The sequence below is a fragment of the Leptosomus discolor genome, chromosome 2, assembly GCF_034619465.1.
Source record: "Leptosomus discolor isolate bLepDis1 chromosome 2, bLepDis1.hap2, whole genome shotgun sequence".
In the NCBI taxonomy this organism is placed as follows: domain Eukaryota; kingdom Metazoa; phylum Chordata; class Aves; order Leptosomiformes; family Leptosomidae; genus Leptosomus; species Leptosomus discolor.
Window position 1 is genome coordinate 1989855 of NC_141392.1, and position 66348 is coordinate 2056202.

At 60.4% G+C, this 66348-nt stretch overlaps 3 protein-coding genes across 4 annotated transcripts in view; all 3 read left to right on the forward strand.

Annotated features, from left to right (window-relative positions):
• Positions 1-19564: 19564 nt before the first annotated feature.
• TMEM63B (transmembrane protein 63B) lies at positions 19565-36325 on the forward strand. 2 transcript variants are annotated; one of them, XM_086460537.1, is made up of 23 exons: positions 19565-19741; positions 20345-20424; positions 22279-22317; positions 25862-25952; positions 26747-26784; positions 27549-27691; positions 27949-28000; positions 28290-28398; positions 28925-28995; positions 29759-29839; positions 29970-30093; positions 30185-30318; positions 30455-30592; positions 30867-31020; positions 31252-31358; positions 32145-32231; positions 33621-33686; positions 33830-33992; positions 34179-34284; positions 34408-34575; positions 34717-34832; positions 34970-35050; positions 36071-36325. In XM_086460537.1, exons 1-23 carry the CDS (start codon positions 19565-19567, stop codon positions 36236-36238), a joined length of 2493 nt encoding a protein of 830 aa, XP_086316663.1. In that variant the 3' UTR covers positions 36239-36325. The 2 variants fall into 2 exon arrangements, with proteins under 2 accessions (XP_086316663.1, XP_086316664.1); XM_086460538.1 differs by having other exon boundaries at positions 36074-36325.
• Positions 36326-45933: 9608 nt separating this feature from the next.
• Positions 45934-54995, forward strand: CAPN11 (calpain 11). Its single transcript, XM_086460539.1, has 21 exons — positions 45934-46179; positions 46763-46832; positions 48244-48362; positions 48514-48647; positions 48758-48926; positions 49504-49587; positions 49674-49759; positions 49911-49985; positions 50406-50566; positions 50668-50837; positions 51055-51066; positions 51364-51575; positions 51692-51731; positions 52005-52070; positions 52401-52458; positions 52551-52615; positions 53674-53742; positions 53881-53959; positions 54411-54527; positions 54617-54675; positions 54939-54995. The coding sequence occupies exons 1-21, from the start codon at positions 45934-45936 to the stop codon at positions 54963-54965; spliced, it is 2118 nt and encodes a 705-aa protein (XP_086316665.1). The 3' UTR covers positions 54966-54995.
• Positions 54996-63679: 8684 nt separating this feature from the next.
• Positions 63680-66348, forward strand: part of LOC147415910 (uncharacterized) — a 19604-nt gene continuing 16935 nt past the window's right edge. Inside the window, exon 1 of the mRNA XM_086460881.1 lies at positions 63680-64117. Within this exon, the coding sequence (XP_086317007.1) occupies positions 63680-64117 (438 nt within the window). The remainder of the gene's footprint in view (positions 64118-66348) is intronic.

Genomic DNA, 66348 nt, shown 5'->3' on the forward strand with positions numbered 1-66348 from the left:
CCCTGTCTGACACGGCTGCCCTCGCGGATGTCTCTGGGGTTGGCTGGCTGTGCAAGATCAAATAGGACCTCCAGTTGGAGCTCAGAATTCGAGGGAAGAGAAGAGATGGGGCAATCAAAGTAGAGGAGGTGTGCAGGTTTAATGAGCCTGTTTTTAAAATACATGGGAGTGACTGATGTCTGGGTAGGGAAGCAGTGCTGGAAGTGTGTGGCTGAGAACAAAGAGGAGAACAAAGCAGGTTTCAGACAGCTTGGGGAGAGGGGGCTTTAGTATTTAGCCCGCAGCATGTATGCTCTGCCTCTTGTTGTTTGCACTGCATTTCTTGGAGCAAGAAAAAGGATTTTTAAGCCTGTTTAGTGAAGGTAGTCTCCGGCCCATCCAAGCAGTGGTACATGCGATGCGTTGTGGCTGAATAGGTGTGTGGACTGGGAACTCCCAGCCTGGTTCTGAAAAGCTGCTGCAGGGTGGTGAGCCTGTCTGGTCCATAGCAAGGATGCCTGCCTGCTCTTCCCTCTGCTCCGCTTCCTTCCCCCTGACTGTTTCCAGCCTGTCAATCATCTTAATCAACCTCTAATTGCCTCCCAGCCCTCCCTAGCATTTCGGAGCATCCCTTGCCTTGCAAAGCCCGCCCTTCCCACCACCCCCTCCTTGCAGAGCTGGCTCTGGAGGCTCCAAGTAGAGCTCTGGGGCAACACCCTCTCCTCCTACCCCAGCGCCAGGGCTCGGCCGCCTTGTTATTCCTGCTCTACCTCCCTGCGTGCATTTTCGTGCCCCGTTTTGCCTGCAGGAGCCTTGTGCCAGGCAGATTTCAGGATCTATGAGGGTTTGAGACTTGAACGTGGCTGGAGGGGGGCGGTTTGGGGTTGGGTTTTTTTGCTGGTTTGGGGTTTATTTTATCTGCCCCTGCTTCTTAAGGCGTGTTCATTGGGGATGGTGGGACGGGAACTTCTGCCCCATCCCTTGATAACCCAGCAAGTGAGAACATCCAGGAGGAGGCCCTGCTGGCACGTGCTGCTGCCTGCCATGCTGGGAGAGGAACCTCCTGCTCCTTGCCCAGCGCTGTGGCACCGAAACAAATACCAGAGGGAATCGCCGAGATGTGGTTCCTGCGCTCCTGGTCTGGTGACCGTGGGTGCTGGGGGAGAAGAGAGCGGACTACAGAAAGGGGTCAGGCACTTGTGCTGTCCCTGCTGGGGTCCCCTCACAGGGCTGGTCCTAACGTGAACCTGAAGCCCTCTCAGGGTAGGGAATAACTAAAGGAGACAAGGTGATGGAGACAAACAGCAGGTAGCAGGAGGCAGCGTGTAGGAGCTGTGCAAGGTGCAGAATGGAGAGCCCTGTGGACTGGGGGCACTGAGCAGAGCACCCTGCAGCACCCAGCTCCTCGCAGGTACCTGGAGGTGGACGCTGCCCGCGGACAGGAGAGGCTGTGCTGGCGCTGGCAGGGGGTCCCGTGGGTGGACAGGGAGTGTTTTATTCCTTCTTTCTCACTCCTTGAGACAAACCTGCTGCTCGGTGCCGCTGCGCCCTCCCTCAAGGGCAGGGAGTGTACCTGGTCCCGAAGAGCCGAAGCGCTGACCTCGGACAGAAGGTGAAACGAGCAGTGGCAAAACTTTATAAGGTGGGCTGCTGCCCGCCTGGGCATCTCCCCGGCTGCTCGGGGGTGGCTCGAAGCTTGTGCTCTTGCAGTTACCCCAGCAAGCAGCTGAGAAGCCATCCGAAAACATCTTTGGTTTGAATCCTGTGGGTGGTGACACTCTCAATCAGGGACAGGACAGGGGTGGCTCACCCAGGAGAGGGGTAGATCCAAAAGCCTCGGCAGGGGAAGGGGCAGCAGGGAAGTGACAGCCCCCCTGCCGCTTCCCTGGACCTTACCGATGGGAGCAGAGGAGCATAGCTGCAGGATGTACCCTTCACTCCGAGGAACTCCACAGGCTTTCCAGCTGACTAGGAGGGGGTGCGAGCAGCAGGAAATATTTGTGCTGCTGGTATATCTAATCTGGAAAGTGGAATGCTTTTCTAATGCCCGTGAATTGACGACGTGATCTCCCTGGGAGGGGTTGTATGGGACTGAAGCAGAGGCGTGGGGCGTATCGGTGGCATGCCCGTGGTCATGCAGCCGCTTGGGGTGGGCTGCAGGGCAGCAGCCAGGCTGTCCTGTGTTGTGGGTCCGTGCTGCTTCACTGCTGCTCTCTAAAACGGGGTGCTGACACCTCACCCTGTGACTCGGGGCGGTGGGGATGCTGGTGGCAAGCTCAATACTTGGTCAAGAGCGGTGGGGAGTGAGTCAGCACTGGGGGTGGGTGAATTGTGCTGGAAGGAGCAGGCGGGCTGGGGCGTGGGTGGGGATGGCCGGGAGCTGCCACAGGGATGTGTGGAAAGCTGGGAGAGAGTAGGGGCACAGCAGCAGGTACTGGGGTGAGCCAGGAGGAGGAAGAGAGTGGAGGGTCGTCCTGGGCACAGAAAGCGCCGCCGGTGCCTCTGCCTCTGGCAGCACGTGGAGCTCAGAAAACTGTAGCCCCAGCAAGCCTGTGGCGTGTTGGTGGGGAGGAGCCGTGCTGAAGGTCTGGCACATGAGGGCGAGCTGAATGGGTGGTTTATAGCCGAAACTCGTGCAGCTGACCAGCAGTTCTGGGCGCTGTTTGTGATGATGTGCTCTGTTCCTGCAGCTCAGTGTGCTCCAGGCGTGCCTCTGGACTCCCACCCTCGGCTGAACACGCACCAAGCCCCAGCTGAGGCTTTCTGGTAAAGCTCCTGACACAACCTTCCCTGTGCCCATTATGAAAGGTTAAAAACTCAGAAATCAATCCAGCCTCTTAATGTAAACGTGCATCCTCACTAGCCCCTTTGGGGCTGGTAAGTGCAGTGGCATAGGAGATGGATCTGGGAAATGACAGGGGAACACAGCCAGGAGGTCCATTACCAGTTTGGTGGGGGGGAAGAGGTGTTGGCTCTTTGAGGGCAGGAAAGCAATAACTGTCTTGCAGATGGAGAGGAAAATGTGAGGCTCTAAAAATGAGCCTGGCGTTGGGAGATGGCTGGATGAAGCCAGGAGGGAGGAATGGAAAGTGCGGTGGTGGCTCTGGGAGGAGCCAGGGGCTGGCACTGGTTGTTTTGCCTGGATGGGCTTCAAAACTCTGATCTGCCACCATATGGGTGTGCAGCTCAGTAACATCACGTGGGGTCTGTTTCCAGCCACCCAGGAGGCGATATAGCTTGGACACTGGAGAAAGTCTGCAAAAAAGGAGCCCTAGGAGGTACTCTTTCTTGCCTTCTGTTGCTCAGAAGCATATGCCTTGGCAGTATCCCGAATGTGAGACATTGCCATGGGGGCCAGGGGTTGTAATCCCTCTCTTTCCCCTACCCCACTTTGAGACCCATAGCAAATTTTGTGCTCATCTGTGCCCACTGCTGCGGGCTGGAGTCATTAGTGCCCCCGCAGTGAGATGTCCTTGCTTTATACAGCCTTCCAAATCTGACTCTTCCCAGGGGTGCTGAGCTAGTGCAGTGCCAGAGTGACCATCCGGAGCGCAGACTGGGTGAGGATGAGCAGTGAGGGCTGCCTTCCCACCCCTCCCCTGCCAGGGGACCGCTGGCTGCCAGGGTTGTGGTTCCCCCCTGGAGGCGGGCACTGCCTGAAGCCCTGTCAAAGCGTTGTAGCAACCAGCAGCCCTTCCTTGAGCTGCTTGAAGAGGGTCCTGGGAGCTGTCAGGAGGTTTTCAGAGACCTCATGTTAAATCTGTTCTTCAACACCTGCTGGCACTCGGTGCTTCCCAAGCCTGGAGCGTGCTGCAAGGGGATGCTGGTGCACTCGTGTGTGCTGGATCTGATCTCGCCCTTCCACAGGAAGATCTTCCCAGAGCTTGAGGGTCTGACATGGAAAAAATGCTGAGTATGCCCTCGAGTCTGCTTGCATTGGTGAGGGAGCTGCCTGTCATCAGCCATGATGCAGCACCCAGCCCTAAGTAACCCTCCCACGGTCCCCTCATCTTCCCATGGCAGGAGAAAGGTCGCTTGCTCGTGCTCCCTTGACTCATTTCGTCCTCCTCTTCCAACGAGAGAGCGCTTGGTGTTGGTAAACAGCATGTTATAAATAGGCAGCCGATGCTATGTCGGGAGGAGTTTTCTCCGCTGGTGAGCACAGGCATAGTGGGAACTGGACCTGCTAGCTGTGAGCTCGGCTGGCAGGCGTGCAGAGGCGCTGGTGGCTCCTCGTCAAGTGGCCATGGCTGACGGGAAGCTTCCTGAGCGCCAGCTCTGTCCCTCTGGCCCTGGGAAGCCATCCACAGCCTCCCACCCCTACCAACATGTAGATGGAGGCATCGGAGAGGAGGTTGGAAAGCAGTGAGGATTCAGGAGGCAGGAGTGAGGTGCGTATGGCTGTGTTGGGCTGCGGTTATCCCCGAGGGGCTGCAGGTGTTCCGTGTAGGGACAAAGGTACTGCAGCTGGCCAGCTGTGGGGTAAAGCTAGGGGCTTGGTCGCTGTCAGCTTGCTCTTGTTGGGGTGGTCCCTGGCTCAGGAGAAGGTGAATAGCATCTGGGTGAGACTCTGAAGATGAGCAGATGCCTGCCCCGGGCCGCTTTGCAGTGCCCACTGGGGTGCTGGGTGGAAGGCACCAAGAGAGGGATCTGTGCCTGTGCCACTTGGAGAGCCAGCGTTGACCCCGGAGCTCTGCCGGGGCGGCGGATTTCTGACGAGCTGCAGAGAACGAGTCGGCCCTGGGTGCGTGCGTGCGTGCGTGACGTGGAGCCCAGCAGAGCTGCAGGGTTGATCTCGGAGGTCCCAGCATTGACCCTGGTGGGTGGCGTTCCCCTGCCCCCAGACCGGGCAGTCGGTGCCCAGCAGCCCTGCCCGGTGGCTGGCACCGCGGCCTCAGCCCGGTTTCCGTACGCGCGGATTCCTCGGAGGCTTTGACCGGGATGCCGCTCGGGTGGCGTAAGCGCGGGGCAGGGTGCCAGGGGTGAAATTCCAGCCTCTCCGCTCGCTTACAGGGCTGTGGTAGGATTGCTGTGGCGAGCCTCGGGCGACAGCAGGCGAGCAGCGGGGCCGGCCGGAGGAGATGCTGCCCTTCTGCATCCCTGTACTTTCCAGTTTCAGGCCCTGGAGGAGCGAAGCGTGGCTGCCAGGTTTGCTGTGGGGGTAGCCAGGCACCTTCCCCTCTCGAGGCTGGCCTTGGAGGTGCGTTCCCAGCCCCAGCAGCGTAGGGTGGAGAGGGGATGTCCCCACCGCAGGTGGCTGGGATTCGGGGAGGTGGGAGTTGGTGTGACTGGGGTATACCTCCTCCTAGGGTGATGTTTAGGCAGGGAACTGCTGACTTTGCCTCATTCCCTTCTATCAAAAGGCAGGGTGACTGGGGGAAAGAGCAGCTGGGCTTGCCTGGGAGCTCTTGGGAGGGCAGTGGTGGCTTGCAAAGTGCAAACCGCATCTGAAAGCTCTCCGGTTTGAGGAGCGGAGAGGCTTTGCAGTGTTGTCCGGCCTTACTCTGCGTTGCCCAGGTTGTGTTTTAAGCCATGTAAACCCAACACTGCCTAATGCTTTCCTGTGAAGTACCGGACTGGCTCCTCTGAGCTGGTTGGGATGCGCTGGAAGAGCAAGGCAAGAGGCACCCCAGGAGCAGCCTGACCGGCGTGTGAGATGAGGCCGTGTGGCTGCACTTTCTCCCTTGATAAAAAGCCAAATGCCCTGTAAGAGGCTCCTGCCTGATCTCCAGCGTGTAGCACGGGTCTTTCCACACCACGATCTGAAAAGTAAACGTTAGGAAGCCGCTCCTCCATCATGTGTTCATGGAGTTTGCATCTGTCCTTGGCACCTCTAGACAGCCTGCCCTGGCATGAGCGCAGGAGACCCTAGGTTGTACAGCTGCTTGGGGAAACTGTGAGGCACTCGAGTGCTTTAGTGCAGGTGACCTTCTCAAAATACCCCCTTAACAGCAGTGGGGACAGAAAGGCCGTGTTAGCTGTGTGGTCGTGTTTGCCGAGAGCCAGGCAAGGCCTGAAGCTAATGGTGATGATGGGTGGCAAGTCTGAAAGCAAGGTTCAGGTGTGTCCCTGTGTGTAAAAACGGGACAACTAGGATGTTGGAATGTTTGATATAAATGGGAGAACTGGAGTTCATCATGTAACAGTTGACACTTGTCAAACTACTGTGTTTATTTGAAAAGTAAAGCAAGCTTGCTTTCCCCTCGCGCCGCGGACAGTTTGGGCACCGAGGGAGGCAGCTCTGCTGGAAGGAAACGTGAAGCAAGAGGACGAGCTAGGGTGACAGAGTTTAGACATTCGGTCACAATGTGCCTCAGAGAACCCTTGGGCCTCTCAGGCTGCGTATGCAAAGGAGTTGTGCTGCAGAGCAAGGAGACTGCGGTGCCGTTCTCCCTCTGGCTCTGGCCGTATCCGTGCTTGGGGCGTTGGGGCACAGTCCGGCGAGAAAGATGCTGACCACACGGAGACACGTCGGCCGTGGAAAGAGGCAGAGGCTGGAAAGGTGTGCTTGGGGAAATGCCAGGTGCACAGAGCTTAGCTTAAGGGGAGCAGAGGCAGGTGAGATGTCTCCTGACAGCAAGGGATCTTCAATCCCCTTGCTGAGAAGGGGAAGCGGTATTTTTGGAGGAGCAGCCGTAAGCAGAAGTAATGAATTTTGGAAACAGAATCAGAAGGAATGGCATGCCTTTCGAGCCTGCCAGAACCATTTCCCCTTGAAGAGAAGAAAGCTTTCTGGTCGAGGATCATTTATTTAACCAGTCACTATGAAGTGTACTGCAGGAACCTATTTCTCATCATCAAAGGAAAATTCTGGTTAAGCTACTTGATCTTTGCCTCTGCCCTGAGACGCTCGACTGGGGCTGGGTTGATAACTGGTGCACATAGCCAGGGTTCAGAGAATGGTCTTGGAAAATATCTGGTGCTTGAAGCAGAGCACAGTGCTCAAATCTGTCCCTTTTTAGGTAAACACTTTCATTTAGCCATGTGCTTAAGTTATGATGACTTCAGTGAGAGCATTTCAAGATAAGTATGTACTTAGGAACTTTCCTGAGCAGGGATGGTTTCTTTTGCGTGAAGATCCTTGGAGAAATATCTTAACAAGCATTAGCCCATACAGCTGCCAAAGCTAAATTTGCTTTGGGAGAAATATTAAGTGGTAACATACTCTGCGTTATCAGTTAGTCATTAATCTCGGAATGCCGTAATCTACTAATTGTTTTTATACTCCTGCTCCTGTGATGGGTTTGGGAAGGCCAGGCAAACCTCACACCTACAAGGAAAATCCTGGAGGAACTGCTTGCTGTTCTGTCGTGTTGTATTAGAGGCCTCAGCTACTGCTTTAGCAAGTGATTTGGCTTTTCATGCAGTACACGTGGTATGTTGTCCTGATCCAGAAGCGAGGTAAGAAACAGCGTGTTCACCCTGTCCAGCATGTGAGCCAGCAAAGAAGGGTTTTGTTGTCTGAAGGTATCCTGATTGTCTTTGGGGTCCACTGGCTCCTTCTTACTTGGGTGTGCTGCCCCTCCTGCCCACCTCTGTGATGCTCGCTTCACGTCGGTCCGTGCAGCCAGCTGCCCCATCCATGGAAGGGGAACAGCCAGGAGTGTGATTTCTTGGTGGAAACCTACGGTGTGCTTTGGTGCCTCCTGCCAGTGTTGTGCTGTGTGCTGGTAGCCGTGCTCAGGGAAGGGTTGGGGTGGTGGGTACAGGGTGACCTTCAAACGTCAAGCCTTCACGCAAGGATGGAGACACAAGGTCAGAGGTGAGATTCACCCCGGGCTTGGGGCACCTGCACCCCAGCCATCGGTGCTGTCACGCTGTTTTCTTTCAGCATGAGAAGTTACCTTTGGAGGCATAGAGTACGAGGGAGCGCTTGAGGGGGGAGAGGTGGTCTTGGGAAACATGGCCTGAATGAGCCATGGGTCTTGGCTCCCACTGACAGATAAGGATCAAGGCTGAAGGGCTTAGCCTGGCAGCAGAGGCAGTGGGTGGGAGCAGCACAGCTCTTGTGAGTGTGGTGCCTCTTGGGGCTGCCGCTGCAGCTCCAATCCAGCAGTTCCCCCCTGGTTTGCACTCTGTTTAGGGCAGTGCTTTCCACGGAAAGCAGCCTTCGGGTGCACAGGCTGCCTTACAGCAGCTCCAGGCCATGATGCTTAGCTGCTCCTGGGTATTCTCCAGGCTCCAGCCCATGGAAAGCGCCTGCTGCTGTTTTCAGTGCCACAGCCTAGAGGAGCAGAGCCCAGGAGATGCTGTGGATGCCTGGCAGGCATGCCTGAGGGGGTTGCCAGGTATCCATTCTTAGTGTTCTGTGTGATGGTGGTCTGTCTGGGCAGGAGGGCCCTTCCTGACGTCACCTCCAGCAGCCCTTGGCGCGCAGTACTTGGTGTGCTCTGCATTGCTTCTGAGGTGACCTCCAAGCCATCTCCTTCATGTAAAGTCAGGATTTCCATGGTCTTAGCAGGCAGGAGCACCCTGGCTTCAGCTGGGGCTGCAGGCAAGAGGAGCCCAGGTTGCCAGCTGCGAGTCTTTATTGGACTTTCATAGGCTTGATGTTTGCTCTTGTGGAGCTGTGCTCCATGGATAAACAGTGACTCAGAGTGGCTTTGCCCAGTTAAAGCACTGTTTCTTTGTTTGTCCTAGCGTTGACATAGAGTCTGGATGACACGAGGCTTGCACTGCTGTGTCTTATCAAAAATCCGGTGCCCTTCTCCAAATCCAAGCAGCCACTTTATCTCGCACACCTTTCTCTGCGGGTCTGGGAGCCGGACTGCTTGCCTTGAAGTACCACTTCGGTGTTCCTGGTCTCGGCTGGACACTGTTGTCTCTGTGCCCAGTGCCCAACCGGCGCTTTATTCCCTCTGTTCCCAAGCCAGGCCCAGCTCCTCTTGCCAAACCCCATGGGGTGGAGAGAGACCATTGAAAAGAGCCCAGTCAGCATCTCTCAAGTGCTGGTGGCTGGCTGAGAGCCCAGCGTCCCCAGCCTGGAGCATGTGAGTGACTCCTGCCTGCAGACCCCAGCCCTTGCAGTCGAAGGCAGGCAGAGCTGCCGTGAAAAACTCAAACAGAGGTGGTCCACCTTCATGCTTCCCGGCAGGTAAAGCTTATTGGGGAGCTGCCTCTAGATTAGGTCCCTCTGGCAGCATCAGAGCAAACTTCCTGCAGAAGAGGAATTGGGACATTTTTGGGCAGTGATGTGCCAAGTGAGGTCCAGCAGTTCTCTCTGTAGCATAGATCAGGGCATGGGGGCAAGGGCAGTCTCAAGGCTGTGTTTAAGGTCCGTCTCATTCTGCTGTTGCTGGGCTCTTTAGTGCCCAGCAGGAGCTCAAAATTGGTCTCTCGCAGCTTCTGTCTCCCGTGCTGGAATTCGGTAGCTTCTGGGACAGAGTGTGTAATGGGAACAGTGTGCCATTGTTCAGTCTCAGGGTTTTTCCAGCACCACAGTGTCCTAGTTTGGCCATCCTTGTGGCCAAGGTTGCCCTGCTGCTCTTGGTTGTACTGGGTGCTGCGTGAGCCCTGTGCGTAGCACCCGGTGCTGTGCCCTGGGCTGGACTGTGCTCCTGTTGCTGGAGCTCTGACTCCTGTCACCATTTCCCCAGCAGATGCAGAATGCTGGTTTCTAGATGTTCTCCTAGAACTGTCCTGGCTTGTTGGCCGCATCCAGACCCCTTGCTGCGAGAGCCCTTTGCTGATGTCTGCCGCTGTTGAGGAACGATTGACTTCCTTCCTCCTCCTGCTGCGGCTGCCGAATCTCCTTCTCAGCACGGAGTCGTAAAGGGAGCTCAGTTCTGCCTGCTGCAGGGCTGTGATTACCTTGACCTTCGCTGCTTGCCTGTGCTGCGCGTCCTTTGTAGACCAACCCCGCAAGGCAGGGCTGTAAGGAGGGGGAGAGGAAGGCAAGAACATCCCCAGCCTGCGAAATGCAACCGCTTGGTTAAGGTCTGCTTCAGGACCTTGGAACAGAACCAGCCTTCCTTTGTTATAGGAAGGGTGCAGGTGCCAGGGTTTGGAGTAGGTGTTGCTGTTACTGTAGGAGCAACACCGAGAGGCTGCTCCTGCTGGAGGTCACGCAGCATCCTGGCTGCTTGTCCCCCCCGCCCCAGTGCCCACAAGGGAAGGGGTTTCCCTCTGGGCTTCCTGGGTTTGCATCCCCCGTGTGTTTCCCGCTGGATGAGAGCGCCAGGCTGGTGGGTGCTTCCCTGCTACTGCCAAGCTTCATCACCTGATGTGAAGGAGTTTTTTAATGTGTGCTGCTAAGTGTCCTCTCTGGGGATGCCCCTCTAAGCAGCCCATGCATCCGCTTTGCCGCTGCTCCTGCACTGATAGAGGGTTGCAATTTTCCTGGGTCCCTATGGGGCACTTGCTGAAAGCAGGGGCCTGGAGTTTTCCTGAAGTACCATCCAAGAGAGATGATGTTCCAACCCTGTGCCTGCCGAGTGGGGTGTTTTCAGTGCTTAGGGCAGGAGGGCTGGGCAAGAGAGAAGCTTACCCACGGCGCCCTCTGAGCGGGCAGCTTGCATGCTGCGGAGTAAGGAGCAGGGGTGCTCCCAGGGCTGAGGTGGTAGGGTATCTTACCAGCCCCTGGTGAGGAACCAGCTGTGGAGCCCTGAGACAGCTTGGACAACTCTGAGAGGTGCTCCTTGCCACACTGCCTGGGGACTTGCATCAGCGAGGGTTTCCTCGGTGGGATGCGCTGATGACACGGTGTGGGTAAGGGATTGTAATCATTCATGCCCAGTGGACAAAAGCCCTGTGTCTGAGGGCTGTGCTGCAAGGAGGTAAAGGCTCCTGTCATGCAGGAGGGCGGAGGAGGAAACAGTCAATGTGACCTTGAGAGACTAGCTCAAAAACCTGGTTTTATGAGACACACGCGCGTATGCCTCACTCAAGAGGAACAGCTGGGTACAGATGAGAATACTCAGTTTGTGACGACTGGTCGGGGACAGATATGGGGCATGAGGGAGGGCAAGTGTGTTAATACTCCCCTATGCACAAGAGGATTAAGATCAGAGATAAACAAGAAGCTCTAAGATGAGGTGAGCTTACTGATAAACGAAGGAAAAAAAGGGATGAGTGCCGGGGGGGGGTGCAAAGCTCCTGGTAAAAGTGTGTACCTGTGCAAAATGGACAAGATGGCACTTGGTCACTTAAGAAACAGAGGAACATGGAAAAATTCAGAGTAAATAAGGGATCACCAGGGAGATTGGTCCATGTTTCAGCCAAGCCAGATGTCGTGCACCTGAACAGCTCGCCTTAACAGTGCTCAAAAGCCAAAGTGATATTTGTGCAGTAACGATCCTGTGTGAATAGTCACTCTCCCCTGAAAAATGAAGTGCGGGAGAGCCAACCCGGCGCAGGCCCACAGGTATTTTGCAAGGAAAATACAGACCCTGTGCAAGTAATGTAAGCGCTGATAATAGACATGCAGGAGAAAACAAGGCGGCTGCCCCTGAGGAGCAGCCCATGTGCTCCTGTGATCCGGCAGCCAGAAGCTGGAAATCACTGAGTCTCCATCCTTGAGTTCAGTAACCATCCGTTGGGAATTGGTTGAGTCGCTGCCGCTGGGGTGTTGGGCGATAGTTGAGAGCGCCTGTTGGCTGGGACTTGCTCCCAACCAGGGCTTGGTTGGCATATGGCCGCTGCGGAACGTACAGCGTGAAGTCCAGCGCCTCGTCACTCTCACCACTCGACTTATTTATTGTGCGTTTGCTGTGTCACTACCAGCATATGCCTACAGGAAGCGAGGGAAGCCAAACAGCAAGCCGTTGTTTCTTTATAGACTATAAAGTACAAGCTGGCAGACAAACTTGATTTCTGATAGATTTACAGCCCAGGAGCTTGAAGGGAAAGTGACAGGTAGATATATTTGGAACTAAAGTGTTTGATTCGGTGACTCATGAAATCTAACGCTCAAAATCTAGCGCAAATCGGGTTGGCTGTAACTCCGCTGTGCAGACTGAGAGCTGATGGATGTGGAGAGCTGTTGGGTAGTTTTGGGCTTCCTCTTGATGGCAGGGGAGGAGACCTTGCCGTGGACTAGGGTGGGACATGTAGATGGGACCCTGGGGGTGTCCATGTGGCATCAAGACTCTATAGTGTTTGTCAGGAGGCAGACGAGGGGCTGGGGACCTGCCCTTCGTGGTGCAGAAATGCCGGGTGCCGTGGCTGTGTTGGTTCCTTGTAGCCCAACGGAGGCAGTCTGGCCGCCGCCTTGGCGGCAGAGCCACAGCGTGGTGTTGCAGGGGTGCCGCTGTTTCCCCAGATCTCCCTGGAGGGGAACACCGTCAGCCCTTCCCTGGCCACCAGACAGGGACAGACAGCCCTTGCCCAGGAGCGCCTCTTCCAAAGGGGTATGAAAACTGAGGCAGGAGGGCAGCAAGGTGTGGCGTGGGAGCGAAACGCAGAGCCGGAGAGACCAAAGAGCCTTTAGGCTGAGGACAGATTAGCCAGCCGAGATGAGAAGAGCGTGAACCACAGCGTACCAGGGGTTTGAGCTGTGGTACAACGTGGTACTTCATGTTCAGGGCACCATATGACTTGAAAGCACTACCAGCAGATTGGAGGGAGTTCCTGTAAGAAAAAAAAAAAAAAGGCATAAAAAAGACCTAGCTGTCCAGATCTAAACCCATATCGCTTGGCAAGGCAGACAGTTTCCAGTGGGCCAAGGGAGCGTGAAGGGTTTTGCTGATGTTCAAAGGCAAGGTTTTGTGGTTGACTATCTTGGGTGATCTTGAAAGGGACGGAGTCGTGGCATGGACAGGTTCCCTGACCTTCATAGAAGTTAGCACCCAAGAGCTCTTCTCCTTATAGAAAATCACGGATGAGGCAATAACCTCCGAGAAAGAAGTGTTATGTGACCTGGTCAAGAGGGGACTGTCGAGAAGTTGTGGAAATAAAATGGCTTGATCTCTGTAGGCCTTGCTTGTCTTTAGGAGAAACTCAAACCCAGGTTTCTCGTGGATCCCGAGGCTCCCCGCTGTTACCGTCTGCTTCCCTCTCTGCCAGGCACCGTCGCGGCGCCGACGAGCCCCTGTGTGGTGGGCTGGGCTGGCAGCTGGGCTGGCAGCAGGACCGAGGGTTCCCGAGCAGCGGGATGGACCCAGCCACGCGGTGCTCCGAGCGGCGTGGGGCCAGGGGCTGGCCGGGACCCTGACGGTACCTGCCAACAGCAGGGCTGGGAGCTGATGCACGCAAACCAAGGTGTGATGCCCTTTGCTGGTAGATATTTGAGGCCTGATGCAAAGCCAGCTGGAAGGACTTCGGACTCGGGGCAAGGGTACGCTTAGGTTTTGCTTTGAAGAAGCCGAGCCTGCCAAATCAAAGCTTTGGAGGCCTGATGTCTGCTTGGCCAGCTCGTACAAGTGGTGAAGTGTGCAGGGAGCTTCGTATGTTGACTGGAGGAGATGGAGAGGAGGCAGAAAGACGCAGGGCTTTGGCAGGCCCTCCTCCTTCCTGGTGGTGCGGGGCTGATACCCACTGCGTGCTCATAGGTGCTTTGCCCAGGCTCGTTTGAAATGCGCCGGTAGCACGTTCGTTTCTTGATGCTTTTTTCCCTGCAGAGCCCGTTCCTTCTCGCTGTGCCCAGCGTGTCAGCACTGCTGCGGCCCGAAGCGTGGCGCAGGGCGGCTTTGCCCCTGCTCTGTCTGCAGCGGGAGCGCTGTTTACCCCTTTTGTTTGCTGCTGAGCTTTGGGAAAGGCTTTCAGCTGGTTTGCAAGCCCCCTTTCCTCCCCGTTGCTCCTGAGGCTTCTCCCCGCTCGCTCGCCGAGACTCCAGCTGTTCTTCCTGTGGCGTGTTCCTGGCTGCGCGTGGTTTGCACAGGCTGCTGGGCTGCGCCGTTGAGATGCAGGTAACCTGGGTGGCTGTTTTGGGGGGGAGGAGGGTGAAAAGGCTCCCTCAGCCTTGGCTGCCAGCTGCTGCATGAGGGTCCCCAAGTGCCCAGTGCAGGCGGGGCTGTGCTGCCCTGGCAGGCAGGGGCTCAGGGTGGCACGTCCTCCAGATTCAGGTCCCTGGCATCACAGCGTGGATCACCTACTTGGGAGACCAAGAGAACCGGAGAGGAGCAGGTCTGCAAGGTACAGGCTGTGCCCCCAGCACCTGCTGAGTCCAGGAAGCAAAATACACCTCGTCTCCCTGAACATCGTGTCCTAGAGATTTAGCAGATTTTGGGTGGGTTTTGGTTTGGTGGTTTTGTTGTGGGTTTTTTTTTTTTCAGTCTGGAAATGGCTAGTATCCTAACTCCAGACATGCTGGTATCCGGCTGCCTGTCTCTGTGCCCCCAGCCTGTTGTGAGACTGTCACATTTCCATCAATGAATGCGTGTCCACCAGAGCACAATCTTGCTGTTCTAATTACAGATGGGGTTATTAACATTTACCGGTGAGAAAACAAATGAACGTAGCTCGTGTGCTGACGTCGTTCTGGCTGCAAGCACAGGCATACGCTTTATTGATTTATAGTTTTCTGCAAGCGTGTCTCGGCCTGGCTGACATCAGTGGTGTGGCTAGAAGAGCGCAGCTAGACCCTTGCCCGTGTCAGTGCGTCTGTCTGCCTGTAATCCGGCCGTCCAGCCTCTGCATCGCTCCTGCCCGAGTGCTTTGTCTGTCTCCTTTCCTGCTGGTGCCAGGGGTCTGGCAGAGGATGCAAGCGCTGGGTGCGAGGGGCAGAGGCCTCCAGGGTGTCTCTGGCAAGGGGACTGGGAGGTGCTCTGTTTGGGAGGGCCTGCAGCGCTATTTTTATTGCGTGCCCTGGCCACGCTGTGCCACGGCAGAGTTCAGCGTGGGGCGGGCAGCCCCCTCGGCGGGCGCCTCCTGGCCCCCTGCCCTGCAAGAACCCCTCGGGCCTCTGCCGGGTGTCACCCCCTGCCCAAGACTGTGAGATGACTCCGTGAGCATCCTGGTGCACGCTCTGCAGGCAGAGGCACGGCCATGGAAAGGCCAAGGTGTGTCATCCTGACCTTTCCCAGCCTCGTGCTGCCTTCCTCCCTCTTTCCCTTCGCAATGGACGGATGGGAGCGTGGCGGATTGCTTGGCTCCTACAGGATTGCTCATCCGAGAGGAAAACCCATTGAGCTGTGCTGACCCGCAGGCCAAGGACAAAGGCAAGGAAGACGAGGAGAGCCCCTGCCCCGCTGGGTCTTCCAAGCCCTCCGGAGCGGCGCTTCCAAGGGCTGCGTTGGCGCAGGGCTGAGCAGGTGGGAGCTGGACTGGGGGCTGCGTGCGCCGCAGCACCCAGCGGGACGTGCTTTAGAGATGCAGCTAGGAAGCGGGATGCCTCTGCTCCCGACGCCTGGGGTGGGAAACAGGGGGCAGTGTGGACACGCAGGTCCTGCCGGGGATGCAGAGGCTGTGGTGCAGGGCAGGGAGCAGGCTTCTCTTGGGATGGGGGAAGCAGAGGCACTGCCGTGCCTCCCTCCCCCCCTTTCCCGCTGCTCGCAGGGAAGGGGATGGAGTCCAGTCTTGCTGAATAAGAGCTGAAAATGCCTTTTGGCAAGTCGTTCTGTGCTGTCCTTGCTGTTTTGAGGAAGTCCGCATTAAATGCGCAGAGCGCAGGAGAGGAGGGCTCTGGGGCTTGCACGGGACCTCGTCTGATGTCCTGCTCTTCGTGCCCCCTTGGCCCTGCTGTGTGCTGTGGTGGGAAGCCGTGCTCGCGGTCAGGAAAGGGCTTGGACACCTCGTGCTGGTTCCCACCGCCCCAGCCCTTGCAACAGCTTCCCCCCCCAACTGGCTGTGCCTTGGCTCTCTTGCAGGAGCTCCTGCTGATGTTAGCATCTCGGCCCAGCGGGAGCCTGCAGTCCTCAAGGGGAAGGAGGGACCAGGAAAGGCACTTTTAACCCTGTCCTGGTACAGCACAGCCTTTCCCCCCTGCCTGTGCTTTGCTTCGGCCACTGCACCCAGCGTTGGCTGCCTCCAGGACCAGCCCTGCTGCACCTTGCAGCACGGGACCTGTTGCAGCACGCCCTGCCAGGTTGGGGGTCCCCCTGGAGCTGGCAGTCTGGAGCCAAGGTGCCAACCCAGCGTGAGGACAGAGGTATTGCCAGGCCCGTGGGTTGCGCTGTGCCTGGCAAGAGCCAGCAGCCTCCTGCTCAGCCCATAAGCTTCTGGGAAGGGTCAGTGGACAAAGGGTGCTCGGGCGGGCGCTGTTGATCGAGCCTGCAGAGGTGGCCACCGAGCTTTTTCTTAGTTGCTCGATTCGTGTTGTAACCCCAGAAGAAGCTGGGCGCCTTGGTGGGTCTGACCTGAAGTAATGTGACGGCGGGTCGCCTCCAGCCTGCTGCTGGATGTGCCCGCAGCTGCGGGAGCTGGCAGGGCAGAAGTGCTCCAGACATCCCTGCAAGCTTCCCCAGCCTTCCCACGCGCCTGAGGCACCTCTGTCTCCATGAGGAACCCCTTCTTGTGCTTACCAGCCGGGTGGGAGGTTGCGTACCTGAAGATGGTGCTGCCTGCTGCTGTGCCGCCTGGCTGGGCTGATGAAAAGGCAGTGTAAGCCTTGGGTGGCTTTTCCTATACTGGGTGTTCTGGCTAGGTTCCTGCAGAGGCTAGGAAGGTTTATCTCCAGGCCCTTCCAGTCTATCCTCTAGGCTTCAGGGGGAAAAAAAAAAAAACAAAAACATTTCTGGGACCTGTCTCTGTGAAATGTGGCTTAAATTACCCCTAGGCTTGCAAAGTGTGTCTTGAATACGTAATGGTTTGTATAAATAATGATTATGATAGGGTAATGGGCAATGTGAGTGTGTGAGCCTCGTTTCTCTTAGAAAGGCAACCGGCAAATGGGGCTATAAAACATACAGGGATGAGGTAAACAGTTTAGTGTCTGCAGAAGAAAATCATACTTCACTGATCTGTTGCAAGTCTTTCAGTACTTTGCTAAAATAATAGGTAATATTTGACCAGCTTGTGTAACTTGCTTGGGTGTTCGGAAAACCTCTGACATTCCTCACAAGTGTGTTAAGAAAACTGTCCGCTGGAGGAGGTGTAGAGTCCTGGATCAGAAGCTGGTTGAAGGTCCACAAACAAAGCCTAGGAGTGAATGAGCAACTTCAGTGTGAGAAAAGCAGAGGGATGAGGCCCTTCGCTGTTAACGACCCAGAAGAGCTAACAAAGTAGGCAAAATCTGCTGATACCCCGGGAGTCGTTTGGATTTGTCAAGACGAAGTGACTGGAGTGACACAGCATGAAGCAAAGCGGTGTGAGGCGATGGGGAAGCGGGTGCTGGGAAGCATGGGTGTATGGGAAGGAATGACTTGTTCTGGGACGTGGCTGGCTTTTTAAATTCCTGTGGCTGCTCAGGGCAGCAGCGTTGCTGGTGGTTACGGGGATGCTTTTCCTCAATACGCAAAGATGCCGTCGAATCACGCTCACCCGCACGAGGAGTAGCGTGAGGAGCGATGCTGAGAGCTCCAGGATGCTGTTCTGGCAGTGAAGGTCACTGCCCTGCCCAGGATATTCTATGCAGTTCTGGTCACCTTGCCTTAGGGTCAGAAGAGAGGATGTATTGGGGATGTGTGGTGAGAGTGGTTAGAGCTGGAAGACCCCTCATGTCATGGGGAAGAGAGGGCACTTAGTAGTGAGCTTGGGTCTAGAAAAAGCAAAGACTCTTACTCTTTCCCTTTTCTCACTGTGCAAGGAGAAATGAAGGCTGTGGAGCTGCAGTGGGATCATAGTCTTTTACTCAGTATCTGGAACTCATTGCTGCAGGATGCCATTTACAACCTAAAAGCTTACAGGATTCCCAAAGAGAGGAATGAGAGGTATTTCTCTTTGCAGTGAGTCCATCTAGACTGGCACTTTGGAGGGAAAAACAGAGGAGCGTAACCATTCATGCTCCAAAGCGTGTGACCTTCCTTTGAGTCTCATCCCATCGTTTCTTCCCATCCTTCCCCTGGAGCTTCCAAGCTTCTCGTTAATTCAGCCAGCATAAGTTATCCTGCCTGGCTTCCCAGTTGGTTCCCAGCTATGATCTCGTGCCTTCGCTTTCTTCTGCTTTTCTGCTCCCTTATTCTGCTCCCGGCAGCCCTGCTCCAGCCCTGTACCGCTGCATATCTCTTCAAAGGCTGCTTGCTGGCTTTTCCAATTTGGCTGAGCCCCTTCAGTGCCTGTACCCAGCTGGGCTTTCCCTCGCCGTGGTGCCCTCTTCCGTCGGTGGTTCAGCTGGTTTGCAGCTGTCCATCCGTACCAGCTGAGCCAGGAGGGATCACTTTGGAGCCAGGCTCTCTAGAACACTGCAGCAAACAGTTTGGTGCTCATCATCCAGCCAGCGCCGTGCGGTGACGCTGTCAAATCCCTGCAGCCAGGCACGAGATTGCCGGGATGTATCCGTGAGCTGGAGGGGAGAGCGCTGCCACCTCTCTGCTAACGTCACCGTCCGTCACCAGAAGGGCAGGGCTGGCATCTCTGGGACAAGAGGTTGAAACCAGCGCAGGGCGGCGGTGGTGGCTTTCTCGTGCTTTGGGTGAGCGATGGCTCTTTTGCCCAGTCCATCAGGATGGCGTTTCTGGGCTGGGCTAAGCAGCCCCTGAGGATTGCCCAGAAGTGGTGCTGTGCCAGCCGGCCCTTCTGCGTGGGGTGTGGGACGAGTGAAGGATTCGGGGTCGTTGGTGGGTGCTGGATAAGAGAGGTGGTTTGGGGATTGGCAGCCTGGGTGGATCTTCTGGTCTGTTGTCACCGCTCCCTTCTGCGGCTCATGGGGTCTTCTCTCCCCTGTTCCACGGGGTGTTTTTGGCTGTCAATACCTTGTTTCTAGACCCTCCTGTGATGCTCAGTTTGCACTTATCCATTGCTAGCATCGTCCTCTCTGTGTTTCCCACGGAGCTGCTCTGCACAGGAGGAAGATCTCCCCGGGTCCAAGCAGTGATGCTGACCCAAGCCCAGCTGCGGGTCTTGTAGCCATTCAAGGAGGGCACTGAAATAAATCAAATATTCGACCAGCTAAGTAGTAGAGCCAGAAGCCTCTTCCCTGCCCTTTTGTGTGGCTGCATCTAAATGCATCCAAGTCACAGGAAGGACAGAAACCAAGCAGGGGGTGTCACCAGCCCTTGATGGGTGCCCTGGGACTGAGGCCTGCAGTGGAGGGTGGTGATTCAGCCTAATAAAGCTAATGGCACGCAGCCAGGCGGAGGAAATTGTGGGATCATGATGCAGCAACTGTCCCGTAGCAGTTTGTTTCCATCATCCAGACGTGACTTCATGCCCCCACCACCCCACCCTCTTGTTCTTTCCTGTACCTAAACGTTCTCCCTGACGAGGGGAAGGGGCTGACACACTCCGTCCTCAGGAAAAGGAGTAGTCCGTGAGAAAGAGGCGCACCTGAATGGCGTGGGAGTCGGGGGAACAAGGAAGGGAGCTCTGGGGCTGTGGTGGGACCACAGTTGCTGAAGCAGCCGGGCTCTTCCAGCACCCCCAGACTCAGCAGGCTTCTCCAGGTGACCTCATCCCTGGACACCAGTTCCCAGGGAAATCCTGTAGCGCAGAGGAGCCTGAGGTCGTGGGCAAGGTTGGCCCCTAAGGCCGAGGGCTGTGCTGTCGCCCAGCTGGTGTGCGTCTAACCAGGCCTTTCTCCTCTTTCCCCAGGGAAGACGATGAAGCTGTAGAGATGCTTCCCTACGTGATCGCCACCCTGGGCTCAGCAGGGGCCACCTGCAAAGCCTCCACATGCAACAACAGCACCAAGGACTACTGCTACAGTGCCCGCATCCGCAGCACTGTGCTGCAGGGGCTGCCCTTCGGCGGGGTGCCCACTGTCCTCGCCCTCGACTTCATGTGCTTTCTCGTAAGTCTGCCTGCTGTGGCTTCGGCGCCTTTTCCCCTCGTTAGCCCCGAAGGGAGGACTGTGGTCGAATGGTTAGAGGGCCCCCAAATGCCGTCCCGGACTTTGCTGGCTGACTTCATGGCCCTAATCATGTCGCTTAGCCACGGTTGACTTAACTCCAGTGCCATCGCACGAAGCCCCTGGAAGGCTGTTGGAAATTTTCCTAAGGGCGTGGGTCAGGTTAGGTCAGTCCTGCATCCCCAAACTCCTGCTTATGGTGCCCAAGTCTCTGCAGCTTTACCCACCCAAAGGCTTCGGTTGTTCCTCCTCAGGAACTGCAGGACCACAGATGCTGTAGCCATAATCTCACCTCCTTGAGGCCTGAGGGCCGTTTGATCCTGTGGCTAACTTAGCTACTGTGTTGTAGCCCGGACCTCTGCCTCCCACAGCCATCCAGATAGTCTGATTTTAACAATCTCGTGGGACTTAGGCTGTCCCGTGGCCTCAGGGTGCTGTTAGCTGAGCAGCCCGGTCCCTTCCTACCCTCCCTGTTCCTGTGGCTCTGCATGCAGAGGACAAGGACGGAGCTGGCCACCTCACAGCTCCTCCTTTGCTCTCTTCCAGGCACTGTTGTTTGTCTTTTCAATTTTGCGTAAAGTTGCTTGGGATTATGGACGCCTGGCCCTGGTGACCGATGCTGACAGGTAAGTGTGGGAGAAGGGCATGAAAAGAGGCGTGACTGGTACCCCTTGCTGTGGGGCAGAAGAGATCAATCCCCTTGTGTGTGCTGGAGGCAGCTGGGGAGGAGAGGCAAGCATGCCGCTTGTATCCCCTGAGCTCCAGGAACAGGAAAAATCCCAGTTTACCAGCTTTTTTATTGTTACAGCATCCTTTTCCCAACACAGGGAGTGGTCCCCGCTGGCTCTGTATCACTTACAGTCCCTACAGTGACAGAGGTGTGCAGGGGCAAGCGGTCCCAGGAAGGGTGAGGGCTGCCACGGCGAAGGTTTTGTTAAGCTCCTGAAGATGTCTCTGTGGCTCTGCTGCCTGCAGCTCTCATTAAGAGCACTTGAAAGCGGTAGGCTGCGTCTCCAGGCGCAGGACTGCTGTGCTCTGGTGAGTTTAGCTCACATCCCGAGTGCTGATGAGTCGGTCTGGGCATGGATCCTTCCTGACAAATCCATTCATGGGCTCCAGTGTCTGTCGGCAAAAGCCAGGGCCCGCTGGGGACGGCAGCTCCGCAGCAGACCGAGAGGCTGTTCTCATTTTTGCTGTCAGCAGCAGGAAGGACAATGATTATTTTCTCCCAGTGCAGAGCAAGAAACTCTCTTTGATTAAGCTAGAGGGGGTGTGCAGGTAGTCCGCCTCTCTCCAGGGGTGGTTCCTTGTGCCTGTGGCGCTTTGTCCGGTGCTGGAGGCAGAGTGTTCCCTCTGAAGGCTGGCTGGGGTAGGTGGTTCTTCCCCTTGATCAGCTCCACGAGTGCATCACGCCCAAAGGCTTGGATGGGGCTGAGCTCCAGCCTCTTTGGTTCCTTTGGTGACAGAGATTCAAGCAAGCTGTTCTTGAGCACTCTGTGCATGGCAGTGGGAAGAGTAAGCATTGGTTTTGTCTAGTGCTGAACCAGTAATTTTCCTGGTTTAGATACGTGGTCCTGGATAGCGTTGGATAAGCAGCCATGTCCCAGTGGCTCCTCTGCTTCTCCTTTCTTGGCCTGGCTGGGGGAATCGGCAGGGGCCTTGGGGGAAAGTGAGGAGAAGGGGATGGCTGGGTGAGACCTCACTGGGGAGGCAGGGGGTGGCTGGGTGAGACCTCACTGGGGAGGCAGGGGGTGGCTGGGTGAGACCTCACTGGGGAGAGTGAAACAGCTCCTCGTGGTTAAGCTGTGTGGACCCCAGCACTGGCTGGTAGCCACAGGAGTTGCACAGCTCTGGCCTTCACTGGGGAGAGAGGGCTGGCCCATCTCGGAGGCAATGCTGGAGCACCTTGGGTGTGAGGAAGGGGGAGCAGAAGAGCAGAGGGGTGCCAGCTGTTTGGTGAGGGAGAGCTGGTAAGCATGAGGGGAGGGACGGCATGGCTGTGGCGAGGGCTATGGATCACCAGGACCAGGATCCCAGGGAGGAGCCCCTGCCGCTTGGCCCGTCTGCAGGGTGGGATGAGCATTTTGGGAAGGTGGGATGCCTGGGTGGGGAGGAGAGGCGTGGAAGGGGAGCTCAGATGGCAGCTGGGCAGCCCCAGCAGGCTGTCCTGCCTGTCCCCATCCCTCGGGAGCCCCTGGGACACCCATGGCATGGAGCAAGGCCACCTTCCCAGTAGAGCCAGCTTCCCTTTAGGTGGCAAAAAAAGCACTCTGCCCCTGGGCCAGCGGGGGCTCCGGGGTGTTGTGCCTTGGGGCGGCACTGGGCTCTGGAAGGAGAGTCTTCTCCAGCGTGACCGTGGGCAGGTTTATTTTCCTCAGGACAGCGTGGAGCCCTGTCGGGTGCGTAGCTCCCTGCAAGGAGGAGACCCAGCACCTCCTCCCGTGGTTGTAACCTCTCCTTTTGTGTTTCTGTGCCCCCAGGCGCCGACGCTGGCAGACGGAGCGAGAGGAGCGGGAATAGTATGTCATTTTTTCAGGGTCTTGTTTCTTCTCTCTTTCTTGCTTTTCTCGTACAGTTTTCTGTCTTGCTTCTGAACTAATCAAAGTGGCTGGGAGTTTGGGCTTGGATTTGCACCTCTCGGTAGATTTGTGCTCTTCTCTTTCCCTCTCCTTTGTGTCAGCCACTACCACAGCTGGGTGCAGCCTGGTTTTCCCCTCGTAGCCCTTAAATGCTCCCCAAGGGCAGTAGTGCCAAGGAGTTCCCAGCCCTGACCGAGGCAGAGGGTGGCAGGTCACGTACTCTGCTCTACCTGCCTGTGTGCAGCTGTTCCGCCTTACCATGGAGAAAATAAACCTGGTTGCCTGAGCCCACGGCACGCTTGGGTCACCCAGGTGCCGGGGGAGCCTCCTTTGCCTGCTCCCCCTCGTGCCAGGGTGCCACCAGGGCTGCTCCCCCGCCGGCTGCAAGGGCAGGCGGGTGCACAGAGAGGATCTGGCAGGTAGTTGCAAGACCTCTCTTTTTTTTTTTTTTTTTCCTTTACCCCCTGAGGCTACCAGGACCAGGGCAAGTGTTGGCCCTTTGTCCCTTGCCACCTACCCGCAGCTGGCAGCACACCCAGCGAGGCATCGCCTTTGCCCTTTCTCTCTCGCGCTGCCGAGAGCATCCTCTGGCACCTTGGCCTGGCATTGCCCGCTAAGCGCTGCCCTGGACCCTCCCTCCCTCCCTGCTCTTTCCTCTTTCTTGCTGCTTTTATGCCTGAGAAAAGAGCATCCCCCACGCCTCGCTGACTGGCTGGGGTGGTGTGTGCTGCGGAGGAGACAATCCGCTGGCGATGCAGAGCCTGCCACGGTCGCTGCAGCCGGGCTGACGTGTCTGAGGCCGGGGCAGCAAGCTGCAGCCTCGCTTCTCATACTCCATCGCTTCCGAAGCCTTGAGAGCCTACAGGAACGCTCCTGGTTCTGTAGCTGCTCCCAAAGGAGCGGAGCAGTCAAGAGCTGTGCCAGCCGAGGTGGTGGTAGCTGTGGTGCGTGGCACAGAGGGGACCCCTCGCTCGTGCTTGAGTGCTTCACTAGTGGTTGGCCCTGCTTCAGGTGTGTCTGGCGATGTTTCACTGCTAACACCGTGCCGGGGGAGTAAGGCAGAGGTAGCAGAGCTGTCGTGCTCTGAGGCTTTTCAGGGAGACCACCTCAGTTATCCTCACAAATCCTTGTCTCCAGGGGGCTGCTTCTTCCTGCTCCCGTTCTTCGTCTGAGCTTGCTGGAGCTCCCTGCTGACACAACCCCCTCCCCTGCTCCCTCAAACCTCCTGCTTGAGCTGGGGCAGCGTTGGTAGCCAGGAGCTTCCAAAAGCCTGTGGAGCTCAGCGAGGAAACCTCGTCCTGGCTGTGCTCCTCCCAAGGCTGGTGGCACCTTCCCGTGGCAGCTGTGCTCTGTGCTGGGGCGCGGTGGCAGGAGGTGGCGCAGGGACACGTGTCTGTCGCCTCACGCTCCCAGCAATCGCTCTTGGCGCAGAGAGGGTGGCATTCTCTGACACGTCCCTCTGCCTGAGAACTGGGCAAGTGCCCTTGCTGTGCCCCTTGCCAGGGCTTGCGGTAGCCATTGGTGTTCTTGACTGGCGACTCGGTCTGTACCAGGGGGTTGTGGCAACCTGCTCGCACCTCGGTGTGGAAGGGCAGGGATCACACAGCCCCGAGGGGTTTGCCACCTCCTGGCCTCCCCTGCTGGAGCCCGCGATCCCCTTGGCCTCAGGCTAGCCACGCCGTGTCCTTCTCCTTCCCTGGCAGGGCTGGCACCAAACCTGAGGCAGCGGGCAGGGTCCCACCTCAATCTTCTTGCTGTTTAGGGCAACTTTGCCTCCACCAACTTGCTTTGTTAGTGCTTTGCTTTAAAAAGCCTCCAGCAGAGCGTGGGTACCGTGGGAGCTCCCCTTTCAGCTTCCCATCTTTGGCAAGGTTTAGCCTCTTCTGTCTTCTCAGCACTCCCAGTCTTCCTGATTATCATCTCTCTTCCTGATTATCATCTCTCTACCCCCATGAATGGAGGTGAGTTAGCCTGGTCATCTCATAACCACTCTCTTCTCAGTCACCCCCTCCAGTGCTGCTTCTGCTCTGCCCTCTGCTTTTCCAGTACCGAGGAGCCAAAAGCACGCGCTGTCATCGTGCTGGGCTCTCCTTGGGGCTGCGGGCAGCAGAAATTCATCCTTGCTGCCTGTGTGCAGCTGCAAGGCCTCGGGGATTTTAAAGGGCTTGGAAGGCTGAGAGCTTGGTCGAAGCTTGCCCTGTCCCTCCAGCAGAGCAGGGTGCTGGGCTGCGCGGTCGCCAGGCGGCACATCACTCTGATCTGCCCTGCTGTACTCCCGTGACCTTCAGTTAATCTGCTTTCCCCTCTCTGTTCCTTCCAGCTAGGGACTCAGCAGGTGTTGCTCTGCTCTGAGGGAGGCCATATGTCCCTTCCTCTTTCCTTCAGCAGGGTCACGAGGGTCTTTGCGTGTTCTCCTTCCTGTGGCATCATCCACCTTGTCTTTAGCACTTGTGTCTGAGCTGCCTCTCTGGGTTCTTGTCCATCTGATCCTCCATGAGCCTGTACTGGTCACAGGGAGACCATGTTTTCATCTATTTTTTTTTTTTTTTTCCTTTGCTTCTAGCCTTCAGATCAGCCATATCTCTTCTTGCACATCCAAGGTCCCGGCCTGCTGTTGTCACCTTGCAAGTGCTATTTAATTTAGGTCTGTGGACTGTTTTCCTGTCTCCTTTGCCAGCTGCGCTCTGCCCCCATTCGTAGTGGGGGCTATTGTCTGCCTTGGATGCTTCTGCTACAGGTTCTTCATCTAGGTTCCTGCCTCTGCCTGGAGTAAAGCAGTCTGGGATGTTCACCTCTTGCTTTCCTGTCCTTCAGCCTGCCATCATTCGCTCCTAGCAGTCGGCCCCGCTCCTGCTGGAGGCATTTCCAGGCAGGAGGCCCAGCCGAGGCTGTGGAGCAGGTTGGGCTGAGCCTGGCTTCCAGGCGGCACAGCTGCTGGGGCTCAGCTGTGGTGGTGTTCCTCCTCCTGGGTTTCCCTGCACTGAGGCACTAAGGGCAGGGAAGGCTGGTGGGATACAGCCCACCAGGCTCCCAGCCTTCCTCTTGGCGAGCGAGGCTCCCCCGGGACGGGAGCTGCTGCCAGCTCTGCCGCACCAGAGCCAGAGGGGCCGCGGCACGCTCCGATTCCCCCTTCTCTCCTCTGCCCAAACCCTGTGCTAACCAGACCTCGCCTCTCCTCGGCGGCAGCCGCTGCCAGCCCCTCCTCACAGAGGCTGCTGCAGAACGGGGGTTGCCTCTCGGAAGGTGCTGAGCGAGTAGCATCCATGGCCAAGCCCGTGGGGGGCTGCCAGGCTCAGGGCACTGCCTGAGGAGGGGGTCTCTGCTTACTGCTGCCTCTACTCTCTGATTTCGCCTCTCTCTCCACCTCACCTGGGGCAAACTGACCCGAATTAACCTCTGATCTTCTGGGTGCTCTTGGTTCCTGGCCAGGCTGCCCCCTTGCGTCTTCTAACTTTCTCCCTCGCCCTCCCGCTTGTCATTGTAGCGTAGCCTCCGCCCTGCACTCCGACAGCCACGACCGCTACGAGCGCCTCACCTCCGTCTCCAGCTCTGTGGACTTCGACCAGAGGGACAACGTGAGTAGCAGCAAGAGTCCCCAACACCTTGGTGGCCCACAGCTTGTCTGAGCCAGGAGCTCTTCAGAAGAAACACTGCTTGCCATTCCCTAGGCCTTAGGTCCCACACTTTGTAGTGTGTGTGTGTGTGAGAGAGAGCTCAAGGAGACACAACTACATGGCTTCTAGACATGTGCTTAAATAAGTAGCCTGTACATCCCTGTGGCTTAGCAGGCATCTGTCCAACCTGTCATCTCAGCATCACAAGCAATACCTGCCAGCTCTTCCTCACACTGCTGTCTTCCTCTCTAAAGGGGAAGCACAGTTCGGTTGGACAACAGGGTGTGTTGGTTGGGGGGTATCGAAGCTCCCAGGAGACATTTCTCCCCTAGGTGTCCTTTCAGGAGCACTGGCTCTGCCCAGCCTGCAATCCCAGCCCCTGCAGAGCCCCTCTTGTCCAGGATGATGGCTAAAGTACCAGTACGGTGAATTTTCTGGGTGTCCCTAGGCTGTGGAGAGCTTCCATGGCAGCTGTGAGCCCGTGGGTTGCCTGGGAGGTTGAGTTGCCGGTTGGTAGGGGACAGTAGCACAGCAGAGTCCAGCCTGTGTTGTGCCCCGTGGAGTAGCCCTGTCATCTCCTTCACCTTGACCTGTCTGTGGCTCTGCATGTCTGGGGGCTTGTGGTCTGTCCCCTCGCCTTGAGCCAAGTGTGAAGGTGCAAGGACAGCAGCCTGGTGTCCTGAGCCTTTGAAGGAGGGAGCAGGGATAAGGGAACACAGCGTGACGTGAGACCCTCCTGTCTTCTTTCTGTACAGGGTTTCTGCTCCTGGCTGACAGCTATCTTCAGGATAAAGTAAGTGCTGCAGGACACGCACAGGGAACCCCCGCGGGGAGGAAGGAGAGGTGGTGCAGGGTGTTGGGACACCCAGCGCAGTACAGCGGTGTGAAGTGTCAGTCCTTGCTGCAGCCCCTTCTCTGAAGAACACAAGCGAAGCGTGTCCTCTGGAGAGGACGAGCAAAGAGATGGGACTAGATGAGGAGTCCTAAAGCCAAAACTAAGGTCACACAGCGAGTCTGCGATGGGAGAAAACCTAGCCCAGGTCTCCCCTGCCTCGGTCCCATCTCAGAAACACTGTCTGCTGCTCTGCAGAGATTCTTCTCTCTCTGGGCCTCCTGCTAGGGGCACTTCTGTCCAAGGAATGCCTACAAAGCGGGGGCTGGAGGATGCAGGGAGGTACCGCCAGCCTGAGGATGCTCAGGAGTAGTCTCCTAAGCCCTTCTCGGCTTCAGAGCGCTGTGGGATAGCATCAACACGGAAGGCAAGGCCCCCCTGGAAGGGCGTGAGGTGGGGTTTGCCTGTGTCCGGCCGCCTGTCCTGGGGGGCAGGGGCTGCAGTAAGCGTCGCACGGGCAGGTTTCTGCCTAGGCTGGTTCAAGGCTGGGTGCTGGGGCTCCCTACCCCGGGGCCTGGCCACAGCCCTGTGGGGCAGAAGCAGGGGCGCTGCGTGGGCTCAAACCAGGAGGGCAGCCCGTGACCCTGTGCTTTTCTTTTTTTTTTTCTCTCCAGCGCTTGAGGGAACGCAGAAGGTTGCCTGACGGCCTTTTCTCTCCCCGGCAGGGACGACGAGATCCGGGACAAGTGCGGGGGGGACGCGGTGCACTACCTGTCCTTCCAGAGGCACATCATCGGGCTGCTGGTGGCCGTGGGTGTGCTCTCCGTGGGCATTGTCTTACCTGTCAACTTCTCAGGGGACCTGCTAGGTAAGAGCCAGGAGCCTTTGGCTGGGCTGGGAGAGCCGCTTTCAACACCGTGTCCCAAACCCCTGGGGAGCAGTGGAGGGCAGGGCTAACACGGACTGCTGTCCCACCTTGAGCGGGGTGCATCCAGAGGGTCATGTGGAGCAGCTTGGGCTTTGGGGATGTTCTGCAGGTGAGATTCCTGCCGTAGCCCACCCCGGTGGTGCTCTGTGCTACTCCTCAGTCTAACTGAGCGTGCTTGTCTGCCTCTTTCTCCCTAGAAAACAACGCCTACAGCTTTGGGAGGACGACTATCGCCAACTTGAATTCTGGGTACGTGTGGGCAGGGGTGGGATGGGCCACTGAGGCCCTCCAGGGGTATTTTGTCCACGTCCACTTGCTGCAGAGCCTCACCTCCTCGAAGGTCGCGTTTCTGCCCTTGCTGTGAGGCCGCTGTCCCCACTCCCGTTTCCAGTCTGAGCTCCTGGAAGTCGGTCGTAGGGCACGCGGGTGCCGCACGGGTTATGCCGCTCGTGGCCCCGGCGCCTTCGGGGCCTGACAGACCCTACACAGACCCGTCGTGGCGACCTTGCCCTGACCTTTGTGGTCTGGCTTGTGACAGGAATAACCTGCTGTGGCTGCACACGTCTTTCGCCTTCCTGTACCTGCTGCTGACGGTGTACAGCATGCGCCGGCACACCTCCAAGATGCGCTACAAGGAGGATGACTTGGTGAGCAGGATCTGGCCGCTCTCCCAGGCCCGTTTTCCCGTGCCCTTCCCGTCAAGGCGGGTGGCCTTGGAGAAAGTGCTGAGCGCCCCGCTTCCCGCAGCCATTTGGAGCTGCCTGGTTTTGGCCCGTCTCTCACTCTGCCTGGCCAAAGGCGGCTCTCCTCCCGACTCCTGCCTGCCTGCAGGGAAACAGGGTTGGCCTGCACCGGGTGAACATGTAGGGGGCACTCCATGCCTTCCTCAGGGGTTGCTTCAGCTGCTTTTTTGCCTCCTTTTCTTAAGGATATCCCCTATTTCTGTTCAGGCAGCTGCAGTGTAAGCCCCCAGCCTGTCGGTCTCCAGCGCGCCGGGATGTGGGATGCCGGCAGCTAGTGGAAGCGTAGGAGAGGGGGAGCCCTGGGTGCTAGAAGCAGTGGGGCTGCCCTTTCCCATCGGTGACTCGGGCCTTGGCAGGTTTTGCTGCAATCCGGTCTCTCACACCACCCACACCTACCTGCCCTCTTCTTTCTTTAATTCCTTCCTTCCAGGTTAAGCGAACTCTCTTCATCAACGGGATCTCGAAATATGCTGAGCCGGAGAAGATCAAGAAGCATTTTGAGTGAGTCTGACTGTGTCCCTAATGAAAGGCTGTGCTGGAACAGGGGTGTTTTACTGGGGTAGTGCTAGTGTCACCTGGGATGGCAATAACGCATTGAGAGCAGAAAGCCAGTCAAAACCGGTGAACGCTTTTATTTTGGGCGTCTCACTGTTATTTCTCTGCACAAATGTTTATCTGAACGTGCACTGCCCTCGGTTTTGTGCCTTGGGATATGCCCAGCTCTACCTCTTGCAGAGCCATAGGGGGTCAGCTTGGTAAGGTTGTGGACAGGGCATGTAGTCAAGCCCAGAGATGGGATGCAGGCAGGAGACGCTCAAGCAGCGACTGTGGGATGTTGTGCTGCTGCTTCTGCCTCGCTCTCACAGTCCTTGTAGAAAATTCTATGTTTCTTTTTCACAAAAAAATTAAACTCCTCTTCTGTCAGGACCTCAGTGAACGCACAGTCAGGGCCATGTTTAGAAGGGCCGTGTTTAGAAGCACCTTGGGGACAGGAAAGATTATTTGTACCCTTTGGAAACCCTTCAGCCTCTTTCCAACCCCAAGCCCAGTGGCCCACGAAGGCAGAGAGGGGGTGTGGGGTCAGAGGGGCGAAAGTCCAAAGAGGATCCTCATGCCAGAGCCCAGAGGATGCAGTGGCTGCCCCCAGTGAAGCGTCGTGGCACTCGTCCTAGGGCGGGAGAGAAGCCCTGGGCACGTGGGGTTTGCTTGAGGGGGGTCCAGCCTTTGGTGCCCGGTGTGATGAGCCGGTGCTTCCCGTCCCCAGGGAGGCCTACGCCAACTGCACCGTCCTGGAGGCCCGTCCCTGCTATGATGTGGCCCGCCTGATGTTCCTGGACGCGGAGAGGTAACCCCTGGTTTGGGAGAGAAGGCAGGGTGGGCTGATGCCGCGGGCTCTCCCTCAAGTCTGGTGCCACGGGAGCTTTTCTGAGCCGCCCTCTTTCTTTCCTTCCTCCTCTCCTGCTGTCCTGTTTCAGGAAGAAAGCTGAGCGTGGGCGAATCTACTTCACCAACCTGCAGAGCAAGGAGAACACCCCGTCCATGATCAACCCCAAGCCCTGTGGCCACCTGTGCTGCTGTGTCATCAGGGGCTGCGAGGAGGTCGGCGGGGGAGAGCCGGAGGTGTTGGGCAGAGGGCACGCGGGGGCTTGGGTCCCTGGGTCTCTGCTCTGACTCCTGTCCCCCTGCCCAGGTGGAGGCCATCGAGTACTATACCAAGCTGGAGGAGAAGCTCAAGGATGACTACAAGCGGGAGAAGGAGAAGGTGAATGAAAAGCCTCTGGGGATGGCCTTTGTCACCTTCCACAATGAGACCATCACAGCCATGTGAGTGCAAAGTGTCCTGCCTTCCCCAGGAAGGTGACCTGTCCAGCTCTCGCCTTAAATGGGAGGAATGCCAGCGCCAAGGCACGCCCCTGCCAGCCCTCTGTGTCAGCATCTCCCTCTTTCTCTTCTCCTCCAGAATCCTCAAAGATTTCAATGCTTGTAAGTGCCAGGGCTGTGCGTGCCGTGGAGAGCCCAGGGCCTCTTCCTGCAGCGAGTCCCTCCACGTCTCCAACTGGACTGTCAGCTATGCCCCGGACCCGCAGAACATCTACTGGTGAGCAGCTCCGTGGGGCTCAGCAGGCCCTGCTGGAGGGGGCAGCACCCTCCCTGTCTCCCTCCCCACCTGCTAGTCTGGTAACCGAGTGAGTTGTTCCTGCTGAAGGCCCAGCCTGGCTGAGCTAGAGCTCTGGGATGGGACTTGGAAGGGGAGAGCCTTGGGCTGGCACCCCCAGGCTGGGCTGTGGACATAAGGCCCTGGGCCTGCCCTTCTCCCCCATGCAGCCATCCTGATGCCCTCCTTCCACCCCCCCCCCCACCCCCTCTCCCAGGGAGCACCTCTCCATCCGGGGCTTCATCTGGTGGATCCGCTGCCTCGTGATCAACGTGGTCCTCTTCATCCTCCTCTTCTTCCTCACCACCCCTGCTATCATCATCACCACTATGGACAAGTTCAACGTCACCAAGCCCGTGGAGTACCTCAACGTAAGCGCTGCGGCGATGGGTGGCGCGGGAACCACCTTGAGGCACAACAGCGCCTGCCAGGGAGGGGGTGGGGAGGGAGAGGGTCAGGTCCCGTCATCCTGACCGTGAGGGAGGTGCTGAGCCTGGCCAGGGTGCGGTGGCAGCCACGGGGCTGGGGGCTCAGCACCAGCCGAGGCAGCTGTACCCGCGGCTGGCCGCGCCGTGTAACGTGCGGTCTCTGCCTCCTTGCAGAACCCCATCATCACCCAGTTCTTCCCCACCCTGCTGCTGTGGTGCTTCTCTGCCCTGCTGCCCACCATCGTGTATTACTCTGCCTTCTTCGAAGCGCACTGGACCAGGTGAGCACAGCCAGCGCCTGTTCTTGGTCGTACCAGCGTGCTGCCTGGCCACTCCAAGCTCCTGGCTGGAGCCTTCCGCTTGAACTTCTCTCTTCCACTCCAAATGTGGTGTGTTGCACCTCTGGGACACCTGGGGTCTGCCACGGACAGCTCTCTTGCCAGTCCTTAGCCGTTAGGCAGCAGGGTTTGAGCAGAGCTTGACGTAGGTCTGCAAGAAGAAGAAAGTTGGGAGGAGTTGGGGCTGGACGCTGTGAGAAATGCTGGTAGTGAGGGAAGCCTTGGCTCAGGTGGGCAGGCAGGGCTGGTGGGCCTGTGCCCGTGTGTAAGTCATAGCTTTTCCAAGGGAAAATCTCCTTAGCTGCTGTGGCTCCTGGCCGTGGGGAAGGTGTTTGAAGTGCAGAGTGCCAGAAATGTGCTGCTTGTGGGGCACGTTCCCCACAGGAATTTTGGTTTAGCTTTGTTTCGTACTCTGTGTTGCAAAGGCTGGTGGGGAGGATGTCACCAGCTCTGAGGGTTGCAGACTGAGAGAGGTGATGGCAGAGAGTCCTCCAAAGATATGAGAGCTGGGAGAGCCTGTGAGCCAAGAGGGGAGGAACTGGGACTGGAGAACAGACCTCAGGCACCCTGGAGAGAAAAAGGAGCGTGTTCATATACCAGTAGTGGACAGGGTGGGCTTCAGGTTAGACACTGGGAAGCGCTTTCTGATGAGAAAGCGATAGGGGCACAGCGCTCCTAGGGCTGGCCGGGCCACGGTGAGATGTTAACCAGCCCCCTCTCTGCCCACAGGTCTGGAGAGAACAGGACCACCATGCACAAGTGTTACACCTTCCTCATCTTCATGGTCTTGCTGCTGCCGTCGCTGGGCCTGAGCAGGTAGCCGGGGGTGGTGGGAAGGGAAAGCGACTGCCGAGACCTGGAGCACGGGGAGGGTTGAGATGCACCCCTGGCTGTTCTCCTACGGGAGGGCCTTGCCCTCCTGCGCAAGTGCCCTGGCCACCATCCCCTGGGAAAGGTAGTTTAGTGGTGGTTGAGGGGCCAGACCGTGCCTGGCTGGATCTCCAGGGGCTTATTGAACCCGCCTGCAGACGCACGGACGCGTGCCGTGGTGTTGTGAATAACGCCGCAAAAATCGACACGGTGGATGGATGCACGTGACGAGTCTGCTCGAGGTCTGCGCTCCCCACCCCTCTGCTCAGGGTGCCCTTTGAATTTTGCCCGAAACTAGTGAATTCTGAGCCAGAACCGAAGAGGTGGCGCTGCTGGGCTGGGTGGGATAGTTCTGTGTAGGCTGCAGCAGGGTCGGTTTGGAGGTGAGCCCCAAATCTCCCTGCGGGGGTTACGGGAATGCCCTGTGGCAAACCACGGTGCATCAGCTGCCGGCCTCCCAGCACTGGGCAGCGGCTCAGTAGGGGAATCAGAGCGAGGAAGGGAAAACTGGGGGGTGGGAGTGGGATGGGGGGGGGGTCCTCACTGTGGTAGGGAGTAAGTTACACATTGTAGGGTGGGGGATCTACACCCCCCTAAATTCAGGGGTGAAGTCAGGCGGCTCCTGAGAACAGACAAACCCTCTGACCGAGGTGGAGGGACAGCCCTCCATCCCGGTGGGTGACTGCAGCAACATTTCCCAGCCAGACTGAACATGCCTTGTGGCGTATAACCTTGCAGCCTGGGCAGGGGAATGCCCTCGGAAGGTTTGCGTTTTGACCAGATGCTGTTCAACAGACGTTCCTTCCTTCTGAGGACTCAGTCCCCTTGCTGTTGCCTCTGGAGCGGTGTACTCCAGTAGTACCCAAGGTGCCAGAGGATTGGGTGGTTTTACATTAAAAAAAAAAAAAAAAAAATCAGAATTGAGGAAAACGGGGTTTGTTTCTCCTGAGGGATTTTTTTAATGGCTGTGTTGGTTAGGTACGAGGTAGCCTCCAGTTTCTTCTGTAGAGTCATTCACCTGTTCCTTGCTTAGACGTTGTGGCCAAACAGAGCGGGGAGGAAAATACTTGTACTGATAGGATCGAGGCAAAGGGAGAACACCACGTGTGAGAGGGGGAAGCTTTGCATCCCTTTTTGGGCGCTGCGCTGTTTTGTGGCGTCCCGATTCGCGGAACTGCTAGCGACACATCCCAAGAGGGAGCAGAACAGCCTGTGGTCAGAGCCTTGGGTCCTCCTCAAGCAGCTTCCACGTACTCAGGTGTGCACGTCTGTCTTTCGCTGCTCCTGACCGTTCTTCTTTTCTTCTTCCTCCCTTCCCCCCTGCCCCCCCCGCAGCTTGGACGTGTTTTTCCGCTGGTTGTTTGACAAAAAATTCCTCGCCGAAGCCGCCGTGCGATTTGAGTAAGTGGAGCCGGGGCAGAAGGGGCCCTTCTTGGCCGTGGTGGGAGCTTCTGGTTGGCATCCGAAGGTACTGGGGGGCTCTCGGCTGCTGCCCCGCCGGGGAGGAGCCCCTCCTGCAGCCCGCTCTCGCTCCGCCTCCCCAGGTGCGTGTTCCTGCCGGACAACGGGGCCTTCTTCGTCAACTACGTCATCGCCTCCGCCTTCATCGGGAACGCCATGGACCTGCTGCGCATCCCCGGCTTGCTCATGTACATGATCCGCCTCTGCCTGGCCCGCTCGGCCGCCGAGCGGAGGAACGTCAAGCGGGTACGGCGCCGGGCTGAGGCGGGGGAGCTGGCGGCCTTCGCCTGGGGGTGGAAGCGCCGCCGTGGGGCTCACCCCACGTGGCTGCGTTGGGGTGGGGGGGGGGGGTGGGGGGAACAACAACCCTTCCCAGCTCCCGGGGTCCTGCTGAGGGGGCCGGGGGGGGTGTCTCTCTCTTCCCTCTTGCAGCACCAGGCCTACGAGTTCCAGTTTGGGGCCGCTTACGCCTGGATGATGTGCGTCTTCACCGTGGTCATGACGTACAGCATCACCTGCCCCATCATCGTCCCTTTTGGTGAGTCATCCCCCTCGGCCGAGGCCGTGGGGCAGGAAGGGTGGGGGGCCACGTTCCCAGTCAGTCAGAGGGACTGGGAAAGAGGCTGATTCCCCGCTCTGCTGGGCTCTGCCTTTCTCCCAGGGCTCATGTACATGCTGCTGAAGCACCTGGTGGACCGCTACAACCTCTATTACGCTTACCTGCCCGCCAAGCTGGACAAGAAGATCCACTCGGGGGCTGTGAACCAGGTGGTGGCAGCCCCCATTCTCTGCCTCTTCTGGCTTCTCTTCTTCTCCACCATGCGCACAGGTGAGGGCTGGGCTGGGCTGCCAGCCCCTGGCCTCCTCCAGGACCACCTCCCTGGTGGGGCTGAGGTCCTGGCAGCTCCCCAGCCGTGGAGCACCGTCAGGGTCCCTCTGATGCTGCCACTTCGGTTTTCCTTCACCCCAGGGTTCCTGGCCCCAACTTCCATGTTCACTTTTGTGGTCCTCGTGATCACCATCGTGATCTGCCTGTGTCACGTCTGCTTCGGGCACTTCAAATACCTCAGCGCTCACAACTACAAGGTGAGGGGGAGTGCTGGGTGGTGGTGCTGGGACCCTTCTCGACCCTGACTTCATGGAGGGGACAGTCCCTGCTGCCTGCGTGTGGGACAGCGAATGTGTTGCCCTGGGAGTCTCTCAGTTTCTCCTTTCCTCTCCAGATCGACCACACGGAGGTGGACGCCATAGAAAACAGGCAGAACGGGAGACCTGCCACCAGTCTGCCAGCTCCCAAATCAGCTGTGAGTCCTTGTCCCCGTCTCCGTGCCCTGGTGCCCTCCTTGCCCGGGTTTGGGAAGGGGGAGCTCGCTCCCCACGCGAGTAGCTCGCTCCCCACGTCTCTGAGGTAGCACCTAGAGTCTCCCAGTGAGGGTAGGAGGCAAGTGTTGGGTGCTGCGCCCCTCATCTGAGCTGGGTGATGAAGTGTAACCCCGCACACGCACACACACAACCCTTTCCTGCTGCCTCTGAGACTCTGCACACTTACTTTCTGCCTCTCTCTCGGCTCGGATGTTGAATCCAGCCGGGTCAGTCTCCCTTCTTGCACACTTGCCTGTCAGCAAAGGCTGTCACCCACCAGGCCGACACAAAGGGGTCTCCCTTGGCCTTGCCTTGGAGGCCGCGAAGATGCTTTGGGGAGTCCCCTCCCCTGCCCAGCGCTCTGAGATCCCAGAGTCGGTTTTCTGAACTTCTCCTTGGTTCACTGGCTCACTGTTTCCAGCTGTTTCCTTCCACCACGAGGTTTTTCCGTGGGCTGTGCAGAGCCTTTTCAGGGGGTGCCTGCAGAGGTGGGGCAAGGCAGAGCAGGGCTGGAGCGTGCACCTGGGCTCCTTCCCGGTCCCCCATGTACCTAAGGGCAGCGGCATCTCTCCTAAAGGACATTTCCCCATGAGAGGCAGGCATGGCCTCAGAGGGACACATCCACTGGCAAATAAGGGAGCACAATCTTCCAGCCCATGTGGGCTCCAGAGAGCCACGAATCCCCATGCTTCTCCAGCCCTGGCTCCCTGGGAGCGCTGCCTATCCCAGGATGTCGATTTAAGAGAGCCAAGCCCCGCTTTTACCCCCTCTCCCAGTCCATCCCACGGAGTCTGGACCCTTCCTCGCCCTCCCAGCGTCTCCCCACGCTCAACCTCTCACCTGGGCCTTCACGTGTTGTGCTCTGCCGCCACGAAAAGCCCCCTTGGGCTCACGTGTGTCTTCTGCTCTCTCCCCACCCCTCGCCCACCCTGTCCCTGGCGGCGTTCCCCCCCCCCCCCCAGCAGAAGTACATCGCCCAAGTGCTGCAGGATTCCTCGCCGGAGGGCGAAGCGACGGAGTCGGAGGAGCAGGGGTCGCAGGACGAGGAGCTCATCAACACAGACGGCATGAACGACACGGATTTCCAGTCGTGCGAGGACAGCCTGATAGAGAACGAGATCCATCAGTAGGGACCCCTCGGCGGAGGGGAGGGGAAGGAGGCCCGGGAGCAGAGCAGGCTGTGCACACCGAGACCCAGGGAGAGGCACCGGAGGGTGCTGGCCGCTGCTGCCCTCGCCTGCCCGCCCCCGGGGGCCGCTGCCTTCGGCGAGGGCAGGGGTCCCGCCGCCAGCTCTCCCATCTCCCTGCCCCTCCGCCCCTGCGCCGGCCCGGCAGCTCGGCAGGCATGCTCTTTACTCGCTACCTTCTTGAACCCTAGACACACCCCCCCCCCCCCCTCCCAAACCCTGGGGGCTGGGGAGGAAGGGGGAGAGGGGGGACTGTGACCCCCGCGGTGGTGCTCGGGACCTGCAGGGAGGAGGAAGGCTGGGTGCTGTGTGGGGAGGGGCACAAGGGGAACCTTCGGGGGCTTCTCAGCAGGCCCCCCTGTCCCCCATCCTCCTGGTGGGAAACACTAATTTATTAGATTTACAGGAAAGTGGTGATAAAGAAAAAGCTTTAGTCAGTGTATTGGAAGCCCCACCTAGGTAGCAGGGGCTGGCTTCTGTTGCCCCTTCTCCCCGTGCCCACTCGTGCCCTTTCCGAACCCCTTGCAGCCCCCACTGGGCGTGACATGCCGAGAGCCAGCTCGTGGGGGAGGGGGGGGATACAGACCCCTGCCCCCTCCTCCCTCTCTTTCCACTGGGAAGGCGACAGCCTGGCCTTGGGGTCAGGAGGTGGCATCCCCCCCCGGGGAAGGGGCGCGGGTTTGGCGTGAGCTGGGCAGCCCCTCGCAGGGTGAGGAGCGCTGGGGGCAGGAGGAGGCGCGGGCAGCCTCTCCCCCAAGACCTGTCCCCTCCTCTCCCCCCCCCACCCCCCCACCCCGAGGGGGGCAGGCAGGGGATCGCAGCATCGTTTTAAGTGGCATATTTTTTGCACATTTTACTCCCCTTTCAAACAAAAAAAATCTACCTGACCCCCCCCCCCCCCACATGGTACCACAACCCCCTTTGCCCTGTGCCTGCACAGCAGGGTCAGGCCCAGGGGTGGTTGGTGGGGCTGGGCTGGGGGGGTCTCTGGGTGCTAGGGAAAGGGGAGGAGGGGTCCCGGACTGCAGGCCCTTGGCACCCTGCAGGGTTGGCGCTGCCTCATCGCCACGGGGCCCCATGGGCTGCCTGCCCTGACCTGCTGTAGGGTCTTCCCCCAGCTGAGGCGGTTGGAGAGGGAGGGAAAATCTGGGAGAGGAGCCCTCTCCGAGCAAGCCCACCATCTTCAGGAGCACAACAGCCTCGTGGGGCTGTGCTGCCTTTCTTCACCTGCCCTGCCTGGGTGTAGGCTTCCCCCCAGCATCACCCAGCCTGAGAGAGGGGGGGTTGTTCCTCCCCTACCTCTGCTCTTCCCCCCTCCCTGGTGATAACTGTTCCAGAGGCAGTAAGGGGACAGGATGGATGGGAGAAGTGGACCAGAGCCCCTGGCATTTGCAGGGAGGTCTGGCCCTGTTGGAAGGCGCTCTGCGGTGAGGTTTCTGGTCAGGAGCAGTTGCCCTCGATTGCTTCCCCTCCTCCCCTTGTGTAAAATGTAAAGGAAAATAATACATCTCCCTGCTATTGAACTATATTTATTTCCCTCAGCCCCCCCCCCCCCCCCGCCACCATCCTGTTTTGGTGCTCATTGCAGATGCTACCGCCCTCCCGTTGCCTGTCATCTGTGGGTGCTGCGCCGGCTCGCTGGGGCCGTGCCCTCCGGGGTCTGAGGGGGCCGGGGGCGGGGGGGGGGGAAGGAGTCAATCCTTCACCTTTTCGCTCACCCCTGCTCGTCCCGGAGCTCCAAGCACTTTAATAGACCTGAACCAGTGAAGCGTCAGCCCTGCCCCAGCTCCCCTCTGGGGCAGGGCAGTCCCATCCCATGGCTTTTGTCCCCCCCCTTGCCCCCCAGTTAGAGGAGGGGAGCTGGACACACAGAACAGGCTGGGGGGGGGGGGGGGGGCTGCTCCGGGGAGGACGTAGCTGCCTTTCTTGTACACCTCTCTATAGGAATCCCAGGCCTGGAGGAAAAGGGGGGGGGGGACAACGGAGGGGAAGAGCTGTTGTGTTTTTGCTGCAGGGGGAGGGCAGCCCCCCCTGCTGCCAGGGCTCAGCCGGGGCTGGAGCACGTGTGGGTGCGGAGGGGCACGATGAGTGTCACCTGTCCCCTCCGGGGACGGGCTAGAACTGAAAGGAGCGTGGGAGCCGAGAGCTCCTGGTCCTTTCCCAGGCCAGGGGGGCGGGGGGGGACAGGTAGGATGTTGATCCTGCTTCCTTAATTCTTGCACCCACCTCCCACCCCTGCCCTCGCTCCAGCAGGCGGGCTGGGATGCTCCGGTCGCTCTAGGTATGGCCGTGGCCCGGGGCTGCCTCTGCGGCTGTCGGGGCTCTGCCCGCGGCGAGCTGTGTGTTCTGAGTGGCACTGTCTGTGTAGAGATGTGTATAATACCCTGTATATATTTGTGTACAAAAGAAAAAAAAAGGAAAAAAGAGGAGATGTTGTGCTCTCGTGGTCTTTTCTTCGTGGAGCGGGCTGGGAGGAGAGGATGGGGGAGCACGCGGGGTGCAAAAGGAGGAGTTGGGGGGTTGTGCAGTCTCCCTGTGTGAGCACAAACCCTGCTGTCGGGCCCCCAGCCGTGGCTCACGGGCTCTCCCAGCCCAAGTGGGCTCTCCCTCTGGCCTGAGGAGGCATCCAAAGCTTTGCCGCTCAAAGCGGGTGGATGGGGAGCTGCCTGCACGGAAGCTGGGATGGAGGGGGAGATGCTTTGGGAGGGGAGTTGTTGCTGGTAGCCCTGGTGGCAGGTGTCAGCCCAACCCTACAGGCCCAACAGCAATTCACTGGCCACTCCTGCCATCCAGGAACCTGTCTCCTGGGCTGGTTCGGGTGGGCAGCTAAAGGGTTTGGGGAAGGGTGAGGGGTGCTAGACCCCTGGGAGCGCTTTCCTGCCGTGTGGTGCCGCTGGTGGCTCAGCCAGCCCCCAGGACTGCTCCCTGCTGCTCTCCGGGGCAGGCTGGAGCTGGGGTGGTTCCCAGGCACCCGCTTCGTGCTCGTTAATTCGTGTGCCGCGGCCTTTGCTCGCAGCGGCGAGGTGTGTCCGAGACGGGCGAGTGACCGCGGGCTCCCAGCCCCTTTCCCACCCCGCTCTCCAGGGCTTTGTGTGCCAGCAGCTCGGCGGGAGCAGGGGACAAAAGGCTCTTCTTCCCCTGGCAGCCCGCAGCCAAAGGACTGGGACGAGGTAACGCCTGGGCACGGACAAAGAGAACCAGAGACCGAAAAAGCGGTGCCGGCGGCCAAGTCCCTGCAGGCATCGCTGCGAAGGGAGGCTGGAGGGAAGGGGACGAGGAAATTTTGCAGGTATTTGTGTAGGTGTTTGATGGAAACTGCTCCCAAGCTCGAGGGGCAGGACTTGGGACAGCCTGCGTGGCAGGGTTACGCAGGAGGTGTCTCCTACCCCAGGGGCGTTCAGCTGGGAAAGCGGCTTTCAAGGCCGCTGAGGGGTACGGAGGCAAGAGAGGAACCGGAGGAGAGCGGGGTCACCACAAGGACAGGCACTGCCCTGGCTGGATTGGAGCGGGCAGGACGGTCGGTGGTGGTCAAGACCGGAGAAAAAGCTGGCAGAGCCGTTCAGGCACAAGCCTGAAGCGCAGGAACGAGCCCTGGTGTCGCGGGTCTGCTTGCTCCTCTGAAAGCACCCTGCTGCCTGCAGCTCGGTGCAGAGGTGGCCGGTGACCCCCCCAGGGACCCCCCCTACGCTTCCAGCCTGCGGGCAGCGACGCAGCTTCCTTCTGGCTGAGGGTAAGACGGAGCGGCTGCTGGGTCCACCCAGCGCAGGGCACCCCAAAGCCTCCTCTGCACCGGCGTGGGCCAAAACAAGGTGCCTGGGGTGGGCTCTCCTGGGTGGGCATGGGGACGGGGCGGTTCCAGGGGGTCCTGGCCATGGACCGTGCTACAGCTGGTTGTGAACGTCCTGGTTGCCCTTCCCTCAGGCAAAGGGCGCAGCTCCTGACCCCACATTTAACGTGCTCCCTGCTTAGCCAGGGGGTTTTGCCCCCTGGGGTAAAGCAGCAGGGGGGAGAAAGATGCCAGCTTCTGCAGCGAGGCAGCCCGGGCACGGCCCCCTCCCCAGCGGCGATGGGGCAGGAGGGGAGGAGAAGGAGCCCCGGGGTGGGTGACACTTGCTGGGATCACCACGTTCAGCCCTGGCACCAGAAGGATGGAGCTTCTTCCCAGGGCTGGGGCAGGCCCTGCTGAAGGGGGCTGAGCCGAGCTGCCAAGGCCATGCTGTGCTGTGCTGTGCTGAGCCACGGCGGCCGTGCTGGGCTAAACCACGCGAGACCAAGCTGTGCCGGTCCGTGCTGGGCCACGCCGTGCCAGACAGAGCCTTGTGGCACTGTTATAATCGGGTCTGAATTTTGAATAGATAATTACTTTTCATTGATAATCAACTGGTTTTAATGAACAACTAACGTCTTATATTTAATAATTTCCTGATGCAATTAATTTACATGATGGCAAGAACGACCCAAACCCTCCCTGATGCTCAGAGCCAGCAGCTGCTGCCTTACGGAGATGGCCAAAGCCAGAGCTGCTGCGGGGGGTGAAATGGTGCAGAGCACAGGGCGGGGAGGCAGGGAGGCAGGTACGGGGGGTGAAATGGTACAGTCTCCGCTCGTTCTCTCATGGGATGGAACCGTAGACACAAAGGAATGTTGCTGTGAAGACTCTCACATCCTCCCCACCCTCACTTGTAGATCAGAGGTCTTGATCAGTAAAATAACTAATGGTTATATTAGTATAGGAATATTAATGAAGTTATATGATAGGGTGGACCGATCACTGTAAATGTCAACATTAACAGCGGGCATAACACGCATGCTTGTGTTAAAATCTGTTAAAGGTCATGACTTTGCAGAAAAAGGATATAAAACTGCTGAGTTTTTGATGTAACTCTCAAGCCCGTCAGGAGGAGCCATCCCCCGCTGCCATACAGAAGTGCCGGCTTCTCTGCCACTGTGTAGATAAGTTTGTCGTGATGCCGACCCTCCGTCAACAGCACCCCCTTGGGCTGCGGGGGCCGTGCCCAGCCCCGCTGTGGCCATGCCTGCCGGCACCAGCACCACCCGGCATTGCTGCACCGTGACTCACGGAGGGCATGCGTGGGCAACCCCACCGCGGGAAGCCCCAGGGCCGCGGGACCTGCTCGGGGTGGCACCCAGCACCAAGGGGCAGCTGGTGGGGCGGGTGCTGCCCGGGGGCTTGCAGGAGCGAGGTGGTGCAGCCCCAGGCACGAAGGAAGGAGGAGGGACCCCAATGGCGGGTGACCACCATGCTCAGCCCCTGGCACCAGGGACCCCAACGGCGGGTGACACCCGTTGGGACTGTTGGCCGAGGGTCACCATCACGACAGACTTACCTACCCCGCGGCAGAGCAGCCGGCACTTCTGTACGGCAGCGCTGGGGAGCACGGGGGGTGGCTCCTCCCGACGGGTTTCAGGGTTACATCAAAACCTCGGCATTTTTATATCCTTTTTCTGCAAAGTCATGACCTTTAACAGATTTTAACACAAGCATGCGTGTTATGCCCGCTGTTAATGTTGACATTTACAGTGATCGGTCCACCCTATCATATAACTTCATTAATATTCCTATACTAATATAACCATTGGTTATTTTACTGATCAAGACCTCTGATCTACAAGTGAGGGTGGGGAGGATGTGAGAGTCTTCACAGCAACATTCCTTTGTGTCTACGGTTCCATCCCACGAGAGAACGAGCGGAGACTGTACCATTTCACCCCCCGTACCTGCCTCCCTGCCTCCCCGCCCTGTGCTCTGCACCATTTCACCCCCCGCAGCAGCTCTGGCTTTGGCCATCTCCGTAAGGCAGCAGCTGCTGGCTCTGAGCATCAGAGAGGGTTTGGGTCGTTCTTACCACCGTGTAAATTAATTGCATCAGGAAATTATTAAATATAAGATGTTAATTGTTCATTAAAACCAGTTGATTATCAATGAAAAGTAATTATCTATTCAAAATTCAGCCCTGATTATAACGGGACCACCCTGCTCAGCCCCTGGCACCAGGTCAAGGAGCCCTGGGGCGAGGCGCAGCGCAGAGCTTCCCCCTCCTAAACCGGGGTGCCAGCAGCGTGCGGCAGCGCCAGGTCCGTCCGTGTCCCCCCCCCAACCCCTTTCCCAGGGGGACAAATCTCTTCCTCTTCTCCTTCCAGCCCCGGTTTCCCTGTGCCCCAGCCCCTCTGCTCCCAGCAAAGCTGGAAGAACCGCGCCCAGCCCCTCCATCCCCGGGGGCTGGGGAGAAGTTGATCCCCACCGGGACCTCCCCACCGGCCTTCCCGGGATTTTAGGAGCTGGGAAGAGGTCGCTGCGCCTTTAATTCCCCCTCCTACCCCCCCCCCTTCCCGGCTTTGCTCGCACATCCTGCCCGCTGAAACCCCACCTTCCGTGGGGCCGGGCCGAGCCGAGCCGGGCTGGGCTGGGCTGGGCTGGGCTGAAGCGGGCAGGGCGGTGGCGGCGGCAGCTTCCGTAAGTCCATCATCATCCTCACCCTTTTCCGACCCCTAGCGCGGCGTTAGCACGGCGGGGGGGGGGGGGGGGGGGGCTGCTTCCCCCGGATCCTGAGCTTCTCCAGGCTCGCCTCTACCCCCCATCCCCTTTTTATCCCGCGTTGCATCAGCTAACGCAGCCGTCGAGACCCGGGGGCTTCCCAAACGGGGTCCCGCAGCGACCTGGGATGCGACACCGACACCCCCACACCCCCCCACACCCCCCCAAACCAACGCCGCATCTCGTCGAGGGGATGCGACAACATAAAAGGGGGGAGCTGGTGGGAAATGGGGATGGTTTTGTCACGCAGAGGGCTGGGAAGGGCCTGAGTGTAGGACCCTCTGGGGTGGCTTTGTGGCTCCCCCTGAGTGTAGGACCCTCTGGGGTGGCTTTGTGGCTCCCCCTGAGTGTAGGACCCTGTGGGGTGGCTTTGTGGCTCCTTGTCCCCCTGAGCGTAGGACCCTGTGGGGTGACTTTGTGGCTCCTTGTCCCCCTGAGCGTAGGACCCTGTGGGGTGGCTTTGTGGCTCCTTGTCCCGCACTAAGTATGCGGCAGGCTGCGGTGTCTGAGCTCGGCCTGCCTTGTTTTGAGGAAGGGAGCTCCCCCTTCCTTCAGTCTCTGAGAGCAGCTGGCGAACCGGAGGTCTGCAGAGGTTTTTTTTTTGGCTGGGCTTCAGCGATGATGCTGTCCAGGGGGTTTTGAGTGTGCGCTAAGGTGCATGAGGAATCCGTGACCCTGCGGGGACCAGCGTGTCTTGCTGCTCCTACCTGGGAGGGATCAGAGGTGCCTGCGATACTGGAAAGCATCATATTGTGGTTGGATGTTGCCTGCTGTGGAAAACTGTCCTGGGAGCTTGGCTCGTCCCTGCACGCCTTTTCCTCTCCTGTGGAGGACCTGCAGTGTCCGTCAGCATCAGCCTGGGGGGTGTCAGCAACTGACCCGGTTGCTTTAGACCCCAGGATGGGAGAGGAACCATGCGGGGCCTTAAGCAACGGGGTCAGTTTTTCCTCTCTCTGCGCTTGCGTGACCTCCGTCTGCCACTGAGCACAACCTGCCTGAGTATTTTGAGCCACGGAGCTAAGAATAACTCGCACAGTGCCCGTGTCTGGGCTGCACACAGCTGCCCGTGTCCGCAGCCATGGCTGGTGCCGGTAGGCAGGGCGGGAGAGGGTGCAGGGAGCCGGGCAGGGGCTGTGGGCAGAGGGAGTTCCTCGGCAGGCTGCGGTGGGAGTGCCGGGGAGGTGGGAGCTGGAGGCTGTGTGGGCGGCTGGACTTGGGATTTCTCCTCCTGCAGCCCCCCTGGGCTCTGGGCAGCGGCTCGGAGCGGAGGAGCCATCCCGCCAGCTCTGCAGGCAGCCGGTGCCTCATTGCTGGGAAAAGAGCGTGCCAGCGTTGGCGTCTGCAGAGCAGGAGTTGGAGGGGGATGATGGAAAAGGGCTGAGCTCCGCAGATTTGGGGCCATCGTAGAGGAGAGAAGAGCTGGTGCTGCCTTTGAGAAGGATAGCGTGGTTTAGAGCATCCCAGGGCAGGCGGAGCGATGGCAAAGAGGTTTTTCCTCCTGAAAAGCTTCTTGTTAGGGCAGCACTTGGGTTGGCAGCCAGGTTCGTGCCCTATGCACCTGCCAAGAGCTTGCCCTCTTTTTCACTGTTGCTTGCCTCCCCTTAACTATCCCAGCACTTCAGGACAAGGAGAGACGCCTCTCTGGAGCCAGGCTGCGCCCTGCTCCCCTGGGGTGGGGTGCTGGGGAGGCAGCGGGCCGGCACTGGCATCCTAGCCCGCTGCTCGGAGCAGGTTGCTGGCTCCTGGGTTATCTACCCGAGGGCTGCTCTGCTGCCCTGCACAGAGAAACCTCCGGAGCGTTCAGCACCAGCCTCGCCAAGCAGGAGCTGAGATGGCTGGGGAGCGGGGCAGGGTAAGCCACAAACACCGGCGAGCCCATGGTGGTGGCACTTGCCCTGCGGCCCTGCTGCAGGTGTTTGCATGGGGGGGTGGGTTGACCAGACAGCCCCAGGTGCTTGCATGGGGGGCATGGGTTGACCAGACAGCCCCCGGAGGCCCCTTCCAGTGTGGGCAGTGTGACCACTGGCTCCTGCCGTGGAGCAGGGCCGAGGGTAGCTGGGCACAGGGAGGGGAGCTGGGGCTTGCCCCGCTGCAGCGGGGCAGGGCCAGGCAGGCCCAGCAGCGGCGGCGTGCCGGTTTGAAGCACCCGGCCACGAGCTGCTGGTGGAAACCCCCCCTGGGAGGAAGCACTGCCGGTGGAAACTCCCCCCATGCCCCGGGAGGAAGGCCTGTGGCAAGGCCATTGCCAAGGCGAGCGACTGGTGCAGCCAGTCCGTGGGGTCTGCCCTGCCGTGGTCTCCTGGGGTGCCCCGCAGCACCCCGCAGCCCTTCCCCGGTGCCTCCCAGCTGGCTGCCGGCGAGGCTTGAGTCACCCTGCCTGCATGCTGGGAATGGCCGTCCCTCCTCTTCCTTCCCTCGTCCTCCTCTGGCCCCGTAGATAGAGCTGTCTCTGCGCCCCGCTGGGCTCCTCCCTTCCTGGCCCTATTGACTCAGTGCTCAGGCAGCCGGGGCGGCTTTCGAGGGAGAGGCAGAGGCGACGGAGGTTGGGAGAAGCTGCCGGGTGGCCGCTGCACCCTCCCAGCCTCGACGGGCGAGGAGGAGCCGGGACGAAGGAAGGTCCCGGAATGCTGCGCTGGGGAAAGCGGAAAGTGCCTGAAATTCCTCCGGGCTCAGCCTTTCCGCGCAGCAGGGACAGGGCAGGGCGGGAGAGCCATGGCCTCAAAGCCGCTCTGCTCCTTCCATGTCCCCTAAAGACAGCGGGGCTGCGGTGGCCAGGCTGGAGACCATGGTTCAGACCGGGGCTGCTGCCAGGGATGGGGTTTGGGGGGTTCCTCCTGGCACGGGGGCCCACCCTGAGGGTGCTGAGTGTGCCGGCTTGCCCCCCCCCCCGGGGCAATGCTGATGGAGAAGGTCCCTGCTGTGGGGGCGATGGGGAGTTGGGGATCCGGCCTCCGAGGCTGGCGCTGTGGGAAATGGCTGACGTCCCTGGGGGGGTGCGTGGGTACCGAGCCCTGCCCCAGCCCAGCCGTGCCCGTTTCGTTGCAGGGAGCGGAGCTGAAGGTAGCACTGCCGGTGCCCAGCGATGATGCCCTTTGGTGGGATGGCTGCCCGCCTGCAGAGAGACCGCCTGAGAGCCGAGGGGCTTGGCCAACACGACAACGCCATCAAGTACCTCAACCAGGACTATGAGACCCTCAAACAAGAGTGCATTGAGAGCGGCACCCTCTTTCGGGACCCCCAGTTCCCAGCTGGCCCCTCTGCCCTTGGGTTCAAGGAGCTGGGGCCACACTCCAGCAAGACGCGGGGGGTGGAGTGGAAGCGTCCGTCCGTAAGTGCTGGGCTCGCTCCTCCTCGGGCTGGGCTGGCATCCCTGCCGTGTCTGCGCCCACATGGTTTGCCAAGCTGCAGCCTGGCCCTGGGCTGTTCCTCTCGGTGCTCAGAGTCCCTTGAGGACTTCATAGCCTCCTTTCCCAAGGGCTTGAGCGATGCCCCGTGAGCATCCGCTCAGAAAACCGCCGTGTCGAGCAGGCCCCGCTTCCTCTGGGCGACAGACCGTGGGCTTTAAAACGGGTGGGCTACGTCGCCGCTTCTAGGCGTCGTGGCATGGGTGTGTCACCCCTGGTGACCGGTGCTTTTGGGGGTGGGTACCCCTGGTGCCACGAGTGGGAATGCCATTAGTCTGCCCGGCTATGCCCCCCGACGCCTCCAGCAGAAGCTCTTGCCTTGCCTTACCACGATGACCTTGGGGTTGCAGTCGAGCAGCTTTGCCTGGTGGAGGGCAGGTGGGGTGCATCTCTCTGGGACCGTATACCCTTCCTCCCGAGGCAGAGCTGCAGGGGGTGCCAGGCCCCCAGAAGCCCAGGCCCTGCCAAGGTCCAGCAACAGCATCTGACTCTCTCCTCCTCCTGCAGGAATTAGTGGATGACCCTCAGTTCATCGTTGGCGGTGCAACCCGGACGGACATCTGCCAGGGGGCTCTGGGTGAGTGCTGGAGTTCTGGCCCTGGCCTTTGGTCCGGAGAGGGTTGGTGTGGCTGGAGAAGAGGTGTTTCTGTAAGGCTGAGGGTGGACCGGTTTCACAGCACCTTTCCCCAGGCCTGTGCAGCGCCTCTTCATGCCAGCCTCTGCACAACCATCTCTGTACCAAAGGCTCTCTTCCCATTTAGTGTGGTGGCAACTGGAGGGTGGGGGTGAAGCCTCCTGGTGGCTCTAGGTTAAGGCTCCACGAAAACGGGTTGGTGCGTGCGCAGCTTGACCGTGCTAAGAACAGGGGAGGTGCTGGGTGGATACGCGCCTGGCACGTGCTGAGCTGCTGCTCCTTGCTTTGGTACACGGTGAGGGTTGTCAGCTGGGTGACGGTGACAGACTGAGCTGAGGCTGTGCTGGTCGTGGCAGAGCGCTTGCCAGGCAATACGGTTGTGGCACAAGCGACTTGAGAGGAGAGCTGCCGAGTACAAGTGGCCGTTTTGTCATTTCTCCGGGGGTGTCTCCCAAGGCAAAGGCCCCGAGACAAGGAGAGCAGTGTGAATGGGCTGGGGAGGTGGGCAGGGCTGGGCACTGGGATTTCGTGGTCATCAGAGCCAGATCTGGGTACCACCATCCTCCCGAGCTGGGTACAGTTGGGCACTGGATTGGGAGTATCGCCTACCTTGGCACACGTAGGGCACTGGTTTCAGGGCTGACCGCGTTTAATGCCGTCAGTAATTAGAACACACTTGAGGTGGTAACTGGAGCACGTAACAGCCCAGAGCACTGCGGTGGTGTTCAATTTGTCATTAAAAAGCCTGAAATGCCGTTTTGTCAAACCACAGCCCGGTACAGGTTATCCAGGCTCAAGGCTAAGGCGTGGCAGGCTCCAAAGGCAAAAGGGAAAGGGGAATCAAGGCAAAGAATTGAAAGCACAGCCTGGAGCAGCACTTGTGGTTAAGAGCACTTGGAAGGAAAAGCGCGGTGGTGTTGCTTGCAGTTTGAGAAGGTGAGGCGGGAGCGTTAAACCTCTCGCTTCATAGGAAGTTTTTTGAAATGCAGAGCGTGGTTCCGCTGCAGAACTCCCTGTCTGAGATGCGGAGGGCAGTCATCCGAATGAGTGCCAGGAGGGCCCAGATAAAGGGCTGCAGGAGGGGGCTGTGGGTGCTGACTGTGTGTGGTGGTCTGGCCACAGGCTCCGGGTCGGGGAGGATCGTTCCCTGTTGCCTTGAGCTGATGCTTCGCTCCAAGGCAGGCTGAACAAGCCTGGCTCCTTGAGCTCCGTTTGTCTGTTGGACCTTCTCTGGTTTCTCCTTGTGGTTTTTGAGCTGGGGAGCCCCAGTGTTGGCGGGGAGAGCACATCCACCACCTAACCCCCCGGCTGGGGAGGTGGTGGGGGCTCACACCAGCTTCCTCCCCTTCCCCAGGGGACTGCTGGCTGCTGGCTGCCATTGGCTCCCTCACACTCAACGAGGAGCTCCTGCACCGCGTGGTGCCCCATGGGCAGAGCTTCCAGGACGACTACGCCGGCATCTTCCACTTCCAGGTGGGCTGGGAACTCCTGACCCTCCGCTGCTGGTGGGCTGGGGGCGGGAAGGAGGGCGGTGGCTTGAGAGCATCCCTCTGGGGTAAGGATGAGCAAGTTGTGGGCAGCTCTGAGCTCACCCCACTCTCTCCTGAACACCCCCCCTCCCTAGATCTGGCAGTTCGGTGAGTGGGTGGACGTGGTGGTGGACGACCAGCTGCCCACGAAGGACGGGGAGCTCCTGTTCGTGCACTCGGCGGAGTGCACCGAGTTCTGGAGCGCTCTGCTGGAGAAGGCCTACGCCAAGTGGGTGCCCTCGCGACGGGCGGGTGGGGAACAGGGGAGGGGGGGGGGTCCCTTCTGCCCCTGTGCTGGGTGCCTGGGACCCTGGTCGCCTCACACGCCGCTCTCTCCAGGCTGAACGGCTGCTACGAGGCGCTCTCGGGCGGCAGCACCACCGAGGGCTTCGAGGACTTCACCGGCGGCGTGGCCGAGATGTACGACCTCAAGCGGCCGCCGCGCAACATGGGCCACATCATCCGCAAGGCGCTGGAGAGGGGGTCCCTGCTGGGCTGCTCCATCGACGTAAGTGGGGCGCTGGGAGGAGCCCAGGGCTCTGCCCCGGCGGCCGAACCGAGGCCTCGCCGCCCGAGAGGGTGTCCGCAGTCCTCTCGCTGGGACCCCGGGTGGGAGGTGACTTCTCTCCCCTCTTAGCAGAGCACCCTTTCCAGAGCCGGCATGGCAGCCCTCGGGGCACAGCCCCGCTGCCATGAAAGGGGATCCTTTGGATGGAGCGGGAATGTCCATCTCAAGCGTGGGCTGTTGGACAAGGGTCTGCCTAGAGCTCTGGCCGCGTCCTGCGTTAGCATCTGAGCATTATCTGGAGTGGGGTTTTCCATCTGTTCCCCCTCAGGAAATCCTTTTCTGGCTTTCTGAAGTTTGGGTGGTTCCCTAATGGATCTTCAGGGTCTTCTGGCTGGGAAACTGTGTTTGCATTGTCCTCAGCCAGCAGCCTTTGAGCAGAGGGTGCTGGTACCTGCTGCTCCTCTTGGCTGGGGCAGTGCAAAGCAAGGGGAGTTCTCCACACAGTGCAGGGAAGGGGTAGGGATAGGACTACATGAATTTAACCGTGTTTGCTTGAGCTTTGCACCTTTTTCCTCAGATCACAAGTGCCTTTGATATGGAAGCGGTGACCTTCAAGAAGCTGGTGAAGGGCCACGCCTACTCTGTCACAGCCTTCAGAGACGTGAGTTGGCTGTGTGAGCCTTTAATAGCAGTAAAATAGCCTGGCCAGGGGCAGGGGCTCAACCTCCTGTGTCTGGTGGCCGGCAGGTGAACTACCGGGGCCAGCAGGAACAGCTCATCCGCATCAGGAACCCCTGGGGTCAGGTGGAGTGGACCGGAGCCTGGAGCGATGGGTGAGTTGGGCAGATGGGACATTCAGGGCACTGCTGAGGGGAAGTTCGCAGCATGCAGTGCTCTTCGTGTCGGCGGTGAGGTCCAGCTCCGAAGTGCTCTCCGTTCTCCTGGAGTCTTCCTCATCTAACGGCCTCTCTCCTGCTACTCCAGCTCCTCGGAGTGGAACCACATTGACCCCGGCGACAGGGAAGAGCTGCAGCTGAAGATGGAGGATGGAGAGTTCTGGTGAGTTGAGTGCCAGAGCAAAGCGCTGCTCTTCCTCAGCAGCCAGCCTGGGAAGGAGCAGAGGAGCTGGGGAGAGATGCCACAGTTTTGTTTCACCTGAAACACAGGACCTGCCTTTATGAGGTGGCTTTCCAACACCAGAGACCTGGTAGTGGTTTTTTTTGTCTGATCTGGTTGATAGTTTTCCTCCCTTCAAGAAAATCCAGGCCGACTAAACGCAAAATAAATATCTAGGAAGGGTAAACATCCCTTCTTCCCCAAACCCAGCAGCGGGCTTTCAATGAGCTACAAGTGCTCAGGGTAAAAGGTCTTGCTGTCACTTCATTCTCTCAAAATGTTGGCTGGGTCCAGAGCTGCTCGAGTTCTCCTCCCTCCCCGCCAGCCGTGACCTGGCCTCAGCCCCCTGCCTGCTTCCCGCAGGATGTCTTTCCGGGACTTCATGAGGGAGTTCTCCAGGCTGGAGATCTGCAACCTGACCCCTGATGCCCTCACCAAGGACGAGCTGAGCAGGTGGCACACGCAAGTGTTCGAGGGCACGTGGCGCCGGGGCAGCACTGCTGGGGGCTGCAGGAATCACCCAGGTACCTCTCCCCTCCGCACCTCCGCTGTTGGCAGCGTGACGGAGCCGGGTGTCTTCATCCCCCCCCCCCCCCCCCCCCCCCTCATATCCTCTTCCTCCCAGCCACCTTCTGGATCAACCCCCAGTTTAAGATCAAGCTTCTGGAAGAGGATGACGACCCTGGGGACGATGAGGTGGCCTGCAGCTTCCTGGTGGCTCTGATGCAGAAGCACCGGCGGCGGGAGCGGCGGGTGGGGGGCGACATGCACACCATCGGCTTCGCCGTCTACGAGGTAACCCCTGCCCGCCCCAAGGACTGGCTCAGTCCTGCCTTGACCCAGTACCCCAACCTCGAGGGAAACCTTCCCCATCTGCTTTGGCCCATCTGTGGGTGAATGTCCCCTGTCCCATGCTCCCTGCAGCTGTAAGGGATGAGGGGGGCGGGTGCTGGGATTCTGATTATTGTGTTTGTTTGGTTTTTTTTTTTTCCCTTTTCTTTCCTCCCTGCAGGTTCCTGAGGAGGTATGGCTTGAGCTGCCAGAGCCTGCCCCTCTTGGAGGGGAGCACCAGAGCGGGCACGAATGAGTTAATGCACCCAGGGGGAGCTCCCGCTGCGCCTAGGGTGCTAAAGGGCGCTGGGCATCTCCGTGCGGGAGGGGTGGCGGCTGCTGGGATGGACAGGGCAGGGATGTCCTGCCTGACGGGGGCTGGCTTTGGTCCCACCGGGGGCTGGCTTTGGTCCCACCGCTCCCTGTGGGTCCCCCCTCGTGGCGGGGCTGTGGTCCCCAACCGCCTTCGTTGTTCCCCTGCCCCCCCCAGGCCCAGGGCAGCCAGAACGTGCACTTGAAGAAGGATTTTTTCCTGCGAAACCAGTCGCGGGCGCGGTCCGAGACCTTCATCAACCTGCGGGAGGTGAGCAACCAGATCCGGCTGCCTCCCGGCGAGTACATCGTCGTGCCTTCCACCTTCGAGCCCCACAAGGAGGCCGACTTCGTCCTGCGGGTCTTCACCGAGAAGCAGTCGGACACGGCGTGAGTCCCTGCCTGGCCGGGGGGAGGACCCCCTGTGTCTGTGAGCGGTGGGACGCTCCCCCGCTGCTGGACACCCCGCTCAGCTCATCCCTTCCCCTCCTTTCTGCCCCCCCCAGGGAGCTGGACGAGGAGATCTCGGCCGATCTGGCGGATGAGGTGGGAGCCGCCGCTTCGGTGCGGTCGGTGCTGAGGCTCTGGGGTTTGGGAGGGGGGAGCTGCAGGCAGGAGGGGACTGCCTGGGTTTTGGGGTGTCGCTGTGGCTGGAAAGGGGGAGCCTGGCACCGTCAAGGTGGTGGCGATGTGGGAAGTAACCAAGATGAGCAGCACGGCAAAAAGCTTCCCCTCCAGTTTGGGTTTGCTGAGCCTGGGAGGCAGGGCAGAGCCTGGGTTTGGCCGCTAACCTCTTCTTTCTGGCCTGCGTCACCCCAGGAGGAAATAACGGAGGACGACATAGAGGATGGCTTCAAGAATATGTTCCAGCAGCTGGCAGGGGAGGTGGGTACAGCTGCGCCGAGCTCTGGGGGGGCCCTGGCCTGGGGAGGAGATGGGACACCTGGCCGTGAGACCTCCAGGCCACCCCACTTGCAGACAAGTCCGTCTCTGCCGTGGCTCAGCCCGGTTCCCCCCAGGGGTGGTGTGACAGGAGCAGATTTGGGGAAGGGGCACCCAGCTGTGGCCCAAACTCTTCTGGGCGTGCAGGGAACGCAGCGGCGCCCTGGCGTGTGGTGACGAAGGCCGAGGTGTTGAGGCGGGAGGGTGGGAATGGCCCCAAGCCGGGGGGAGGGCAGGCGAGGGGAGCTGCTGCTGACTCTGCTCCTGCTGCAGGACATGGAAATCAGCGTCTTTGAGCTCCGGACTATTCTGAACAGAGTCATCGCTAGACGTAAGCGCTGCCCTTCCCGCCCCTTGCTCCCTGCAGCCCAGGCCTGCTCGGCAGGTGGGGTTTTGCCACTTCACCTCCTCTTTCCTCCTCAGACAAAGATCTGAAGACAGATGGGTTCAGCCTGGACTCCTGCCGCAACATGGTCAACCTGATGGACGTATCCTCTTCGCGCTGTGGGGCGGGAGCCAGCTTCCTTGGGGCCCAGCCTGCCCATGGCAGCAGGACTTCTCTATGGGAGCTGGGGCTCGGCTTTCCGGCACTGCCGAGGCTGTTCATCCAGGGGAAAGAGGGAAGGGGAAGGGGGAAGGGGAAGGGGAAAGGGGAAAGGGGGAAGGGGAAAGGGGGAAGGGGAAAGGGGGAAGGGGAAAGGGGGAAGGGGAAAGGGGAAGGGGAAGGGGAAAGGGGAAGGGGAAGGGAAATGGGGAAAGGGGAAGGGGGAAAGGGAAAGGGGAAAGGGGAAGGGGAAAGGGGAAGGGGAAAGGGGAAGGGGAAGGGAAAGGGGAAGGGGAAGGGAAATGGGGAAAGGGGAAGGGAAAGGGGAAGGGAAATGGGGAAAGGGGAAGGGAAAGGGGAAGGGAAATGGGGAAAGGGGAAGGGAAAGGGGAAGGGAATGGGGAAAGGGGAAGGGGAAGAGGAAGAGGAAGGGGAAAGGGGAAGGGGAAAGGGGAAGGGATCCTTGTGGTGTCAGGACCACCTGCCTTACGCCCCTAGGCTTGAGCAGCAGGTTGTTTTGGAACGGGCCATCGCTTCCCCTGCTCACTTTGGGCCCTAGCTGTGCCACCAGAAGCCCAGCCCAGCCCCACTCGCACCTCCAAGCTTCCCCTCCAGGAGGAAGCTCCCTGTGCTTCCCTTCCCCGCAGGCTCTCCAGCCTGGTGTGCTTTGGTGCCACCGAGCCTTCAAGGTGCTCCTGGAAGGGAACGAGGACTGTTGGGCTTCTTTCCCCCCCCCAAACCATCGTACCCAGCAGTTGAGGATGAGGTGTAAAGCGACCGGAGCAGTGGCCTGTGTTCCTGCTTGCACAAGGACATGCAGACTCTGCTCTTGCTGATGCTGCAGTACAGAGAGGGGAAGGGGGGGGGGGGGGGGGGGGGGCCAAATGGGGCAGGCCAAGTGTGACCAGGCTTTTTTTCGCCTCAAGTGGCTGGGATCTGATGGCTTTGCCTTCATGCCACCGCCTTTGCTGGCTGCTTTCTCCTTGACCCTCTGCTCTCCAGAAAGATGGCAGTGCCCGCCTTGGGCTGGTGGAGTTCCAGATCCTGTGGAACAAGATCCGGAGCTGGCTGGTGAGGAGAGGAGCAGGGGGTGCATGGCGTACTGCACAGGGGTAGCCCACCACAGGGGCAGCAGCGGGGAGGGGGACAGCCAGGCTGGAGGCCACCGGGAAAGCCCACCCTTCCCCATCCTCCGTGGTGTTTTTGCAGACGATCTTCCGCCAGCACGACCTGGATAAGTCGGGCACCATGAGCTCCTACGAGATGCGCATGGCTCTGGAGTCAGCCGGTAGGTCTGGAGAAGGGTGGGGCTGGGCTGGGGAGGGGGTTCATGCTGTCGGAGCCCTGTCCCAAGTAGCTGGAGAAGAGTGAAAACAGCCTCTATGGCGTCCTTCAAGCCATTCTGCGGTGGCAGTGAGACGTTGCCCGTGTCTGCACTGGGCTGTCTCCATCCCAGCTCTGCCGAATCCTGGCGCCTCAGGGTTAGGGCCGCATGCGGGGGAGTCCCAGCCTCTGTCCTTCTCTGACCTGCAGGGTCCCATCCTGGTGAAGCAGAGGGTGGATCAGTGAGCTAACTAGTCATACGGCTCCGGGGAGAGCATCCCCTCTTCCTGCGGTGGCTGGACGTGCTGCCCTCCCTTGGGTGGGTTGGTGGCCCCCTTGGGGCAGGGCATAAACTTTGACGGTCCGCCCTCTCCTCTCCCGCCTCCCCGGGCTGCTGAGCGCTCTCTGCCGCGCAGGTTTCAAGCTGAACAACAAGCTGCACCAGGTGGTGGTGGCCCGCTACGCCGACGCCGACATGGGTGTGGACTTCGACAACTTTGTCTGCTGCCTCGTGAAGCTGGAGGCCATGTTCAGTGAGTGGCGGCTCTTGGGGGGGGGGGGGGGGGCCAGGGAGGGCAGGGACAGAGGGACACGTGCTCGCCTTGCTCTTGTGCCCCTGCAGGGTTCTTCCGCAGCATGGACCCCGAAGGCACTGGCACCGCCGTCATGAACCTCTCCGAGGTGAGAGCTCGGCGGGAGGTGGGCTGGGAGACGAGGGGACAAGGCGTTAGGGTGAACGGAGCGCCTGGGGCGGGTCGCCGAAAGCCCTCCAGCCCCTTGGGGGGGGGGGGGGGGGGGGGGGAGGGAAAGAACCCGTAAGGGATCAAGGTGAGAAAACAGGGTTGCTGCAGGCGCCGTGTTTCTTGGAGGGCTGTCAGAGTTGGTAGGAGGCCACGTCAGAAAGGCCCGAGCCCCTGCTCATCGCTTCTCCCTCTCCTCCCCAGTGGCTGCTGCTGACGATGTGCGGCTAGGAGCCACGACAGATCCGCTGTGGCTGGGACATCCCGGCGGGCCAGGCCCCCTCCAAGTGCCTCCCCTTGGATCTGTGGACACAGGATACTCTTTTTCCCCCCCCCCCCCCCCCCCCCCCCCCGTCCTTGCTCCATCCCACGCTGAGCCACCAGCCCTGCCTCTCCCGGCAAGCCTCACGCCACCCTCTCCGGTGGCCCAGGGGTCAAGGCAGGCAGGGGGTGCCCTTCTCCTCTTCTAGGCTGGGCTTCTTTCCGCTCCCCCCCACCCCCCCCCCCGACTCCTCTCTCCCCACCCCCAGAACAGGAGGAGGGCAAGCAGCACGGGGTACCTGTGCATCCCTGCAGCGAGCTTGGCGGGAGGGAAGGAGCAGGCTGGGGGGGGCAGCTGCAGAGCAGGGACAAGCAGAAGCTGCGGGAGGAAGAGAGAGCGGGGGGGACACACTCGTATCGCTTGCTCTAGTGCTGCCCCATCCCTGCTGGCACACATTGCCTGTCTCTGCACGCCCCTGGGAGCATCAGCGGGTGCTGCCTTGCTCAGGCAGAGGCAGCTGGTTCCTGGGGAGCCAGAGTGGCCTGGGAGGAGGAAGAGACATATTCTTGAAGCCCTTGCACTGCACTCGTCACCCCTAAGCACGACCAAAGCGTGGAGCCCGCTGGCTCTTTCGACGTGGCCTTCAACGCGTCCTTCCCACCTCCGTGCCCCTGCCCTTGCCCCACCGCTGGGTCAAGCCCCGTGAGCACTGAATGTCTGGGGGCTCCCCCGCCACGGGAGCCTGGGCTCCCCTGCGGTGCAGAAGCAGCTCCTCTCTTCGGCGTGGGCGCAGCGATGCCGTCGCGGCGGCTTGGCCTCCCCTCCCATCCCTGGGAGCTCCTGGGGCATCCTGGGGAGGGGTCAGCACCCCAGAGACGGTGCCTTTCCCCAGAGAGGAGGGGGTGGTGGTTTGCGGGGGGGGTGTTCTGCATACAACTGGGGTTTTTTCCCCCCTTTCACTCACCCTCCCACACTGTTACCGCTCTCCTCTTCCCTTGAGCTCCTTTGCCCGGTGTGAACGGGCTCTAGTGCCAACATATTTGCACTTCTCTGTGCTCCTCCACTCCCCTCACTTTCTGGGACAACAGGGTGGCTCCAGCTTGGTGGGGGGGCAGGCAGTTATCACCCCCCCCCCAGGCCCCTGTCGTCGCTGGAGGACGCGCCTGCAGCAATAACCACCGCTGCCCGCCCGGCAGCTCCGCTTCCTTGCCCCGCTCGCTGCGCCCTTCGGGAATAAACCGGTGTCTGTTGGACCTGTGGCCTGGGCAGTGACTTGGGGGGGGGGGTCGTGTCCACCCCTCCTCTCGCCGTGGCCTGGGATGGGGGGGGGATGAGATGCAGAGCCAAGCCTGAGGCACGCTGCTTGGGCTGGAGGACCACCAGCAGGTGACAGGTCCTGCTGTGGCGATGGGGGTGGTCCCTATCCCCTGGGATTTTACAAAATCCGCTTCTCCCTTTGCGGGGGGGGGGTGTCTTAGCGCTGACACGCAGGGGCAGCGCCGTGTGAGAGAGGTGTAAGGCAGCACTGCTCTTCAAAGTGAGAGCAAGCAGCCCTTAGCAGGGCTGTTTGGTTCTCCCAAGGATTTTTGGAGGGGAGGAGAAGCCAGTGCTTGCTTCCTGGTGGCGGTGGGAGGAGTGTGTCAGCGCTGGGATGGGATTTTGGGGCTGGGACAGCTTCAGGCCAGCCTGTGTGTGAGGAATGGGGGTGCAGCCGCTCAGCTACGGGAGTTGGGAGCCCTGGGTCCGGCCGTGGTGTCCCAAAGACCTCCCCGGGGCCCCCCCTGGGTGCCTCTGCCATGCAAGCAGCGGGAGCAGTTTAAACTCAGTGTCCCCCCTGCCCTACCGGTGGCCTGGCGGTGGCTGAAGGCAGCCGGTGAGGCTGGTTTGGCCCAAAAGGACTTTGAGCTGGGGTGGATTAACGTCGCCAAGGTCTCCTCTGCTGGTGGCAGAGCTGGGGTCTGCTCTTTGGGGGAGGGAAAGGTGTCTTGGGGAGGTTGGGGAGGGGAAAGAGGGTCCGCTTGGATGTTAACCGTGGAGCGGGTGGGAGTGGAGGGCGTCCTGGAGCTCTGGACCGTTTAAGGGTAGGGGTAGGGGCTGTGGGTTTGCTCTGCTGCCTTTGAGGCCGTGCAGGTTCCAGCTGGAGGCAAAAGTCTTCCACAAAAACAGCAGCAGAGGGGCCGGGTGGAAGGGAGCTGAGGAGCGATGGCAGGAGGGAGTCTCTCCCTGGCTTGCCCTCTCCTCCGGAGGCTCCCCCGGGCTGCAGGGAGGTGGGCTACTGGCACTTAGCTCTTGGCTACCTGTGAGCTGGGCTGCCCGCCGCCCCCGGGGCAGCGGAGGAGGTACCTTGAGGCTTGCCAGCCCAAGCTCCCCGCTCCTCCATTGAACCCGAAAGCCCCTGGGAACCGAGGGCTGGGGTGGGGACGGGGCGCAGGGGCGAGCAGGCGGGGTTGTCATCGCTGTCCCAGCTGCGGGGCCGTGTCGTGCACACAGAGGGCCGATTGTAGGGTGGCGGTGACAGCCTGGCTTTGGGGTGACAGGTGCCCCTGGCGTAGCCTTACCAGAAGCCCCCCTCCCTCCCTCCCTTTGGGCACCAGCTGGCAGATCCCCCCCGGCAGCTGGCAGGCCGGTATCACGGGGGGTCAGCAGGCAGGGGGTCCCCAGCTGCCAGCTCATTCTGTGAAGAGCAGCCTGGTTTTCACACACCCCCCCCCCCCCCGCCTTGTTGCAAAGAGGGCAAGGAGGAGGCCCAGCAGTGTCCTTAAAGGCTGGTGTAAGGGGGGCTGGGGGCCAAAACCGCTGTTAGTGGAGGGTTTGTCTTGCCATGGGCACCAGCCAGCAAGAGCCAGCCCACTCCCACCTTCCCCCCGACTATCCCCAGTCCACAGGAGTGCCCACAGTGGGCAAGCAGCACCCATGGGTGCCCAGCACCACTGCTCCCCCTCCCCAGTACCACAGCATCCCCTCCTTCGTTCCGTGCCCTGTGCCTCCCGCAGCCCGGAGCCTCCTGCCCACCCCAGGGGTGTCCTGTCCCCCCCTGCCCCCAGTCCCACCAGCTGCTCGTGTCCATCCTCCAGGCACGGGGACAGGGGGGGCAGGACCCCAGCCCGTCCCCACCTGGCCTCACCAGCTGCCCCGCCAGCTGGGCTCTGGCCCCGTCGCCCCGTCAGCCACGCTTCGCCCTGCCCCAGCCCCACGGCCGTGGGGATGTCCGTCCCGTGGGTACAAAGGGGGCCTTTGTGTGAGCAGAGCCGGGGGGTGGGGGGCCGTGGCCCAGCCCAGCATCCCGAGCTGGGGCTGGGGAGAGCCGCAGCCGAGGAGGGCATGTGCGTGGGCAGCAGCTGCCACCAGCGTGGCCTCGCATCTCCCCTAATGCGAGGGGTGCTGGGGAGCAAAGCCCCCCCCCCTCCTCATCCTCCTCGCCCCTCCGGCGCCAGCAGCCAGGCGGTGGGAGCATCCTCCCACCCAGGGAGCAGCCCCACCACCAGCGCAGAGCCAGCACCCCCTTGGCGAGGCTCAGCGCCCGTGCCAAGGGGTGCCCACGGGCTCAGCCACCCAGCGAGGGGAGCGGGAGGGCGCGGGGTGGGGGCTGCGGGCACCCGGCAGCAGCAGCTGCTGCTGGATTCGGCCCTTTTTTTAATTTTTTTTAAATTTTTTTTTCTCAACAGCTGCCGTCTGAGCAGCGGGGAATGTGCTCGGGTTGGGGCTTTCCAGGGCCTGGCCACGGTGTGTTAAACCAACTATTTATAGCGCTCGCGTCCCTCCCCAGCAGGAATGGCCGGCGTTCCTGCTCCTCGGGTGCCACCGGTGTCCCCTGCCACCAAGGCTCGCGAGGATTCCTGCCAGATGGGTGGAATCTCCTCAAAGAAAGGACCACCTCTCACCTTTTACCCTCCCTGCCATTTCCATTAGCTCCCGGCGCTACGCCCAGAGCAAGATTTGCGGCACATCTCTTGCAGAAGAGATGCCCAAGGGCCGCGCGTTTCTTCCCAGCATCCCTGCTCCCTGCTAAATCCTCTGGAGCCTTGACCACGCCACAGCCACTGGTGGGTGCTGATGGTTGCTGTGTCCCCTGCGCCTGCCTCGTCTTCCCCCTGCGAAGCAGAGGTGCTGCCCTCGGAGCAGGCTGGCTGCTGGTGGGTCACCCACGGGGCAAAAGCCGGGGATCTGGCCCGCTCTCAAAGCCCACGCCAGCTTCGTCCGTCGGCTGACGGGACACGGGGCTGCTCCGAAGCCCTTCCCTCCGCCCACGGGCAGCAACAACCAAGAGGGGTCACACCAGGAGGTAGCACAGCCGTGTCCTGCCCGAAGGCTGGCACGTCCCACACCCCTGACCCTCCAGCCGTGCCTCCTCTGCGGTGGCCTCCCAGTAGGTCGTCCTCTCCCAGAGATGGAGGCACTGGCCGGCTCCAGCCCCGGGATCTGCCCAGAGGATGCGTGGGCTGCGAGTTCACCCCTGCTCAGCAGCAAGAAGGAAGGGGCTGGGCTTTGGGACGGCACCATCCTGCCACCACCCTGGGGCCAGACCCTGCAGCTGGGCTGCTTCCAGCTCTGCTGCTCTCCCGGCACCAGCAGCGCTCCGTCCACAGGCTTCCTGGTACCCTGCGCCCGCCTCTTGCTGCCCAGGGGCATCTCCCGCTCCTCGTTTGCTGATGTCCGGCTGCTAGCTGACCACCTGAGAGAGGTGCGTGCTATGGGGGGGTATATGGTCCCTGTTTGGGCTGACAAAGTGGATCTCAGCCCTCCCTGGCAATGAAACAGGGGATACTTAGGTGTGCAACCGGTATGATGAAGAAAACGGATGCCTGAAAGGAAGCAGCCTTGATATGTACCCAGCAAAAAAGTCAGCCAGCCACCTGGTGAGGAGTTTTGAGCCCCTTGGTGAAGAGGGATGAAGGCCAGACAAGCAAAAGGGTTGAGAGACACAGCGGTGACTGCGGGAGCAGAAAGTCCTCTGTGGATCAGAGAGGTTACAGCAAGGCTCTACATGCCTTGGCCCAAGAGACACAGGGGCACAGGAGTCTGATGCCCTAAATCTTGTGTTTGGAAGTAGATATTGCTGGAATATTGTTTTCTTTCGAGGTTGCATTCTCTTCCCAGCTCCACGCCTGACTCACCAGAGGAGCGGGGTTAAGTCCCTTCACCTCCCTGGGCTGGGCTTTTGCCCAGCTGTGAAAGGAGGCGAAAGCCCCTGACCTTCCAGATGGGGAAAGCAGCTTGGCAATGTCTTTGCATTTTTGGCAGAGACAAAAGTCTGCCTCCTTGTGAGTCCTGAGAGCTTGGCAAACAAACCCTGCCCCGCTTTCCACCCAGTGCTGGGCTGTTGCAAGCCGCTGGCTCTCACGGCAGGGTAATCCCTCCTGCCGTGACCTGCGCTCCCTCCCTGGGAAGGAGCAGGTTTCTGCAGAGGCCACGCACCGAAGCCCTTTTGTTCCCAAGGGATTTTCCACCCCTCCCTTGCGTATCTCTGCCACGTAACGCTCAGACAAAATGCCCCCAGCAACGTGCTGCAACGCCTCTGCACCTGCCTGGCACTTCCCTCTCCCTGTGGCACCGGAGAGGGTTCCCCAGGGAGGCACAGTAGGATGGGTGGTTCCCCCAGCTCAGGCAGGTATTTTCCTAGGGGCAGGTAAGGCTCTCTGGGGAATAAGATCTCCACTCTCCTCCATCGCTGCGGTCACTACCGCTGAGCAGGGACCCTGCACTTTTCAGCCCAGCCTGCTCGGAGGTGCGATGCTGCAAGAGCCCTCTGCACAGGGCGGGGATATTCCCTCTGGGGCTGTACCGTTGGGGAAATCGAGGCACTGAGTGAGGGGATCAGCCCCAGCACAGCGAACCCAGGAGTCTCAAGAGCAGGCCAAGCACTGCCTCCCTGATAAAAGGCGGAATGCTCCCTCCCAGGGAAGCGCAAAGCCTGACACAGCTGCAGCAGAGCTTTGGCTCCGGCTTCCTTCACCCAGGCTCTTCCCGCTCCCTGGAACACCACCGGAGCAGGGCTGGTGGCAGCATGCAGCAGAGCACTGTGCTCTTGCCCCTCTGCCCGTGGCAGACCTGGAGGGAGGCCAGTCCCAAGGGGCTGACGTCAACCCCGGTCCTCGCAGCTCCCAGGCCTGGAGCTGAGCCACCGGGGAGCTGGTTTCGGCACACGGTGTCTCTTGTGCTGAGGCGCAGCCAGCCCGCTTTCCTCATCCGTGGCTGGCTCCCCGAGAGGAATCCGCAGGGCTGGGAAAGGTCACCCTGGCTGTTAGCCCTCGGATGGGGCTCGCTGGGCAAGGGACAGCTTGCATCAGGCAAGCCGGGAGACGGAGGAGCGGCTTTCGGTCCCTCGTGTCTGTTCCTTCTCCTCCATTCTGCTTGAGCGGGAGCCAAGAGTAGGGCCTTGGCAGGGGTTTTGAAGGGAACAACAAGGGGAGGAAGCGAAGCCAGACAGCCACCAGGAACAAAACAAAGGTTAGGCACAGGAGGGAAGCGGAAGGGCACAGAGGTGAGGCACGGACCTTCCTGCCTGCGCCCTCACCCCGGCTAGCTTGCGCTCCTCTGGTCTGCAGGAGCCCCGCTGCTTGCCCCAAGCCGGCTCCATTCGGAAGCACGGCTGGAAAGCATGGGACACTGGTTACCAGCCTGCTCTGGAGCCCCACGTAGAGCCAGATCACAGCTCTTCCCCACGGGGGTGCCCATCTGCTCCTCGGTGCTTCGTGCCTTGGGGCATCCCTTGCCTGCTCTGCTTGGCGGTCAGCCTGGTCCACGTTCCTGGCCCTTGTGGGAGCCCGGTGGCAACTGTTGGTGCTGGCAGAGAGCGACAGGCAAGCTTATTTTGGAGGCGGCTGCCTGCTCAGGGGTTTGGGTGAAGCCTTGTAGTGAAAGAGGATGCCATCCTGGCGGCCCACATGTCTGTGGTGGGCAGATGTGGATCCTCCCTCGCCCCCCCCCCCCCCCCCTTCTTCCCCCCGGCACTGCCACCCCAACAAATGGGGGCCCCGGGCTGAGGAGCAGGATCGCTTACAGAGAGCATGTGTCTGGCCTGGGAGGAGGAGGCATTTAAACGGGCAGCTGGGTTTTTTGGTGGTTGTCCCTTGGTGTGGAGCTGTTCGTGCCATTGAGCTGGTGGCAAGTCCTCGTGGGGGGAGTTGAGCAGGACAGGCTCCTCTGGGAGAAAGGGCTGAGCGGTGTGCCGGAGCGGGAAGGATCCCACGGAGGAAGGTAAGAGCAGCCAAGGGAAAGAAGTGGAGAGGGGAGCGGACCCCTGCAGTGCTTCTCTCCGGAGCCTCCCCCCAAGCAGCCCCTCTGCTCCCAGAGGGGGTACGGCCCCCTGAGCACCGCGCTCAGGCTCCTGGATCCCTCTCGGGTCGGAAGGGTGAGGAGCTCCCGGGCACCCCGCGGTCCTCCAAGGCACCTCGGGGTGTGGAAGGGGGGTGACGGTGCACCCGCAGGGTTGGAGGGTGAGGAGCTCCTGGGCACCCCGCGATCCTCCAAGGCACCTCGGGGTGTGGAAGGGGTGTGACGGTGCACCCGCAGGGTTGGAAGGGTGGGGAGCTCCCAGGCACCCCCCCGATCCCCCAAGGCACCTCTGGATGCGGAGGGGGGGTGACAGTGCTCCCGCAGGGTAGGGGGAGTGAGGAGCTCCCGGGCACCCCGCGATCCTCCAAGACACCTCGGGGTGCGGAGGGGGGGGTGACAGTGCTCCCGCAGGGTAGGGGGGGTGAGGAGCTCCCGGGCACCCCCCGATCCCCCAAAACACCTCTGGATGCGGAGGGGGGGTGACAGTGCTCCCGCAGGGTAGGGGAGGTGAGGAGCTCCCGGGCACCCCGCGATCCTCCAAGACACCTCGGGGTGAGGAGGGGGGGTGACAGTGCGCCCGCAGGGTCGGGGGGTTGAGGAGCTCCCGGGCACCCCGCGATCCTCCAAGACACCTCGGGGTGCGGAGCTCCCGGGCACCCCGCGATCCTCCAAGGCACCTCGGGGTGCGGAGAGGGGGGCCTGACGGTGCTCCCGCAGGCTCGGGGGGCAGCATGCCCGCCCCGCCGCTGGCCGCCCCGCTGCTGCGCTCGCTGCTCGCCCGCCTCCTGCCGCTGGCCCGCAAGCGCCTCCTGCCGCCGCTCCGCCGCCTGGGCCGCCGGCTGCGCTCCCGGGAGAGCCGCCAGGCTCTGCTCACCTGCCTCCTCTGCCTCCTCAACCTCCGCAAGAAGGTGGACGACTGAAGCCGGCCGGGGAAGGGAAGGGGAGAAGGGCAGGGCAGGGCGCGGCGGCTCCCCCCCCCCCATCCCCATCCCCATCCCCATCCCCGCCTCCCCCTGCCCGCCGCGGGAGGAGGGACCCGAGCAGGGGAGGGGACGCGCCCCGGCGGGGGCGGGAGGGTCCGCCCAGGCAGCCGAGGCCGGACGGCAGCCCTCGACTTGCCGCTCCGGTCATGGGAACCGGGCCGCCCCCCGCCCCGGGGCCGCCCCGCTGAACGTCCCCCCCGCCCCGCCGCGGGAAGGACCGGCCCGGCCCCGCCGCCGCCGCTGCCGCCGCTCGCCCCGGGGAAGGAGCCGGCGCCGCCCGGGCGCTCCCCATCACCGCTTCTCCCGGGTGGCGGCGGGGGCCCCGCGCTGCCGCTTGGCCCCACGGTGCCGCGGGCGGCCCCCCCTGGCTGCCCCCCTGCCCGTCGGTGGCGGCGGCGGCGGCGGCGGCTGCGGGGAGGGCGAGGATGTCGGGCAGCACGGCGAGGAAGGTGCAGCCCTTCACCATCGGCACGAAGCTCTCGCTGCCCAAATGTGCCGCCGACTTCTCCGGGGACTCCTGCCCCGGTATCGCCCTCGCCTCCGCGCTGGACAACCACCGCGGGCTCCGCCGCAGCCTCAACGAGCGCATCTCCCTCTACCTGGCCCAAACCCGGGCCAGCCCCGCCGCCCCCCAGGGTCCCCCCCGCCGTAGCCTCAGCTCCAGCCCCGGCGAGGATTTGGGGGCCGAGGAGGAGCAGCTGAACCGCAACTCCCTCGCCCGCTCCATTAAGAAGATCACGCTCTCCAACTGGCATGGGGAGACCGGTGCCGGGGGCGCAGGGGGACCCGGGGACCCTGCCCGCACCGGCGGCGAGAGGAACCACAACAACAACAACAGCAGGCCAGGGAAAGCTCAGGTCAAGGTAAGTGCTCCCCGTGCCCTCCGCCCTGCTCTCGCCCCGTTTTCCCGGCGGTTCCCCCTTCCCGGCTGCCAGGGGACGGGTTGGAGGCTGCGCCCAGGCAGGGGACCCCTGGTACCTTCTCCCCACTTGCTACAGGGCTCCTGGGGTAGTTGCTTTTCCTCCCGCTTCCCCACCACCACGCCGCGCTTCTCTGTTTCGTCAGGCTGGAGGGCAGGAGGTCTTTGTGGGTGAGCTGGAGACGAACTTTTCCCTAGGGCTGAGATGACCCAGAAAAGCTCGGCCCCGGAGCTGGGCTGTGGAAGTCGCAGCTCTTGGGATGCCCGTGATGATGCGGTGGTGTGCGGGGAGCTGGGAACTCGGTCTCCCCATTTAGCCAAGGGGAAACCGAGGCCGGGAGAAGGGAAGTGACTCATGAAGGGCCGCACAGCCAGGGCAAGGCTAGGAGCAGGACCCAGGGCTCCCAGCACCCCTCCCTCCGAGCCTGAGCACTAGCAGGCGTGTAGGTCCAGGTCCATCAGTGCCAGAGCCCACGAGAACCCCCCCTGCTGCGTGGCTGGGATGGGGCAGAAGGCAGCTCGGAGACCTCGGGGTCACTGGCAAGAGCAGGCAGGAACTCCTTGGGATTTAACCCCAACCTGCAACGGCTGGTTTCCCGGTGGGATAGCGTTAGGAAGAGCCACACAGCCCACTGCCAAAACCCTCGCCTTCATTGCCAATAAAGGCTAGGCATGGCCCTCGAAGAGCTGCAGCTCCTTCTGGCACGCAAGCAGCTCCTCGCTGGGCGGCCGGAGCCTGCGCAGCCCAAGGGGCATCGGCACAAGGGCTCCCCTCTTTCATATAAGGTAGGGACACGGTGATGTGGTGCGGGAGGCTGCCAGGATCGGCCCCTCCTGCCTGTCCGGCCCTGGGACACGGAGCTGGAAGCAGGATGGGGGGGGGGGGGACAGCAGGCTGCAAGATGGAGCTTTAGGAGGGAGAGGGAGAGCTAGGGTGCAGGGGAATTAGGCAGGACGGCAGCCGGAGGAGAGGAGGGGGGGAACGCTGTCCCCCACACAGGGCACGTTCCGGGCTTTTCCAAGCATGCCACCCAGCCCTTGGCTCTGCTCTTCGCTCCTGCCTTGTAGGAATGAGAGGCTCCTCTGGGATGAGCACAGCGCAGCCCGGGAGGTCTGGCCCCGCTCGTGGTGCTCGTGGGAAGTCATTGGCACTCGCTCTTCTCCGGGAACGCAGCGAGCATTATGTGCCGCGATAATTTCGCTTTTAATGAGGGGGAAAGAAGCGTTTGCGGGGGAGGCAGCTGAGGCCACTGCCTTCGTTTCACGTGTGGCTTTGCTCATGTCATGAAGCCCGGGGTCCTGCTGGGGAGCAGTTAGCCCGGTGCCTCACGGACGCCAAGGAAGGCACCGCTCCTTCTCCCCAGCCTTCGGTTGCTGCAAGAAGTTTGTTGTTTTGCTGGAGCAAGGACCCGGCTCCGGCTGGAGGGACCAGGCGGGGGGGGCGTTAGTCCCAGTGGAGCAGCTCTGCGGGAAGGATGAAGTCATCTTTGTGCCGGCAGCCCTGTTTTCCTGTGGCTGACGGGGACTTTAAATAAAGCTCCCATGTCACCTGCAGGCTCGTCTCCCACGGCTGAGCCCTGCGGGGGGGGGGGGGGGGGGGCGGGGGTGCTTATGGGCCGCAGCTGGCATGGGATGATGCAGCCTAGAAGAGGGGCTTCCTGGGGTCTTATGCCCCGTCACCACTTCACGTTTAGCTCTCTGCCGTTCCCTACATGGGCATCTGAACGTCTCAGCCTCGTCACCAGGCGGGGGGGGGGGGGGTGGGTGCCTTCTCCTTCTGGCACCCTCCTGCCAGACGTGCTGAGCTTCCCCCTGCCCTTGCCGGGCCGTGACTCAGCCTCGCTCCCTGCCCGCTCGTCCCGCTCCGGATGGGGTGCTGCGGTGTGGTGCGGTGGTCTGTTCTCTGCTGCCACCAGCCAGGCTTTGCAGGCCCCTGAAAAAGGTCCGGTGGTGCTGGTCTCCCAGGGGTTGTAGGGCTGCTGGGCTGTTTGCGGGGCTCCGAGCCTTTCTGGTGGCAGCAGCTCTAGTGCTGAGGGCTGCCATCCACGTTAGGGCTCTTCTGCCATCCTACAGAGACGGTAGGAAGCCACTTTCTGTGCAGGGATGGAGTCCTGCTTTGTCTGGGTTGGTTCCCCCTTGGACAGTGTCCCCAGTCTGGAGCGGTCTGAGCAGCGG

Bases quoted from the DNA above. Each gene is read 5' to 3' on its own strand.
- TMEM63B (XM_086460537.1), top strand. From the start codon at position 19,565: ATGCTTCCCTACGTGATCGCCACCCTGGGCTCAGCAGGGGCCACCTGC. The intron at 28,001-28,289 runs GTACGTGTGGGC...GGCTTGTGACAG, and splicing joins ATCGCCAACTTGAATTCTGG to GAATAACCTGCTGTGGCTGC. The intron at 30,319-30,454 runs GTGAGTGCAAAG...CTTCTCCTCCAG, and splicing joins AATGAGACCATCACAGCCAT to AATCCTCAAAGATTTCAATG.
- CAPN11 (XM_086460539.1), top strand. From the start codon at position 45,934: ATGATGCCCTTTGGTGGGATGGCTGCCCGCCTGCAGAGAGACCGCCTG. The intron at 46,833-48,243 runs GTGAGTGCTGGA...CCCCTTCCCCAG, and splicing joins CATCTGCCAGGGGGCTCTGG to GGGACTGCTGGCTGCTGGCT. The intron at 53,960-54,410 runs GTAGGTCTGGAG...TCTGCCGCGCAG, and splicing joins CATGGCTCTGGAGTCAGCCG to GTTTCAAGCTGAACAACAAG.